The sequence below is a fragment of the Panthera tigris genome, chromosome E3 (assembly GCF_018350195.1).
Source record: "Panthera tigris isolate Pti1 chromosome E3, P.tigris_Pti1_mat1.1, whole genome shotgun sequence".
Classification (NCBI taxonomy): Eukaryota; Metazoa; Chordata; class Mammalia; order Carnivora; family Felidae; genus Panthera; species Panthera tigris.
This window is the reverse complement of record NC_056675.1, coordinates 34586721-34658809: the sequence shown is the minus strand read 5'-3', so window position 1 is coordinate 34658809 and position 72089 is coordinate 34586721. Positions and strand designations below refer to the sequence as shown.

Sequence of the window (72089 nt, the reverse complement as noted above, 5' to 3'; positions counted from 1 at the left end):
CTGTGGGGTCTGATGTTGCCTGTGGCTAGACAGTGTCAGAATTGAGTTGAATCCTAGGACATTCAGCTGGTATCTGAGAATTGCTTGGTGTGAGGAAAGGAAGCTGGTGCAGAATTTATACCAGAATCTATGTATAATGGAACTTTTCCAACTATTTGAAAAGCACACATCTTATTTTTTAATCTATTATTGGCTACTATTAGGTTTCTGAAGAACATCGTTTAAATTATAGGATGTATGATTCCTGTCCACAACTACATGTGTTTTAAGGTCTCTGTAGTCTCCCTTGCCTCAGAGGGTATGAGTCTCACTAGGTCAGGTACTTTGACCTGTCCCCTCTGTAGCTCCAGCACCAAGGAGAGAGCATGGCACACAGCACACTCTCAGTAACGTTTGTAAGTAAAAGAAGAGATTTCTTCATCAACTCTTCCTTTCTTCTCAGGCTTTGTAAACACGATCGGAGAGTCAAACCCAGATGGCTTTTATGTTATTATTTGCATATGATATAGCTTTTCTTTTAAGAGGTATTTTTGGCCTTTATGTGTAATTTCATGACCATACGTACACCTTACAAACGCCATCCAACATTTGACTACCTCTAATTCTACTTTTAGACACGGACATGTGTTCCCTCTTTGGAGGAAAAAAGCTTAGTCTTAGAAAGGAGAGCCATCCCAGGCTCCAAAAGGTCTATGAGAAGAGAGGTGTGAGGTGAAATTTTATTGAGATGATTCTGTGCTGAAGGAGTGATACCCACCTAGACCCCGAGTAGTTCAATGCAACGGGTATGAATTTTACACCTACTCCATGATGGATTTCATACCAAGAGCAGGTTTAATGTAGATGAATGAAACATGCACTCAACAAAGGTGACTTAGGTCCTTACTATGTGATAGGCACTGCGCTAAGCACTGGGGACATGACCATAGATTCACTTCATGACGTAAGATGCTCAAAGAACCCAACAGCACCTCCCATCCAGCTGCCACATGCAATTGAAATCACAGCTTCCTTTCCTTTTTTTTTTTAAGCTGGTTTGCAGTCAATGAAACAAAAAAATCATGGTCGGAAACAAGCCCCAGAAAATCCACAAAGTACCAAATGCCTTTCACTAAAAACTGCAGAAAGGATATTCTGAACCATGTCTTCAGGTGCATCATCTTGAAAGACAAATTACCAGTAATCCAGTTAAATTTTAAACAGCATTATCTAAATGAAAAATATCAAAGTGTGAGATACCCCAGCAAGAATAGCTCCAATTTCCTGCCTGGATGCTAAGTAAGGAATAGACTGTTTAATATCATCTTGATAACATTTTTATAGGTTCATGTTGGCCCATCAGATTGCAATTTGTCACCTGCTATCTAACAATTTTCTAATTCCTCATCATTTTACAGTGTAAAATAATAGACACAGAATTGCAAGGCTTTTTTTTTTTTAATAATAGAAAGGCAGAGTGAGAGTGAGGGGCTTTATTTCTACCAAATGATGTTTTTTCCTGGTTAGAATAAGAATGGTTGTCAATAATTCAAACACAATATGGTATTGAGCTCATTTCACTTGTTTCCTCTGAATTAATTTGCGGAAGATAACATAAAATGAATAAGAAAATCCCTAAAGCTCTCCTTCCCTCACCTCCTGCCCTGCCCTAAAGTTGGGGAAAGGGATATATAAGTGGATGTGTAGTACAAGAAGTTTGGGCATCGAAGTTAGAGGTTTTGGATTTGAATCCAAGCGCAGGCACTTGAAGCAATGTGACCTTGGGCAGCTACCCGATCTAAACGAGCTTCTTCCATCAGTGAAATCGGGGCCACGCTCCCCGTTCCCAAGGTTCCTGGGGGTAACTGGGGGTAGGTGGTGGAGTCTCCTACAGAATGAGAAACACTGGAGGCCCACACTCAACTGTAGACTTGAGCATTGCCGTGTTGGCATAGTTCACTCCCTCCTCCCTGACACTCTTCCTGATCTGCCTTCTAGGACATCTTGCACCTGTCTTCCTGCCACCTTGCTCTACGTTCCCCCTCAGTTTCCTCTACTGCCTCCTCTCTCCACCCCTCCCTCCCCTCTTTCTGTTTGAGTGACTTAGCAGTCAGCCCCTGATTCTCCTCTCTTCTCCATCCATACTCACCTCTTAAAGATCTCATCTGGTCTCATGTAACACCATGTATATGCCAATAACTCAAATTTAGATCTCCAGCCTAGACCTGTCTTTCAAATGCCAGATTCACATCTGAAAGTCTATATCTCTCCCTGAAAGTCTAATTGAGAGCTCAAACTCAACATATCCAACACTAAAACTCTGGAGCCTTCCTACAAATCCTTCTCCATCCACTGCCTTCCCCATCCATCTCCGCTGAGGGCAGCCTAGTTCCTTTTTTTTTTTAATGTTTATTTATTTTTGAGAGACACGGAGAGACAGAGCATGAGCAGGGGAGGGGGAGAGGCAGAGAGGGAGACACAGAATCGGAAGCGGTCTCCAGGCTCTGAGCTGTCAGCACAAAGCCCAACGTGGGGCTCGAACCCATGAACTGTGAGATCATGACCTGAGCCGAAGTCCAGTGCTTAACCGACTGAGCCACCCAGGCGCCCTCAGCCTGGTCCTTTGAACCGCTCAGAACCAAAACCTTGAAGGCATCCTTACTGGCTCTCTTATTCAGGTACCCACATCCAGTCTAGCAGGAAATCCCATGGGCTCCTCCATCTCGTCAACTGAGAACTTGATGGACTAAGGCTCAGGGAGCTCTACAAAGAAGCCAGAAATTCAAAAGACACTTTACACAACGTATTTGCTTGATTAACTCTGGTTCCTCAATCACATAACTTGTCTTTTGCTCACTGCTTTCGACTGTGATGAACACTGCCTTAGCCAGCTGGAGTGTTTAACCATCATGTGCCTATTTTGATCAAGGACAGGAATTGTGCATCTGTTTCCTCCCAGTCATCAGCAAGTGGACGAAAAAGTTAGCTACTGGTGGACTGCACAGATGTTGACATCCGTTTCCCGGCCATTGTGGCCTTAGTGGTGTCACGACTGGTTTGGGAACGAGAGAGGTACCAGTCAAGGCACAGGGGCCGTATCTCTATTCCTTTTCATCTTCTGAAATGTCATCTTCTAATTGCTATTGGCTAAGAACCAAGGATACTCTCCTGGTAACAGATGATCACTTACTAGGAGAAAGAGCAGAAGAGATGTATCCTTTTATTCCAAGAGCTAAATATTTGCATGTGTGTGTGCGCGTGAGTCTATGTGTGAAGCTCTTGAAAACAACCTTCCAATTATGATATCTACTGACTTATACAAAATAATTTATGAAACTCTTTCACCTACGTGATTTCATTTGCTTCTTAGAGCTATCTGGAGATAAAGGCAGAACGGTTATTACTATCTCCATCTCATGTCTGATTCCCTTTACTCTGCTTTGCATTCTCTTTTCTACAGCATACATCACTTCTAACATAACACATAATGTGCTTGTTTTTCACATGGTTTGCATTTTTCTTTCTTCCACTAGAATAAGAGTAGAAATCTTTATTTACCTCACTCAGTACTATCAAATATCTGCAACGGTCCCCAAGCACATAGTAGGTCCTCAACAAATATCTGCTGAATGGATAGGAGTATGTCTGTCCAGCACACATCAATATCCATGTCCTCATCACCAGACTGTAACTTCCTCTGTGTCTCTGTCCTCTCTTCCTGCCGCATGGCATTCTTTTCCAAACATGCTTGCTGCCATCCTTTTTTTTTTTTTTTAATGTGTATTTATTTTGAGAGAGAAGGGGAAGGAGAGAGAATCCCAAGCAGGCTCTGTGCTGTCAGTGCAGAGCCTGGCATGGGGCTCGATCCCACGAACCGTGACATCATGACATGAGCCGAAATCTAGAGTCAGATGCTTAACCAACTGAGCCACCCAGGCAGTCCTGCCATTTTAATATCCAGATGTCAGTTAAAAGGCTTAGTGTTTCTGAATACATGATAAGTCAAGTACTACTCAGACAATGAAGGTTTGCATTCATTGCAATCAGTGCATCATTTCCCTATTTTCTTTTGGTTCTCAGGAAGCTTGGAACTGGATGTATTACTTAGCTCATCAATGCCATTTCTCTTTTATTCTGTGTGCCTGTGTGCTTTCCTTATAAACTCATCTCTTTTTAAAAAGTAGGCATGAATATTAATGAGATAAGTTCAGATTAAAAACAGAGAAATTTCCTTAGACCAAACTGTGATGCCCAACACATAATCCTAAAAAAAAAAAAAAACTTAAAAATTTACAGAATTCATAATACGTATCAGACTTACCATCCCTCTCTGTTCATCATACCTGTCCCACTTCCCCCCAGTTTATGGGACTTACCGGACTCCTGAAGGTCCTGGGGTTTTAAGCAACAGGTCTAGATGTCAGGTAACATTTGAGACTTGATTGTGTGAAATAATCTTTTTAGACTTAAAGGGCCATGAGTGGGACAGGAGCTTACACTCTGGTAAATACAAGACCTTAAAAAGCCATCTAATCCACTGTTACCTCGTGCTGACCCACCCGGACACACATAGGTATACTCCCAACTAGAACATGTACACCTTCAGTATGTCCCTTTATCCTGGTTGCCCGAAAGAGGCACTTACCTTCAAATGATGCAGTGAATTGTAATGCATCCAGGTTGTACAACTCAGTGCTCGTTGAAAAGCCAAGATCTGGCAATGGCTGATGCGATGCCTACTGTCTCCCAGCCTTTGTTATGTAGATGAGTTTCCACTTTATTTTTGGTGTATCCGTTGAATCCTGAGTATTTTAATAGTTGTGAAGCTTCACTGAACTCAAGAAGAGCTTAAGATCCGAGATGTTAAATCGGCTTGGCAGTAATATCTAGCAGAAAATGAGGACCTCATTCCCAGTTCTTTTCCTCCCTAATAATGAGGAGCTGATTTTTACTATTAATGTGACTCTTACATGAGGAACTCTGCAGTGGTCCAGGGTAATTCATCCTTAATTAATGTGCCATCTTTTCAACCTGTCCCCATTTAATTATAAGAGCTGGTGAATATCGGACCCAAGGAGTGGCTGGTGGTTGGAATAATAGAAGGAAAATATTAACTCTTGGCATTTATCAGGGTGGGAATTTTTTTCTCTTAGAAAATCTTAAGGATGCAAAAAGTTGTTTGCAAGTATTCAGAGTCCCGTGGGATACCTTCTACCTATACTCTGCTACTCTGATCACTGGCTTCTTAGAGACTTTTTATTAAGCATCCTCAGCCTTCATATTTTTATTTCTTTTATATGGGGGACCGTATGTGCATCACTTTTGAACCTTATACGGTAATCTTTTCTCATTTTATTTTTTCTTATTTTTAAATGTTTATTTATTTTTTGAGAGATAGAAAGAAACCGAGCACAGCAGGAGAGAAGCAGAGAGAGAGAGGGAAACAGAATCCGAAGCAGGCTCCAGGCCCTGAACTGTCAGCACAGAGCCCAGTGCGGGGCTTGAACTCGCAAACTCTAAGATCATGACCTGAGCCGAAATCAGACGCTTAACCAACTGAGCCACCCAAGCGCCCCTATCTTTTCTCATTTTAAAGGATTTTTTTAAAGTTGTAGTAAAATATGCATAACAGAATTTGCCACGTTAGCCATTTAAAAGTGTACCTTTCAGTGACAGTAAGCCTATTCATATTGTGTGTATGAATGACTGTCACCATCACCTGCCTCCAGAATGTTTTCATCCTCCCAAACTGAAGCTGTATCTGTTAAACAATAGCTCCTCGTTCCTATTTGCCTTTGCCCCTGGTAACCACTCTTGTGTTTTCTATCGCTATGAATTTGATGAGTCTAGGTATCTCGTAAAAGTAGAATCATTTAATATTTATCCTTTTACGGCTGGCTTATCTCACGTAGCATGAGGTCTTCAAGCTGTACCCATGTTGTAGGACGAGTGAGAATTTTACTCTGTTTCCACTGTGTGTGTGCATGTGTGTGTGTGTGTGTCGCATTTTGCTTACCCATCTTCTATCAATACATGTTTGGGTTATTCCCACCTTTCTGGTGATCATAAATAAGGCTGCTGTGGATTTAGTGTACAGATGTCTGTTCGAGTCCTGGCTTTCAGTTCTTCTGTGTGTGTACCTACAAGTGGAACTGATGGATCGTATGATCACGTCGTGTTTAATTTTTTGAGGCACTGTTTTCCACAGAAGCTGCACCATTTTGGACCCCCCACCAGAAGTGCCCCAGCCATTTCTCCACATCCTCCATGCTTAGTTTTTGTGTTATTTGTTAATAGCCATCCCAATGGGTGTGGAGTGTTATCTCTCTGTGGTTTCGATTTGCATTTATGTAAATAATGGATGATATTAAACACCTCTTCATGCATTTATCAGCCAGTTGTGTAACTTTTTTGGAGGAATGTCTATTCAAATCCTTGGCCAGTTCTTTAAGCGGGTTCTTGTTGGGCTTGAGTTGTAGGAAGTTTACATTTTCTGACTGTGGATACTTTGTCAGGTGGATGGTTTGCAAATCCCTCTTCCCATTCCTGGGGTTGCCTTTCCACAGTCAAGAGTGTCCTTTGAAGCACAGAGCTTTCTAGTTTTGATAAAGTCCTGTTCTTTCCTTACCTCTGCTTTTAGTATCACACCTGAAAAACCACTGCCAAATCCAGGGTCATGAAGCTTTTCTTCTGTCTTTTCTTCCGGGAGTTTTGTAGCTTTCCCCCCTCTTATATTTATCCCTTTCACCCATTTTGAGTTCATTTTTGCGTATGACATAAGGTCACACTCCAGCTGCATTCCTTTGCATGTGGATATCCAGTTTTCGCAGCATCATTTGTTGAAAAAACTGCCCTTCCGTCCCCTTTGAATGGTCTTGGTGTCCTTGTCAAAAATCATTTGACCATATAGGCAAGGGTCATTTTAGAGTTTTAACATAACTTTTGGGAACATCCTGCCTCAGGAAGATCCATGGGCTTTGTGTTCAGAGAAACCTGGGTTTAAAGCCCTACTTTGCTACTTAGTTGCTAGACAAGCTTGGGTGAGGGATTCATCCTCCCAGAGATTAATTTTTCTCATCTGTAAAATGGGTACGGAAATGCCCGTGTCTTAGGGTTACTGTAAAGATTACATGAATTGAAGCATTTGGCATATGGTAAGTGCTTACTGAGTGATTGCTACAGTTACAGCCTTGCTAAGCTCTTATTTCCTGTTTGTATACCCAGTTGAACCAGTGTAGACTTGGGCAGGATACCCTGCTTCAGTGTTACCATTCACACAGAAGAATACATCAACAGTCCGCACTGTTTACAAGATACCAGGACCCAGTTTTCCAGGAGGCATAGTTTATTAAAAGTTGCCAATCTTTTCCGTCTATAAACTGCTAAGTATGACTGGTGACTCCGACAGTTACAATTTGTCAACAACTGTTTCCAGTGTCTTTCCTTCATTTTAAGTGTTGCACGTTTCATTATGAATGGTGAGCTAAACATATCTATAACTTTGATAACTCAATTCACTTTGTTAGTAATGGCTTCCCCAGCAGTTATAACATAACAATAACCATGCTGAGGATAAATATTTCATAAAGAATCCATTGTTATTTATTTATCATTTATAACATGTGTTCCAAAAGCATTACAGAATATTTATTAAACATTTATGGATAATTTTATGCCACTACTAGCATGTGATATAAATACATTATTAATTCTCTTGAATTGTTGATGGATCGGGCTCAAAATAAAGCCAACTGGGGTTCTTGCCAATAAAGTGAAAGAAAAAGGGAGCAGTCTACTGTGTTTGAAACTTTCAGAGGCACGATCTTGTTCCCTCAGAAGGTTTATTTGTTAATTGTGATTGGAGGTTCCAGAAACCTCTTAGCCATCCAGAACAAATGCATGCCGATGAGAAGGAGATTAAAGAAATCTCAGTTCTTGAGGCGGCCACTTCTTGGTCGCTGCTGCTTTGAAAACTGCCTACAATTGCACATTAAGCCCATCAGCTCAAATTCACTTCAGGCATTCTCGCTGTTTGGGGAACAGATTCCCTCAAAGCAGGAGTTAGGTATCAGGGCTGTTCTGCGTTTCTTCTCTCTGACCTTGATCTCATCTCTGCAGCAGCTTCTGGAAACCCTCCCTTGTCTCTCTTACTAAGTAGCGATGCCAGAGTTGAAGCCTCCTTCCACCATTTCCCTGAAGTGAGGCTGTCCTCGCTTTATTTCTCAAGCTTTATTGAGATAGAACGGACATGCAACTAAGTTTAAGGTATAGGGTGTGATGATTTGATATACGTATAGACTGCAAAATGAGCACCACACAACAGTTCATTAACACATCCATCACTTCCCATAGCTGCCATTTTTTAAGATTTTAAAATTTATTTATTTTGAGAGAGAAAGAGAGGCAGCATGTGTGAGCAGCGTAGGGGCAGAGAGAGAGAGAGAGGCGGGGTGGGGGGAGATAGAGAATCCCAAGCAGGCTTCATGCTGTCAGCACAGAGCCCCACGCGGGGCTCAAGCCCGTGAACCATGAGACTATGACCTGTACTGAAGCCAAGAGTCAGCTGCTTGACAGACTGAGCCATCCGAGTGCCCTCACCTAGCTGCCTTTTGTGTGTGTGTGTGTGGTGAGAACTTTGAATATCTACTCTCTCATTAGCAAACTGCAAGTGTACAAGGCAATGTTAACTACAGTGGCCATGCGACGGTCGCATTGCATCCCCAGAGTGTATTCATTGTGTAACTGGAAGTTTGTACCCTTTGACCACCTCCACCCATCCCCCTCCCTACGTCTCACCCACGGCAAGCACTAATCTACCCTCTGTTTCTGTGACCTCAGTTTTGTTTTTGTTTTTGTTTTTTTAGATTCCACATATAAGTGAGCTCATACAGTCTTGGTCTCACTCTCGCTGACTTATTTCACTCAGTGCAATGCCCTCAAATTCCATCCATGCTGTTGCAAATGGCAGGATTTCCTTCTGTTCTGTGGCTGAATAACTTTCACTGGGTATATATACCAAGTTTTCGTTATCCATTCACCAGTTGGCAAGCACTGAGGCTGCTTCTGTCTTGGCTGTTGTAAAGAACGCTGTGATGGGGGCGCCTGGGTGGCTCAGTCGGTTAAGCGGCCGACTTCGGCTCAGGTCATGATCTCGCGGTCCGTGGGTTCGAGCCCCGCGTCAGGCTCTGTGCTGACAGCTCAGAGCCTGGAGCCTGTTTTGGATTCTGTGTCTCCCTCTCTCTGACCCTCCCCCATTCATGCTCTGTCTCTCTCTGTCTCAAAAATAAATAAACGTTAAAAAAAATTAAAAAAAAAAAGAACGCTGTGATGAACACGGGGTGCAGATACCTCTTTGAGATAGTTATTTCATTTCCTTCAAACATAGACCCAGAAGTGGGATGTTCTGAGGAACCTCCATATTGCTTTTCGTAGTGGCTGAACCCATTCACATTCCCACCAACAGTGCACAGGGTTCCATTTTCTCTACAGTTTCACTGGTATCTATCTCTTGTCTTCTTGATGACAGCCATTCTAACAGGTGTAGGTGATAACTCATGGTGATTTGTCAAAACCACATTTCCTGATGATGAGTGATGTCGGGCCCCTTTTTATGTACTCGTTGGCCATTTGTGTGTCTTCATTGTTGATGTTCTTTTAAATTGATCTTGCATTTCTGCTACCTTCCATTGGATTGGAGGGCTTGGGTGTGAGTTTGGTGCTATATAGACTGGGAATAAAACCATTATTCATTTTTTCTGATGCCTCTTTATCTGCTGCTGTGTTGGCGATCCCTCCTCCTCCTCCTCCTCCTTTTTCCTTCTTTTTCTTTCCCTCCTCCTCCTTCTTTTTCTTTCCCTTCTCCCCTTTCTTGCAACTATGCTCTCCCTCCTCTTGTTAAATGGGGAGATTTAGCTCTATAAAAAAGAGAAATGAGCCTTGGTAAGGTTTCCAAGGTCTTAGGCTAGCATAAAATAACCATGTTCATAACAAACACAGGTGAACACATAGGAAGGAAGTATTGTTCTTCACTAGCTGAATGGGTAATGCAAAGAGCTTTGCTCTGTGACCTGTAAGAGAGCTGGTTAGACCTGTTGTATGGACTTGTTTAGGCTAATTTCTGACACCAGCTAATACTGACATCAGCCGGGCAGTTTTGACAAATAAAAACCAAAATGCCCAGCAGAGGCTGAAACGGACAGACACCCTCTGATCATGTTCACAGCCAAAGAGCTGGCAGTGGTCATATGCGTACCAGATGGGAAACCTCCTATTTGTACTCAAGATTACTTTGCCATCTTAAAGACTTTAAATGCTGGGGTCGAAAGAATAATGTCAATGTGATTTTTCAGAGCAATGTTTGAAGATGAAATCAAATGTAGGGAGAGTTTCTCACGAGTCACAGAAAAGCATCTTCTGGGTACAGGAATCTGCACACCAACAGGTGCAATCTTCACATATGCCAGTTGGATCCCACACCACATAATTTTTTTTTTAATATTTATTTATTGTTGAGAGACAGCACAAGCAGGGGAGGGGGACACAGAGGGAGACACAGAATCTGAAGTAGGCTCCAGGCTCTGAGCTGTCAGCACAGAGCCCAATGCGGGGCTTGAACTCACAAACCGTGAGATCATGACCTGAGCCAAAGTCGGGTGTTTGACTGGGCCACCCAGACACCCCATCCAGGCACCATATAATAAGCATCCTGCCATCAAGACTCAGCAGGCAGTGTGGAACATGGGTGCTAATGTCAAGAGTGCAGAAAGTTGATTAACTGTGTTCAGTTTTACGAGAAGATGGTGAATCCCCACTATGTGCTACATGTTGAAAACACAAAGACAAATGAGAAGGTCCTGTCTCCTCCGCAAGGAACTGGTTATCTAATCGATTTTTTTCAGTCTCCGGTATTTTATGGTAGATCCCAGGAACTCACAACTAAGATTTCAAACTTGAACAGCAATGTGAGTTGCTGGGAAGCCCAGACAAAGAACAGAAATCTGTCACTAAGCAGCCATCATTGGTCTCTCCAAAGGTAATCCTTAGATTAGTGTCCCCTTCATGGCTTAGCGGTTTTTTATATGTATTGCTTATATGGCATTTTATTTCAGGGCCTTGGTCACAGAACCTCGAATTAATTAAGATTTGGTTGGGGAGCCACTTAATTGCTTGTACTTAGGATGTGGAAATTCAAGGGACGGATGGAAATGACGAGGCAAGTTATACATAATGCATTCCCCATACCCCTCGCTGAGTGACCATTATACTGATGGGTGTTATTTAGTTTTTTTTTTTTTTAAATCAGCACACAGTGCCAAGAACCTGGCATTTTCAAATACTCATTAGTGCTATCCTCTGGGGCTTAAGATAGCAGTTATTAAGGAATGAAGTCTCGAGAGACAGAGTGAAACCACAGCGCCTAACAATGACAGAAGTTCAGGTGTATCAGCCCCTCATCACTTACGGAGGCATCGCATGGCTAAATTAGCTTTCAAAGTCTTACACCGAACATGCAAGGCCCACAAATGTCATGTGGTATATTCTCCGGAGGTTAAATTTAGGTTTTCCCTGGCTCCTGCTGACAATTTGAAAGAAAGGAAAATGTCAGTGGGTGTGGAGTTGAAGTCGAGGGTAGGAGGCTGCCAACGTGGAGCCCACTGAGGCTGACATGGAACGGTCTCTGGAAACCCAAGCCACGGAGCGCTTCGGCTCTCCCCCAGACTTACCCGGATCGCTCATTAGGTCTCCAGTTTGCTTCAGTTGGCTTTCCTGGCTGGGGGTTCCAACTGCCCACTTGCCCTGCTGATAATGGGGTGTGTTTACATGCAGGCGAAAGTCTGCTGGCTGGCTTCAAAAGGGTAAGGTAAGAAAGAAATCCCTCTCGCCAGACCACAGGCATGGCAGCAGAGGATGTGTGTGCACTGACGCCATGACCTAAGGACTTTGGAACGGAAGACCACACACTGAGAAGACCTTCCAACCCTGCTGTCCTGACAACCTAAGCAACTCAGGTTGCTTACCTTCCAACCCTGCTGTCCTATGAAATGATCTCTAATTCAAACTGACTTCATGTTGAGATTTGAATTTAAGTGACTGTGGGAAGGAACCCACCCCCTCCCGGAGCTAGGAGCTGGGGGAGTCTTGGCTGTGCACCCTGCAGAAAGAGATGTTAAGCTGTTTTCTTGTATCAGTTATTGGCTTCATCCACAGAAAAGCCAGGAATATGGGTGCTTAAATGTGGCAGATTTTTCCCCCTCTTTTATGTGAAAAGTAAAGTTTGGCTCTACAAATTAAAACCACAATGAGATACGACCTCACACCTGTCAGAATGGCTACCATTAACAACTCAGGCAACAACAGATGTTGGCGAGGATCTCTTTTGCGCTGCTGGTGGGAATGCAAGCTGGTACAGCCACTCTGGAAAACAGTATGGAGGTTCCTCAAAAAATTAAAAACAGAACTACCCTACGACCCAGCCATTGCATTACTAGGGATATAGGGATGCTATTTCGAAGGGGCACATGCACCCCCATGTTTATAGCAGCACTATTGACAATAGCCAAAGTATGGAAAGAGCTCAAAGGTCCATCGATGGATGAATGGATAAAGAAGATGTGGTGTATACACACACACACACACACACACACACACACACACACACACACACACAATGGAGTATTACTCGGCAATCAAAAAGAACAAAATCTTGCCATTTGCAACTACGTCAATGGAACCAGAGGGTATTATGCTAAGTGAAATTAGTCAGAGAAAGACAAATATCATATGACTTCACTCATATGAGGACTTTAAGAGACAAAACAGATGAACATAAGGGAAGGGAAACAAAAATAATATCAAAACAGGGAGGGGGACAAAACATTAGAGACTCATAAATATGGAGAACAAACAGAGGGTTACTGGAGGGGCTGTGGGAGGGGGGATGGGCTAAATGCGTAAGGGGAATTAAGGAGGACACTTGTTGGGATGAGCACTGGGTTTTATATGTATGGGATGAATCACTGGATTCTGCTCCTGAAATCATTATTGCAGTATATGCTAACTAACTTGGATGTGAATTTAAAACATGAAATAAAATAAAACAAAAAATAAAATAATAAAGTTTGGCTCATAGAAGCAGAGAGTAGAATCGTGGTTACCAGGGGTCAGGGGAGGGGGAAATGGGAAGATGTTGGTTATTCAGTTATGCAAAATTAGTTAAGTTCTGGAGATCTAATGTGCAGCAATGTAACTATAGTTGACAATACTACATTATGTATTTGAAATTGGCTAAAAGGGTAGATCTTGTGTTTTCTCATTTATTTTTAAAAGAAAAAGAAGAGAGGGAGGTGGGGGTGGAAGAGGAAGGAAAGGAAAGGAAAAGAAAGGAAAGGAAAGGAAAGGAAAGGAAAGGAAAGGAAAGGAAAGGAAAGGAAAGGAAAGGGAAGGGAAGGGAAGGGAAGGGAAGGGAAGGAAAGGAAGAAGGGAGGAAGGAAAAGAAGAAGGAAGAAAAGGAAGAAGGAAGGAAGGAAAGGAAAGGAAGAATGAAAGAAGGAAGGGAAGGAAAGGAAAGGAAGGAGGAAGGGAAGGAAGGAAGGAAGGAAGGAAGGAAGGAAGGAAGGAAGGAAACAAGGAGCGAGGGAGGGAGGAAGGGGAAAGAAAGGAAGGAGGAAGGAAGGAGAGGGGGAGAAAGGAAGGAAGAAAGAAAAAGAGAAAGAATGAAAAAGGAAATGGTAATTTTGTGAGGTGACAGATTTGTTAATTACTTGATTATGGTGATTATTTCACAATGGGTATGTGTATCTAAACATCATGTTATACACCTTAAATATATACAGTTTATATTTGTCCACTATACCTCAGTCAAACTGAAAACAAAGTTTAGAGGTAGGCAGTTCAGGGCTGATAGAGTGGCTTAGGAATTCAGGCTTTCATCCTCAGCGTCACTTCATGGTCCAAGATCGCTGCCATCATGTCCCCATTCCAGTCCCCATTCCAGACAGCAGAAAAAGGGAAAGGCAAAAAGGATCCACTTCCCAATGAAGTCAGTTCCTTCTAAAAAGCTTTCTCATAGTCTTACTCATTTACACTGTTATATAGTTGAAGAGAACTAGACACATAACCCCACCTTGCCACAGGAAGGCAAGGCTGTGTGCCATGGTGGCTGATCACTCGGCCACAAGAGATGTAATCAGAGTTTTGCTACTAAGTAACCAGGTGAAAATAGACATTAGGTAGGCAATAGCAGTCTCTATAATTTCCATAAACATAGTCACTATAATCTAGAATGTAAAGACCCAGATCTTTAAGAGATTTTTTAAGAGAATATGCAGTGTGGAGGAAAGCATCTTGGATTAGGAGCCCAGCCATCTTGGATTCTTGCTTGATAGGTGGCCTTGGGAAATACATGGAGGTGATCTACCTCTCTATTTCTTCCTCTATAAAATGATTATCTCAGGGGCATCTGGATGGTTCAGTCGGTTGAGCCTCCAACTCTTGATGTTGGCTCAGGTCATGGGATCGAGCCCTGTGTCCATGATGACAGCTTATAGCCTGCTTGGGTCTGTCTGTCTGTCTGTCTGCCTCTCCCTCCCCCCCACCCCCACACTCGTGCTCTCTCTTTTTCTCTCAAAAAAATAAATAAATATTTTGAAAAAATGATTATCTCAACCTTGTCTACACAAGGAAGGATCTGCTCAGATCATAAACCTGGAATCAATGTATCAAACAGTAAAGTGTGAAATAGATGCCAGGTATTAATTAACATTATTATAATTGATCCAAGCATTTATAGTCTTTAAGGCTGGTTCAAAAGCCCTTCATTCTTCATGGAATTATTATTTATTTTATGATAGGTGATCATGGTAGTACCTTCTGCATATACAACACTTCACGATACATACATCACTTTTAGGCATGGATTTCATTTCATCCCCACAAACTCCCCCCATGAGCAACACAGGAAAGGAATCACCACTTAATGCAAATTGCCTGGTAATGCAGTCCAAGCCCAGAGAACCAAGTGGCATGGCCAAGCTCACACAGAGATATCTGGGAGTGAGAGTGGCTTCGAGTATGAGAACTTCTTAGAAGTGATACATGCTTTTGCAGATCTGGCACAAGCACCTGGAGCCCAACAGACATCTGATTCTCAACCTGCCCAAACTGAAAACCTTGTATTTCCTCCTCTGCCCACACTCCTCCTGGGCTCTCTCCCTCAAAGGAAGGTATCACCTTCACCTCTCAGCCAAACCAAGGACCTGGAAGCCCATGTTGGACAGCTCACTGCCCTTCACACCCTCGCCACCCACCCCTGCTGCTCACCACACTGTAGGTTTCTTTCTACTTGCTGGTTCTCTATCTTCACAGCCTGGAGAGCAAGCTAGCCTCCCAACTAATCTTTTTCTGTTTTAGTTTTTGGTGTTTTTTTTTTTTTTCCTGTCCACAGGATATTCTCCACCCCTTGGCCATCAAGGACTTTAAAAATATAAGTGTAATTCTATCATTCCTCACTTAAAACCCTCGATGGCTCCTATTGTCCCCAAGATAAACCCAATTATTTAAAAAGCCAAAAACTGTGTAAGGCTGTTTGTGGTTTCACCCCTGCTTGCCACCCCAGCCCATATTTCCCTCCTGTCTCATTTCCTGATGTCTCTTCCCAGAAGGCACCATGCTTTTTGTATTGTACGGGAGCCTTGGATGTGCTGCTCTATCTGGAATTTCTAAACTCTTCCTTATCTACCTGGAACCTCCTTGTCTTTTCAGCTCATTCAAGGTATCATTTCCTTCAGGAAGACTTTCCTGCTGCTCCAGGCTGGATAAGATAGATAGCCTGTCCAACTGCTCCAAAAATACCTGGTGTTTCCCTCCATCACAACACTGGATGTGCTGTGTTGTCATTTTCTATTTGTGTGTCAAACCTCTGTCTAGATCACAACTCCTCCAGGCCAGGGACAGCAACTCATTGAGCTCCGGCTGCATGCAGGGACTGTCTTGGGGCACTTCACATGCATGACCTCACACAGTCCGTGCAGGAATCTCTATGGCTTAGAGACTACTCTTGTATGCTTCACACAGATTAGGACACTGATGCACTTAGAAGTTAGGTCTCATGTACAAGGACTCTCAGCCAGTGTCAGACCTGAGCTCTGAGCATTGAGACAGTTGGCTTCAGAGAGGTGTGGGTCCTCCTACACTAAATTGTCTCTTTTATTTTAGAGATGCAATTTACATACCATAAAATTCACCCTTTTAAAGTGCATAATTCAGGGCACCTGGGTGGCTCAGTTGGTTAAGCATCCGACTCTTGATTTCAGCTCAGATCATGATCCCAGGGTTGTGGGATCAAGCCCCACATCAGGTTCTATGCTGAGCTTGGAACCTGCATAAGATTGTCTCTCTCTCTCTCCCTCTACCCTTCCTCCTCACTCCTGCTCGCTCTCTCTCTCTCTAAAATAAAAATAATAATAATGAAGTGCATAATTCACTGGTTTTTAGTATAGTCGCAGGTTGTACAACCATCCCCACTTTCTAATTCCACAATATCTTCAATACCCCAAAAAACTCCATACCAATTAGCAGTCACTTCCCATTCTTCACTACTCCCGGCCTTTGGCAATAATCCACGTACTTTCTGCCCCTATGGGTGTGACTTCCTGGGCATGACAGGCAGAATCACAGGTGCGATTGTGTGTCTGACTTCTTTTACTTCGCATGTTTTCACAGTTCATCCATGTCGTGGCACGCATCAATATTCCATCCCTTTCTATCACTGAATGATATTCCATTCCATAGACGTGTATTTTGTTTATCCACTTGTCAGCTGATAGACAAATGGATTGTTTCCACTAGGAAACCTGAGTCTGCCAACTTTGTTCTTCTTTTTCAAGATGGCTTTGGTCCTTAAATTAATATTAATTTCCATATTAATTTCAGGATCAGCTTGCCAATTTCTGCAAAAAGAGCACCTGGAATTTGGATAGGAATGACATTAACTGTGTAGATGCGTTTAGGAAGTACTGCCATCGAAGTGGTATTAAGTCTTCCAATCCATGAACATGGGATGTCCTTCTGTTTTATCATCTTTAATTTCTTTCAGCAATGCTTTGCAGCCTTCTGTGTACAAGTCTTGCATTTCTTTTGTTCATTTATTCCTAAGTGTTTCTTTTCCATGCTCTTAGAAACAAAATTGTTTCCTTAATTTCATTTTCAGATTGTGCATTGCTAATGTATGGAAATTGATTACATATATATATATATATGACTATATATATATATATTATGTATACGCTGTGTATATACATATATACTATAATTATAATATATATCATAATTATATGTATATAATGTGTAATTATTATAATATATATTACAGTATATATGTTATATATAATATGTACATACATATATATATACATGCATACATACATATATATACATACTGCAAACTTACTGAACTCATTTATTCCCTCTAATAATTGTGTGTGTGTGTGTGTGTGGTGTTGGTGGATTCCTTACAATTTTCTCTAGACAAGATCATGTCATCTGAAAACAGATAGTTTTATATCTTTCTTTTTAATCTGGGTGCCTTTTATTTCTTTCTCTTGACTAATTGCCTACACTATGTTTTCTTAATAATAACTGCCAGCATTTTTAGTGCTTGCTATGTGCCAATCAGTGTTTAAATCCATGTATGTCCTTAGTGAAAGTCTGAAGCATTTTATTTGTATTAAATATTCACAGAAGTTCTAAAAAGATGAGACTGCTTTCACAGATGAAAAACACCAAAGGTAAAAATATATCAAGAGTAATTCTACTTGGGGAGGCCCCGTTAAAGGGACAGAATGTGGACTTTGCACACTAAGAGCCTACACCATTCCCAGGGGCCTGTAGTGACGGTTAGGAAAAGGACAGAAAATGCTGAAGACCAGTGTTTAAGTGAATCCCCAATGCAGGTTATTTTTGTCATTTTCCCTTGTCCTTAAAAAGCCATGGCAGAAATTTATGATTTTCCTGACATTACAGTTTAATCTTTGTGTGCTTTAACAAAAGATATTACAATTCTCTGGGCCTGTGCGTTTGCATCTGTACAATGGGATGCCTGGGGCTGGCTGTGGGCATTGTGTTGGATGATGCTTGGGAAGTACCCCTCACCACCACCATCACATGTTTAGAGCACAGTGTAATTGATTCAAGGTCTTACAACCTACTGGCACACAGCCTAAAGTACTGTGACACCAAAGCCCTTGACTTTGAACATGATTTACCTTTCTGCCTATTCCTCTTACCCAGTACCTCTCCTATCCTCCCCCCCTCCCGCTCCCGTTTGGAAATACAAGCAAGTATAACTCACGGAATAAGATACATGGTTTATTTAGTCATTCAATCAACCACCAAGGAATAATGAGATCCTCTTATGTAACAGGATCTAGAGAAGAGTGTCTGAGAATAAAGTTCTGAAGAAGACACATTCCCTGCTCTACATAATCTTAAAATTCAGGAAGCAGAGAGAAAGGCCCAGTGCAAAAATAACAACACACCATGATGCATCCTTTAGGAGTTTGGACTTTGTCCCACAGAACACTGTGTGTCTCTCCTTGGTGGGGCTGATCTCCATCGTGGAGGGACACTCGCCTGGGCTATTGGCTAAGCTGGGTCTCCCCCACCCGTCCTCTCTGGACTACAACCCCCATAAAGGCAGTGAGAGTGCGATTTTGGCCACTACCATGATCTTAAAGTATACTAAGTGCTTTGCACATAGTAGCTGCTGCATAGTTTCTGAATGGGCCATTTGAAAGGGAGAAGGAATGGAGGTTTTCATTCGAAGGAAGCATGGGAGATTTGCACTCTGGAAAGCTTCTCATTCTGACCAGAGGTAGGGATCCCTGTGGGGAGGCCATTAGGAAGATGATGCATCCTTGCCCTGTTCCACTCGGGCTGGGTCATGTGACTTGCTCTGGCCAATGACATGTGGAAGGCCATATGGACAACAGGCAGAAGTTTTCACAGCCGCACAAGTGGGTCACCAGGCGGTCTATTCCCTTGTCCACAATGGTCAGCAATGCTGTAGACAGACTGAAGATGTCATGGCACAGGAGACATTTGAGCCACAGGGAGCACGTACCATGATTGAGAGAGAGGCCTCTGTTATTGGCAGCCATGGACTCCAGGGTCCCTTGGTAGAGCAGCAATATTTCATCTATGCTGATTGATCAATAACATTATGGGTCTGCTATGCAGAGTCCATGAAATGAAACAGTATATATAAAACTATCCAGCACACAAGTTTCTATGAATATTACTTGCCCCCTTTACCTCAACATCCGGAGTATTTCTGTTATCATATGAAAAAAATTGCGTACGTTGTCTTTGTCCATTCTGGCAGCTTTGGAAGAACACTGTAGCCTGGGGTGGCTTATATACAATGGGAATTTATTCCCACAGTTCTGAAGGCTGGGAAGTCCAAGATAAGGTACCAGCAGATTCGGTATCTGGTGGGGGCCCGCTTCCTGGTTTGGAGCCCACCATCTTCTCCCCGTGTCCTCATGTGGTAGACGGGGCATTGACTTCACTCATGGGGGCTCCACCCTAATGATCTATTCACCTCCCAATGGCCCACCTCCAATTGCCATCACATTGGAGATTTGGTTTCAAAATGTGAATCTGGGGGAGACTGCATACACACACAGACACACACACACACACACACACACAAACACACACATCCTAGCATATTCTCTGGCACATAGTAGGTGCACATCACACATCAGGTGCTTTCTTTCCTGCATTCTCCTGCCTCGCTGAAGTCTTCTTGTACAAGGAATGTCTTCCAGGAAAGTTTATCCATCTCTTTATTCCAATGGCTTCCCAGTTACTTATTTCTGTTTTTCGCCGTGAATCATAGCGTGTTTCGAGGCGTGCTTTATCTCCTGTTTCCTGCATAAATAATCGTCCCGGATCCAAGGGGCAGTGTGTATGCAATGGTCCCAGGGCGGGCACCGGCACTTAGCTCAGCTCTTAATATGCAGTGTGGTGAAAAGGGGTGTCAGGTCGGGAGAGAAACCTCATCTAACATAGTTCGGGCCACTTACATTCATCTGAGAAGAGAGAAGGGATGCATTTGGACTGCAATTCTGCACCTTATAAATAGACATATATAGCTTGGCATACATTATTAATACGGGCTTTATTGCTAGGTTTATTGAATCCACGATGGTGCTTCTCTCGGGAAGCCATGGAACACAGGAAGATTGCACCGATGCTTGCATTAACCAGGACCACAGTCTACCAAGCAAATAAGGCTGTGCAAACAGCAGTATTCATGCTAGCCGCATCCTACAATTCAAATAACATAATAACAAATAATGTGCTCAAGCAAGCCCCACAGCCGCTACTGGAAGTATTTTATGCATGCCTCATCTATGCTGCTCATGCTAGCACAGAAGTAGGTAGGGCAAATGTATTTTAAAGAGGCTCCTTAGCCTGACCTACAAAGCCACTGCCTTCCTCCACAACCTCACCTTGTCCCTCAACTCTCTCCTTCCCTCCCTCTCACCTGGACATGCCTTGAACAGGCAGAACCAGTTCCTACCCTTTGCCCCTTACCCTTGCAGTGCCCTCTGCTGAGGATGCATGCGTATGCATGCGTGAGCACGCGCGCGCGCGCGCACACACACACACACACACACACACACACACACACCCCTTCGTGTAACTGGTTTTTCTCTCTCCATGTCTTACCCTGTTTATGAGCTGCACTAATTTCTAGAGGTCCTTTTCTCATTTATACCTTTCCATCCTTATCGTCTGTCTCCCCATCTAGCACATAAACTCCATGGAAGCAGGGACTCTTTCTGTGTTGTTCATTGCTGGACCTCCAACACAGATAGTAGTGGCTGGCAGGGAGCAGGTTTGCAGTGAATATTTGATGAATTAATGAATGATTGAATGAATGGATGAGAAGAACACACACCTTAGTGGCTGGTAATTCCTCACCTTCTCTGTCCACCGTGAATCTCCCCTTGACACAAGCTCCGTGAAGGGCAGTGATCAGTCTCACTGGCAACTCTAACCTCATGGTCTCAGGCTGGGAGTGGCACCTAATCAGTTGTCAATAACTGGTGATTGAACTGAAAAGAACTAAAATCTGTTCTAGAAGTGCTGGCCGCAGCATTGTTTTGTCCCATTATCTCCCAGTATACTCTGTCTGGCATGGTGCCGGAGTACAGCTTTCCTTCCCTCCCTTGACTAAGGGCATCACCCCCTGGTGAAAGTGACACAGGGAAGCCCCCACCTTTGATTGATGACAACAACTCTTTGAATACAAATTGCCCCCAACATAGAAAAGTTTAAGGTTGGTAAGACATGTGGGGGTTATTTGTCCATAAACCACCACTCTTATAAGCCAACCACAATATAGAGATTCCCCTTTTTACAGGAATTGGGTTAGTAGAGGGCATGTAACCTCGTTCTGGCCTAGAAGATAAATAGAGAACTTACCGGGAAGTGGCTTCTGGGCACTAACTCCCCCACTCCCTGCAATGTTAGAACAAATGCACCTGTAGAAGGCCTTTGGTGGCCTCTTGCACCTCTCTTTGGAAGTCACTGTGTGAAGATGTAATGCCCAGAGCTGAGACATCTACCTTGTGGCCAGGAGGGAGATTTCCCCAATATAGAAGGTGGCCCACCAGAGGGACTGAAGAGGTCTGCATCTCAGATACTGAGAGGCCAAACCAACCCCAGGACCATCTTGCTCTGGACTCCCCAGTATAGAAGGTAGCACAATGGAGGGACTGAAGAGGGCTGTATCTTAGATGCTCAGAGCCTGAACCAACCCTGGGGCCATCTTGCTCTGGACTCCCATTGAAGCAAACATGAGATGCTTCCTCTCAGTCACCTTTGCTCAGTTGTTACTTGCAGCCAAATGCACTCTAAGTTTACACATACCCTATGATGGATGTATTGCTAATTTGGGGGAATGAGACATGGATGAGTAAGATAATATCTGCCCTCAAAGACTTCCCCAGTCTAGCAGGAGCATTGGGAAATCAGTCCACAGTTGCAAGAAGGTGTAATCTGCCAGAACAGGAGCAGACACCAAAAGCTCTCAGAGCTTGGAGCAGAGATATACAACCGAGAGAGTCACAGAAGACTCCCTCCCTCCAAAAAAACCACAAATCCTGCGTTGAGATTTTAAGACTGAATAGGAGTTAGCCAGTTCAAGAGTTGTATTTCATAGAAAAGGGAGCAATGTGTTGAGATTCATGAGTCTCAGGGTAGCTGAATGAGGCTCTGTGTGTCTAGCATGAACATGTAGGAAAGGCTGTCAGACTCCAGAATGAGTTTGGAGGTTATTATGGTGCTTTTCATCCAGGAGCACAGTGACAGCCAAATCCTGCCACGGGACGCTTCTCAGGTCCGAGTCTCCCAAGACAGCAAGCCCTACACACACTAGCCACTAAAACAAACACTTTCAGTGGCTTAGCCAGCATGCTTAAATCTGCTTTTGCGTAGCTCTGGTGAGACCAGAGGTGAAGAGCTAAGCAAACGCCTTCCCTTCCGAATCTGCAATAGTAGGACTGGCAGGAAAGGAGAGAACCTGTCTTGATTTGCCTGGCCAGGGAAGACGAGGGAAAATGGAACAGAAAGAAGATGAAGTAGGTATGAACCACCGGAGGGCAGTGATCTCGAGAGGTGATCCACACAGGGCTCTGCTCCCTCAAGGCACAGGAACCCCACCTGCCGATCCACATCAGCCTGGGCTCTGACTGGTCACGTCAGGAAGTCATCTGTTAGGCAAGAGAGACACATTGTAGTGGATGCTCAGACACACGGAAATGTGGCAGAGGGATAGAAGGCCTGTCCAAAGACAATATGTCAAGCACCGAGGCTAGGGAGATGTGAGTGGAGATGTTCATCAGAACCCCCTGAGGCCGTGTTGAAGAATCTGGATGTGACCATGAAGTAATGGGGGTCAGGGAAGGAATTTCAGCACGTGGGAGGAGTCAGGTGGGAGGGTTCCAAAAAAATCACTGGAACAGCAGTGTGAAAGCCAGGCCATTTGGGTTCGGAAGTAGAGTAGGTATGGACCCAGCTCTTCTATCAGATGCTTCCCTCTTCTGGACCACAGACTGCCCTCGGCTCTCAGCTGCTTCTGCATTCCATGAGATTTCGGGGGTCAGGCTCCCACAAAGACAGAACCTCAGATGTTGAAAAAAATAAGGACGGGGGTGAACACTGAGAGCTGTAGATGGGCTTAGCCAACTTTCCCTGCAAGGGGTCAGAAAGTAAATATTTTATGCTTTATGGACCCTATAGTCTGTTGGAACAACTAAACTCTGCCACAATTGCCTGAAAGCTGCCATAGATAGTACATACATGAATGGGCATGGCTGGGTTGCAATAAAACTTTATTTACAAAACCCGGTGGTGGGCCACATTTGGTCCCCTGGAGGTAGTCTGCAGTTTGCAGACCTCTGCTTACGAGCCACAATTCAATGTTGCTTCCACCTGTGTGCCCTTGGAAGAATGGCTGACCACCCTACGCTTACCTATCCTCTTCTGCAAATGGGATATAGTACCCACCACATAACTGTTGTAAAAAAGAGATGAGAGGGGCTTGTAAAACGCTTAGCACAATGCTTCACATACAGTGCCCAGCATTATGGCCATTGTGTCCCTGTTGGTTGGATCATTCTTGCCGTCCCTATATGTGTGGTGGAAAATGAAGCCCAGTGTAAGAGCCGGGAGCACTGGAGAAGAACAAAATGTTTCACCAGCTTGAGTCAGGAATAGAGATGTTCTACTTGCAGCCGTGTTTTTCTTGAGCCGTGATGGCGGCTGCCTCTAATTCCTTAAGGACTTGCTGGGGCCATTTAAGTGGATTTGATTGGCGTGAATTATTAAAAACAATTATTTATTAATAAATAAGAACTCTAAGAATGCCTTGCGCTTGTTCAGTGCTTTATAGTTTTCTTTTATTTTTGCTTTATTCTTTTCAAAGGGCCTTTTTAAACTGGGACATATGATATACCTAGAGGCATATGAAAATACAGGGGGTGGGGAAAGACATCCTCCTAAGGTATCAGATGTACTCAATTTGGCGGGGGTGGGGAACAACAATATTTTTTATTAAAACAAACTTAAATGTATTATGGAGAATATAGAATTGTGTGATTCTTTTTCTCAAGATAAAGTATAAGACTTCAAAGATATTTGAAGGTTGAGCTCCACCACTTTGGGCTGTACCCCAGACAGCCACCATATAAAGAACACGGTTGTGTCTCTTCTGCACAACACCCCGCAGAGTGTGTGGGGAGGGAATTTTTACAAATTCTGCAGATGAAAAAACCCTGTCTCGCTCAGGTCCACTCAGAACTCAGCTGCAGACCAAGTCCTCAAATGGAGGATTTCTAGCTCCCTTGGCGTGTCCGTGAATGGCACCCACGGCTAGTCAGGGCAGGCAGGTAGGATGGTGATTATGCGTGCCAGGTGCTGTGCTTAGTGCTGGGGGGATGCAGTGGTGATTAAGACGGGGTCCCCAAAGATATAAAACCCTCAACTTCAGCATCAACATCTGGTGAGCCTGAAAAACACCTGGCACCGAGCCAACTTGGGTCACACCTTTCATTAACACTCTCGTCTCCAGTCGCATAATGATCCAGACCGTTCACCTTAGTTTCTGCCTCGGTTTCCCCACGTGGCAACAAGAATCTCCCACTAGAGTTCAAGCTCTACCATTTGCTTGCCTTGCTTGGACACGACTCCACACCCAGAAGAATACATTGTACAGCCGTTGCCTGCTGTGCAGCCAGCCCCCTTCCGCTGCACCCCCGAAACTCACCTGCTACCTGGACCTCCAGTTACAGCACAAGCACGGCTGTTTGTAGCTGTATTGCTTCCCGCCCCATCAGGAGGGCCCTGACTCTTGCTGGAATCCCAGCTTCGCCTTGTCATCCCCTTCAAGGTTGTGGCTTATTTATTTTTCCTTCACAAGGGCCACATTTGTAGCCCTTAAGCCTCCCTGTCCTGGTAAGTCAGCTGCCGTAAGTATGGGGAGTCTGGAGTCCAAACCCTGTCTGCAACTTGTGGGAACTTTGGAACACTCCTCGGCCTCTCCACCTCATCGGTTGTACCACCACCACCTATAAAACAAGGACAGGACGCCTTCTCACGGTCTCAGCGGGAGGATGGAAATAGGTCATGCCAACTGCCAAGTGCAGGGGGTGGGCACGTAATGGGTGCTCAGGTTGCTTTGGTTCCCCCACCCTCCGTGAGCTGAGGTCCCAGCCCACAGATCATGTAGGACAGACCTGAATCCTTGAAAGAGCTGGCGTGGGGTGCAGGAGGGGCGGCTGTGGGGCTGGAGGGCTGTGGAGCTCCCGTCCAGCTGTGTGCCGTCATGGCTCCCCACATGACTGTCTTTAACTTTTGCCTCCAAATAAAACGCTGTCGTGGGACCCCTGACCCGCTTTCTGGGGCAGATCCCTCCATTTCCAGCTCTGAGTGGGGCTATTCTGCCCCAGCCTTCAGAACGAGTCTATTTATAGCAACCATCATTAACTCTCCGTTACCAGTCCCCCAGAGTCTCACCTGTTCCCCGCTCCTCCCGGAGTTGACTTCAGAGGGTTTTCTGAGAGTTCTTTGTAATATTAGTTAACATGTACAGGAAAGCCCCAAGGTCATGTTCCACTCCTGGCACCCTTCACTTTAGATTTGAGAAATCCCCTAAAACTCTCATTAGCGCAGGCTGCCTCACACCTATGAAACTTTAAAAATACCTGGCTAATCAGGCACTTTGCACACCTCCACGCGGGCAGAGAGTCTGCTTACCTGCTCATCCTTTCTCCCGGCATCGCATCCGTGCAGACAAGTGCTGTCAAAATCTGACTTCCTATGGTATTTAAAATAAAATGAAGGGAACTTCTCTGAAACCAGCATTACCACTTAAAGAGAAACTGGGCACGAGGAGCAGAAAGCATAGCCGGGAAATGGCATCCTAGAAGACCCTCCTTGTTCCGATTCATTTTTGACTGCGAGCTGATCATTGGGATTTAAAGGGGTATTAGCCACACCATGAAAATAAAATCACCAGTTACAGAGTGCCTCCCACACACTAGGCACCATGGAAACTACTCAATCACAGTGTCTCTGTGTCCATCAAAAACCCCGAAAAGCAAACCCCAGTACGCATATCAGGGGAGTGATGCCAAAAGGGATCAATTACGTAGTATTGTCCAACTAACATAGCCAGCACGTGGTCCAACCATGATTCTCACCAGCGTCCATCTGGGTCTAAAATCCAGGCCCATGAGGTGCCTAGGTGGCCCAGTCGGTTAAGCATCTGGCTCTTGAGCTCAGCTCAGGTCATGATCTCAACAGTTCGTGGGATGGAGCCCCGCGTCGGGTTCTGTGCTGACAACGCGGCCCCTGCTTGGGATTCTCTCTCTCCTTCTCTTTCTGCCCCTCGCCTGCTCGAGCTCTCTATCTCTCCACATAAATACATTTTTAAAAACTGTTTCAAAAACCAATAAAATAAAATACAATCCTTGCCCATGCCAGAATGTCCTGCCATCTCCCACGTGAAAGGTCAGTTTCCAAGATGGGCCATTCTCTACTCTACCTAGATAGAGCTACTCCATTTGTGAACTTGTGAGCTGTACAATCCTGTCAACATTATCTGGGTGTGTTCCTCAAACATAACATATTCCTGAACCCCACCTGAGAAGTATTGAATTTAAGCGTCTGAGGAGGACAATGGGAATCTGGTCCCACTGAGCACGTCTGGGTGATTCTTGTTCACACTCGTGTTTGAGAACCACTGTTCTGTGTCTAAGCCAGTTTGCAGGGATGCCCTAGAGTTGGGCTGTTTATAAATTTTTTAAATGTTTGTTAATTTTTGAGAGAGAGCGCAAGCAGGGGAGGGGCAGAGAGAGGACGACACACAGAATCTGAAGCAGGCTCCAGGCTCCGAGCTGTTAACACAGAGCTCGATGCAGGGCTCCAACCCATGAACTGTGAGATCATGACCTGAGCCAGAGTCGGATGCTTAACCGACTGAGCCACCCAGGTGCCCCAAGAATCGATCTCTTAAAGTTAAAATGGCAGTAGATACCATTGGCAGTGTGGATGCTGGGAGCCCCAGATACTGAACCGGTGGAATGGGGTAAGGGGAGGCCCTGGGATTAGGAGAGAGCTTGCTTAGGGCATAGGAAGGGACTTGAGAAAATAATTCGGGTGTGGAAGTGACCCAGGAGAAAGACTAGTCAACCCAGGAGATAAGAACCAGCAGGAGGCTTACAGACGGTGAGGGGGTATGACACAGAAAGAGAGAAGCGGGCATGACTGACACCCTGGTACAGAAAAGACCAAGGGTCAGGGCTCCGTCGGAAGCCTTCATCTGTGAATTCCATAATCACCGTAGAGACACGGCTATATTGTGCTATAAGACACAATCTCTCCATCTCTGGCCTTACAGATTTCCCAGCCTGGTTGAGGGACAGACTTAGAAACATAGAAGCATGACATGATATAATAATCACCATGCTACAAATAGATGCAAGAGGAAGGCAGAGGAAGGACATCCAACCCAGAGAAGGTCAGTCAAGAAAGGCTTCCTGGAGAAGGTGATGTCTGAGCTATTTCTGTGTTGATTGGAGTTGGCTGAAAGGAAAAAAAGGGGGGGGGGCAGATCCAAAGCCCTCATAAGATGGTAGAAATGAGACTTACATAAATGTCTCGCTTCAATCAAAATTGGCTTGGGTAGTGGGGGGGAGACTAACATAATTTTAGGAGGGGAGGGAAAGCCTCAGTGGGCCCACATGAAAAGAAATGGAGAAAGCAGAGTAATTCAAATACTGCAGTTGTTAACAGTTACCTAAGGACATGGACGGCATGCTCAGCAGGACTCAGAGGAGATTAACGGCAGGCAAAACATCAGCAAAGGTGCATCGGGCAGAACTCCGGTGAGGGACTAGTTTTTATATTGGTCAGGCTGCATCCAGAAGGCAACTTGCTCTGTGAAATGGTCAGTGTATCTGATCCCACTGTCTTGGATGCTGAGCCGCCTGGGAGGAGTTGGCTTCAAGGGGAGTTCGTATTATTAGGCACATAAAACCAGCACGTCCCAAATAGTCTTTCCTTGAGCAATGATTTCCTACAGGGTCAAGGTTTCTTTGAGCACAGAAGACACTATATAGGTTGGCTGCACACTAACTCCTTGATCAAAATATTTAATCAAAATAATCTTCCTGCTCCAAGTTAACGCTTCCAATGTTACCTAAAGGTAACCTTTAGAGGAGGTAACTTCCATGCGTAGTATTTACTCTGAGTGACAAAGTGTGATTAATGAAATCCAGTCTACTATATGGAGTGAGAATACAAGATGAGTATTCAGATGGTTATCAGCAATTTTAATAAACTTTTGATGTGGTTTGAACCATACGTAGAAAAGGGAGCAGTTTCTTAATCCATAGACATTTAGAAGGTCCATGAGTCCGCCCTAAAAATGCTCACAGTATTCCGAATACATGTACATATAAACATTTCCCCTCTTAGGAAGTGAATCAGCTTCTATAAACACAGTCTCAAAGGTGTAAGTCGTGCACACCCATTCACACACATGCACACGCACACACAGCTAAAAGGTACGGATTTAAGGGAATGGGATTAAGTAATGCATTTGATGTTGACAGTCTGACAATGCCCCTACTTTGGTTTGTGTGCCAAAAGAATTATTTTTCTCCGAATCTTGTCTTGGAGGCGTCTCCTCTAAACCAGGGTTATTCTTCCAGTCCCTTTCGGCTAAGCAGGCTGGGATGGGATGGGATGGAGGTGAGTAGGGTCAGCACCGTGCCACATCCAAGTGCTCCAGAGACAGTCAAGTTTGATGACTGCCCCATAGGGAGAAGTCCATAGGGACACCAGAGTTTGGCAGGGGGACCTAGTGGAGCTGCTTCTGGGTAAGAAATAGAATTAAGTAGACATCAATTGAAATGCAAAATGTTTGATTTGCATCGGATGGAATACAAAGAGTCCTTTATGCACATTTGGTACCCTTGCACAAGTTGATGCTGATGGCAAACACATTTGGCATTTGCACACTCGGTGTTTGCAAAAAACGGAGGCATTCCCATTCTGCAAACAGCCCACAGATACATTAAATAACCCATTTCGTGATGGACATCTGGACTCCTCAAACCTGCCAAAAGTGGATGATGGGCTCACTGCTGCCTTCCAGCTTTATGGCGGGGAACGGCTCCCTCCAAACCTGAAAGGCGTCACTCCACAGCATGGCAGGTGGGGGTCTCATCTGTCCAAACACAGTGCACACATGCGTTTTGATTTTAGCCTTGTCCAAGCCGCTGGCCGCATATATGGTAGCTCACACACCTGGGCAGGAATGAGCCTTGTTAATTAAAGCAGCAGGCTGTAAGGTGGCCTGACGCCTGTTTCTCTCTCACTGCGGTCGCTTGAATGGTGGCTATAAACGCCTGATGTCAGATACATGGGTAAACAGGAAGATCTGGAGGGATTCTTTAATTTAGTATTTCACGGGGAAAAAGAGAGAGAAACAGGGAAGGAAAAAGCAGGCTTGGCTGAACATACCATATCCTACCCAGTAGAATGGAAAGCAGAAATCATTTACTATGGAGTTAGCTCAAGCATCATTTCCAGCCCCCCACCCCCATCCACCCCCAACAAAGGAAGTGATAAAGTCCCTGGTCAGGTACGCTCAGGATAATTCACTCCAACTTGCTCTGGTCTATATGTCACTTCTCTTCATCATCTTTTGTGTGCTAAACTGATCCCAGCCGCTGCGTTTGAACAGCAGAGAGAGCTTGCGTTCGCCACCTAGTGGCCATCAGCGTGGCTACCCGCCTCCTGTGTCGTCCCAAACCTGGGGCTGGAAAAGGCCTTGCTCTCTGTGAGTCGTTACAGTCCCAGAGCTCAGATATCAAGGTTTCCTTCCCAAGTTTCAGTTCAAATAGAAAGGTTTAAAAAGGAAGAAGAAAACCTAGGATAACTATAAGTGATGGCCACTTGACCTCATCCTATCTAATGCACGGTATACAAATGAAACACAAAACCCGATGCAGAGGAGAAGAGTAAGGGTTATTCTTAGAGGCCCACAGTACGAAAAAAGTAGGCAGATGTGTGTGTGTGTGCGTGTGTGTGTGCAAGCATGCATCTAAAGTCACAGAGGCAAAGACTCTGTGACTACAATTAAGTTTCCTACTTCCCTCCTATGTAAACCTAATTTTTTAATTTTTGTGCACGTATGGGTGGCCTCCCAATGCATGCACTATGATAATCATGAAATTAGGGTAAGAAAGGTTGAGTACCTACCATGTGCTAGGTAATTTGCATTCATTATTCATCGCAGTACATATGACCCAGGCTTACTATAGACTTTAGGGTCTATACAGCCCAATCTCTACTTGCTATGGATTCCTCAATCAGAAAACCCCCTCAGTGATGCTTTTCAAACTCCCTATGGAGCAGGACTTCCTCTGTAATTATTTTATGCATCCGTAGACCAATGCTTGTATTTGAAAATAAAAGTTACCAGGAAAAATAAAATGTGCAATATATACAAGCCCACATAATATTATTATTAGATTTGACAGATGTAAAAATTACTATGTCAAATTCCTCTAAATTCTCTAAAAGCTTACTCACAATTTCTCTGTTTGCTACCCCTGCAGACTAGTAATAATGTGTAGGCAGGAACTGGTCCTCAGGCTGCCTGCCGACTAGAGCTGATCCACACAGTCCCTGCCAAACACCCTCACTTTCTGAACATTTTTCATGACAGGGATGACCCACCTCACAAGACAACTCATGCCATTGCTGGACTGGTCTGACGACTAGAAACCAAGTCTGCTCCTCCATGTTCGTTGGCCAGGGTTCTACCTCTGACCCACACTCAACCAGACGTGTCTCTGTTCAATCATGGCTTTTTAGGAATCTGATGATAACCACTTTATGACCAAGTTCTGACTTCTCTTCTTGGTCTTGAGTATACACTGCCCACTTAGAGTCTAGACTTCAGGATCTTTCCACCAGAGGACAATGGTGGGAGTTTCCACCCCATCGACTTGCTTCTCTGCCCCCTAATCTCTGATTCCTCCAGAAGAGCAGGGAAGAGTGACCTGCTGGCTCAGGACACAGACATTGCTTGGCCACGTCTACGATGGACAAGCCCATTGTAGAGTTCAGAGGCAAGCATGCTGGAGTCACTATCATATGCTTTGCTCCCCTCTTGCTAATAGGAAATAGAAGGGTCAGGGACTGTCTGGTTTCACAAGGGCAGTCAGAATGGTACTGTTTTCTTCCATAAACGTGGAAGTCACTGCTCTGACCTCTTGTACCATGTAGATGGCCAGATATGGGAGGATCCGTTGATTCATATTCATGTCGAGAACTTGCCTAGAATCCAAGTTGAAGCCAGATACTCCAAGACAGCTCTCCTGCAATCCTTCATGGAGGTTCCTTGGCCTGGACCTAGCCAGTGGCAAACTTGTAGTCGAGTTTTCACTTGTTCTGCCTCTTGCCCTATGATATTGTGCCAATTATTCAACATCTCTGTGCCTTCATTTCCTCCTCTGGGGTGAAAAAAAAAGATGGCACTAGAAGAACTTACTCACAGGGAGCTATGGCAATTAAATGAGATTTAATAGGATAATACATACCATGCACTTTGAACTTCTCTTAGTCTCATGAATAAGTGCTTATGATGATTTTGATTTTAACATATTTCTATTGGCTTATGGTTTCCCAAGGAACTCTCAGAAAAGGGGTTTGAATGGAAAGGGTATGGATATTCTTGGAACTTCTCATCGAAATCAAGAAATACCATCATGATGACACTTACACCCCTAAAATTTAGACTGTGTTACAACCAGCAAGAAGTAGAAAAGGAAATTCACCTTTCTGGTTCTGAAGATGACCTTTTCTGTACAGTTAGCCCAAACGCATATTAGTTGACCATGGCGGTGGTGGTTGCAGAGGTGACTGATAGTTGCTTGAGCTTATTCTCTTATGAAAACATGAGAGTTTTAATTCATACTGAGATTTCCACAAGCTAAACCACCCAAAGCTTTTGTGTTTTCCTAAGCGTATATCCTCATTCTGTAGCTGGATGCTGTTCTTGGAGGGATTCAGTGTGGAATCTTACGTGTATTCCTAATGAATTTTATCTCAGATTTGGCCCACTGCTTCCAAACATCATAATTACTATTGAAAAGACATGTCATCTAGTCTGGTTTTACACACCTTATTGGTTTAGCCACAACACTCGTTTTTTTAGCCATAAAACTCTTTTGTAAGTGAACTCCAAGAAGCTATAGAGATCATCATGGAGCATTCTGGAAGGGGAGGGGAGCAAGGTCTTGCCCGCTGGACTTCCCCATCAGCCACTGGAAGTACTTCATGAATCCCCCACAATCTGAGAAGAATTGTAACTAAGCTTCAAAGAAGCCTGGCTGTTATTTTACCGATGGAGAAACTGAGGCCAAGAGAGCATGTAAGGTTGTCCAAAATAATGCAGGTAATTTAGAGCATGCCTACATCTATTTTGTCTCTATCAAGAAAATGGAAAATGGAGTATCACCTTACCTTGGGCCAAACTCTTAAATGTCAGGATCTGTCAGCTCTGGAGATTTATCTACGAACATGGGGTCAGAGCCAAACTCTGAAAGGTTAAGCCTTTAATCAAATCACAGAGTTGATCCCTTGCAGGTCAAGTGGATTCCTATAAAATGTGCTCACGCGTCATTAACCACCTATCCAATTCTGTATATGTGCAATGCTGGTCATTTAAATGGGATTTGGTAACGAAAATACCGCAGAGAGGAATGGCTTGAGTTGGGACCTCAATGCAGTGGCAGTGTTTTCTTAGGTGTTTATGACTTATTCATAAAGGTCTTGTAACTCTAGCTTTGCTCTTACCCAGTATGTCTACTGCTTCCCAGCATGCTTGCTGGCTTATAAATAAGACAGTTAGCAAAGTGAGCAGGTGAGAGGCTAACACAAAGCCTTAACATATGCCACGTAATCACCTTAGGAGTTTGATATGAATCAATTCATACAACCTTTTCAACCACCCTTTGAGACTTTGAGGTGGGTACTTGTGGTGGTGGTATCTTAACCGTTATATATAATAAATACATTCTTTCCCCCATAATAAATTTCAGAGTCTGCAAAAATGTTTCAATTTCATTGAAAAACAGAAGAAAAAAATGAACATCTAGGTTGAGGAAACTGTCTGCCTATATAATATTAGTATCTTTGTCTTTATACCGACAGTCACCAAATATGTTACTGAATAGTTTCGGTGGAGAAGGGGCCCACAAAAGTCACAGGTGACCTAGCACACACAGACAGGACTATGAGGTAGACGTGTGACCACGTTGTAGAACACAAAACCGGGGTCCAGGGAGCTGAGTTCCCATGTCCCAGTTCCCCACACTGCACTGACCAGCCTGCACTCACGTGGAAGGCTGCGAGCTCCAAGGTCAGTGGCCTTTGCTACTGATGTCTCCCTGGACATGGCAGGAAGGTTCTGTTTTGGAGGTCCCTTCCAGGAGACACACATAAATGTGCCAACCCCAGCTCAAGACCCAAGAGCTCCAAGTGCCACCCGTTCATGAGATATAGGGGCAGGGAAGCACGCAAGCATCCACGGCTACAGTTTCGCTTCTACCGTCTGGAAAAGCAGGAAGAAAGGAAAGAGCTAGAACAGTTGTCCTTAGCAAGAAGCTTGGAGCTGAGCAAGCATTCCCCATCTTCAGGGTCTTTGTTTCTCTCAAGGAAAAAAATATATATATATTCTCTGCCCACACTCCAGCCCAGCTGTCTACAATGATAAATGATGGGCCTTTCTTTAAATTTCCTTTCTGCTCAGCATGAGGACTGGCCAGTGTGGATATGCACTCGACACGGATAAATGGCTTTGGCAAGCCCACCAGATTGTCCACGTGGCAACAGATGGTCCAGCTCAAAGCTTTTGTTGTGCTAATGTTGGAACTTGCTGCTACCTGAAGCAGGTTATCATTTCATAAACAACGATGCTGCCACTGCTCTGTGGATAAACTGTTCTTTCTACTTTGCAGGGCCCACCATGGGTGCTGACAGCTTCATGATGGGAGAGGAGAGCCCCTAGTCACTCAGCTGCCGTGGCAGGAGAGGAAAACTTAATGGGCTGAAGAAAGCGAGGATGCAGTCTGGCTTTGGCTTCTCAGCACGGCCACACGGACATCTGAGTGTCCACCCCGAACTGTGGTCAGTGAGAAGGTACCAAGTTTCCATTTTGTCTAAAGGTCAAAAGTGACCCTTGGGGCACCTGGGTGGGGCAGTCAGTTAAGCGTCTGAGTTCAGCTTGGGTCATGATCCCATGTCGGGCTCTGTGCTGACAGCTCAGAGCCTGGAGCCTGCTTCAGATTCTGTGTCTCTCTCTCTCTCTGGCCTCCCCCGCTCATGCTCCGTCTGTCTGTCTCTCTCTCTCTCTCAAAAATAAATAAACGTTAAAAAAAAAAGTGACCCTTAAAGACAAACTGCACCCTTGGAATTTACTTTTGCATAGATTCACTTTATAGGCCCTTTCCCAGAAAACGTAATCATGAACGGCTAGGAAAGAGATTAAGATGTTCAAGTACCTGCTATGTCCAAAGCACTATAATAACATTATTATTACTTAATTCTTGTTGGTGGTAGCAGTAGTAAATAACTTTAATAAGGAGCTTGTTAAATTCCAGGCACTGTGCTGAGCTCTTTACATAAATTATCTCGTAATTATTTCGAGGAACCCTTGAGGAACTGTGCAGCGGTGTGCTGGTAAACCCGTTCTCACAAGGGGGCAGTGGAGGGCGGAGGCCCACTTTGTAATGTTTGCTGATTTCTGTGATGTCGCTATTCCCACCATAGCCAAGTTGAAGCTACCAACTATTTAACCACCTGCTCACAAAACTCCCAAGTATTCAACCATCAGCTCTCGTGAGCCAGTGCAGGTCGGTTCCAGAACATTGCTGGGACAGAGGTGCAGAGAGGTGGCTTGCCCAAGGTCACCCAGCTGCTAAGGGACAGAGCTGAGGGGTCCACCCAAGAACACGGACTCCCACCCATCTCTTGCGTGTTCCACTCTACAGACACATGCCGTTATTGCACTTCACTTTGCTGCTCTTAACAGATACTGTGGAGTTTTCTGGTTTTGGGTGTGTGTGCGCGTGTGTGTGTCTGTTTTACAAATTGAACTTTTGTGATCATTCTGTGCCGAACAAGTCTATCGGCACCATTGTTCCGACAGCATTTGCTCACTTCCTGTCTCTCTGTGTCACATTTTGGCAATTCTCACCATATTTCAAAACTTCTTTATTATTATATTTGCTACATTGATCTGTGATCGGTGGGTACAACTTGCTGAAAGCTCAGGGGATGGTTAGAATTTTTTAGCAATAAGGCATTTTTAAATGAAGGTATATACATTTTTTTATACCTAATTCCCCCTTGACAGACTACAGCATAGCATAAACGTAGCTTTTATACGTACTGGGAAGCCACACAATTCATCAACTCATTTCACAGTGATACTGACTTTATTGCAATAGTCTGGAGCCAACCCCACCATGCATCCTAGGTAGGTCAGTACTACCCTAAGGCCGTGAGTCCATGAGCGATTTTAACCCACATGACAACTTTATGAAGCAGGCATCACTGGAGACCACCGACCTTCAGAAGTTAAGGAACCTACCTGGTGTCACGCCCCTACTCAGGGACCATACTAGAACTCAGACCTGTCTTGTCTGAGCCCACAGCAGAGGCTCTGGGCCAACTGACTGCTTCTGGTGCCAGCTGACAACACATTTAAAAAGCTGGAGTGAATATTTTTCACATCTTAGTTTGCCCTTGGGTGGAGAACCTCAGAAACAAAGACAATAAATATCCCAAAGAAATCCCCATCTATCGCTGGAATTTTAGGCGTTGGTCATCACGGGTGATATTTTAAGGGCCAGCAAACTCACTCGCTGCCTCAAATCTGACCATAAGTGTCCCTCAAGAAAACGGATCAGAAATTGAACCACCATATTTGCTCGTATACAAGAGACAGAGGTATAGAAAAAAATCCTAATTTTGTAAGGACTTTCTGGGCAGAAGAAAAAAGGGAGGACAGAATACATTTCATTTCCATGAGTCCCGAGTGATTTTCAGTGGAATCAATAATAAAAACATCACTTTGCTCATGCTAATGCAATCGTTCCTAATGAAACCCTACAAACTTCCTCCCACCACTGAAAGCCAAACCCCTATTTTATATATGGTTGATTCTCCGTACTCCATTCAAACCGTGGCACCTTGGAGGAGGAGTAATTTTTAGGTACTTGTTTAAAAGCCTCAAAAACACCTGCAAGTACAGTGCCCAATATTTAAGAGATACTCTTAAGAGTGCCCAAACTCTCCCATTATTTGAACCTTTTTTTTTTTCCCCTCAGAGGAGAGCACAGTTTCCCCAAACACAAGGTCCACACCTGGGCTTGTTTTTGTCTGCTTTGCTTTGTCTCCCCACCCCAACCGCAACCATGAAATCATCAGATCTGCCCCTGAAACACTTATCCCCCCCACCAGTTCCCCACATGCCACACCTTCCAATGATGGGCCTGAAGCGAAGGAGGCAGGGTTGTTAGGGATGAGGCTCCACCCCCTGGGACTGTTCCCCAGGATGCAGGCCCCACGTTACAGGTACTATCAGAAAGTAGCAGGATGCAATGGAGGGCTTGTGAGTTATGGCCGTGGTCACCAGATCTTTTTCTGTAGCATCCTGCATGTGTAGGTGATAAATCTTAGGGACCCGGGGGAACACAGCCGGGTTTCTCTCCTCTGGCCCATTATTTTTCTCCTACATCATTTAGAAAAGTGCAGGTCTGGACCTTCTTTGTTTGTTTGTTTGTTTGTTCATGAATGTTTTCTTCAGCTTCATGCCAATTTTTGGGCATTTTCAGTTTTTGCAATGGAGCATGCTTTTAGAACCTGACTGACATAACAGAAGACGAAGGGAATGAGTCAAATACATCCCTTTGTTCTCTGGGAAAATGACAGTGAGGAAGTCCAACCATATACAGTTCATGCTTGCAAAGGAAGCAGGAGGAAAAGAAAGGAAACTACCATGAGCCAGGATCTACGCTTTGCTCTGCAAAGGCTGAAGCACATCATGGGGGTCTAATGCCTCTACACAGCTGGTCAGGTGTCTGGGCTCCGATCCCAGCTCCTTTGCCATTGGGGGCCTTGGGCTCCTGATTTGATTTCTTCAGCTGTCAAATGGGTGTAATACTAATCCCTACTTCACAGGAGTATTTTTAGTGAGACGGAGTTCACACAACATGCAATTACCCATTAAAAAAAACCAAAACAGCGGCATTAAGTACGTTGAGAATGTCGTGCAAACATTCATCACCTCTGTTTAGCTCCAAAACATCTTCATTACCCTCAAAAGGAAAACCCAGACCCATTAAATAGTCACTCCCCGTTTCCTCCTCGCTCAGCCTCTGCCAACCACTAATCGACTTTCTGTCTCGATGGATGTACCTACTCTGGACATTTCATATAAATAGAATCATACAGTATGTGACCTTTCGTGTCTGGCTTCCTTCACTTAACTATAAAATGTTTTCCAGGTTCACGCACGTTGTGATGGACAAAGTATCGGCACTTTGTTCCTTTTTACGGCCAACTAATATTCTGTTATATGAATATACCACATTTTGTTCGCCTACTCATCCATTATGGGTATTTGAGGGCTTCCATATTTCTGCTACTGTAAACATTTGTGTACAAGTATTTAGATACATCTTTTCGATTCTTTCGGGTTTATACAATCAATTCACATTACGTGCTTTAGTTGTGATCTATGAAGTCACAGCAAACACTGAATTAGCAAATACTGAGTCCTTTTCCTAGGCGAAATATATAGATACCTATCACACTGATTACAGTTTGTCCTGGTAGATCCTATTTTCTTTATTTTACACAGGAGAAGATGGGTCTCAGAGGTGCTAAGTGACTTCCCCGAGGCCACCCCACTGTCCCCAGTCGACTGGCCCCAGAACCGGAGCTTCCAGCTTTCCGAGGCACCGCCCTTACCACCTGTCTTCGTAGATGACCAGAAGACACAGCAGTGTCACCTTGTTTGACCTCAGCTGGAAATATACCAGGTGCACAATTTAAATTTTTGTCACTACACGAATGTCAGCATTTCTGACCCCCCAAATTACCAGGAGCGTTGATTTGGGGCTTACAGATTAACTTTAGTGAATAGGCAAATTTGCAAACACAGAATTTGCACATAAAAAGGATCAACCATACCCAAGAGCGGAACCACTGGGTCACATGGTAATTTGTGTAGCTTTCTGAAGAACCACCAAACTGGGTTCCACGGTGGTGGCACCATTTTGCAAGCCTGGAGGATTTTTAAACTCAGATTTCTGTTTATTATAAATAACAGAACGATGAAAAGCTTTGTGCGTGAAGATTTATGTAAATCAATGATTACTTCCAAAAAACTCGATTGAAACGGAATTGCTGAATCAAAGGAGTTTTTAATACTTTGAGGACAGGTCAATACGTTAATATTTGTAAGGCACCGAGAACAGGGACCTGGTGAATAGTGTTATTATTTAGTGCTAATTAAAGAAATTAAATATTAAATAAATCACGCCAGGTTCAACTCTTTCCCACTCCCGGGAGAGGAGCACACACATAGCACAGGTCATTCGGGGAGACAGGCACACCGGGCAGGGGGAAGGGGGTGTTGGGGGGTCTGATACGGAAGAGAAGACGGTCAGCCGTGTTCCAAGGCCAAAACTGCCCTCAGCCAGAGAGAACACTTCATCTTTCCCATTTGTACACAGACACCCGGTGTGTGTCCACCCACTCAACATTTACTCCAGAACTGAATCTCTCCTCTGTTTAAAAATTCATCATTTTGTTTTATAATGAACTAATAATACGGGTTCGTTGCAGAAATCTTGGGGAAACACAGTAAGTGCAGTAAAGATAATATGACTCACCTGTGATCCCACACCGTTTTCTTCTGTTCCACTCCTTTTCTCTGTTTAATGCAATTAAATTCATAATATGTGCGAGTTTCTGGTTCAGCCAGTCTCCACTTGACCGTGTATTAGCACATAATCTGTGTCACGTAAAGTCTTCAAAATCCTGATTGGTAAGTAAGGCCTGGAGTTTCCCCGTGCGTTTATACCACACCTCGAGTGTTCTCCCACTGCTGAATATTGTTTCCAAATGTCTGTTATTATAAACAACGCAATGATGAATCTCCCCATGTAAAAGGGTTGATGTAAATCAATGATTATTTCCAAAAATGTTACTGAAATGGAGTCACTAGACCTAAGGTATATGTTTTAAAATTTTTTAGCGTTTATTCATTTTTGAGAGGCAGAGACAGAGCAAGAGGGGGCAGGGCAGAGAGAGAGGGAGACACAGAATCTGAAGCAGGCTCCAGGCTCTGAGCTGTCAGCACAGAGGCTGATGTGGGGCTTGAAACCACAAACTGTGAGATCATGACCTGAGCTGAAGTCAGACGCTTAACCGCTTAACCGACTGAGCCACCCAGGCGCCCCCCAAGGTGTATGTTTTAATATGCGTATATGGTGCTCAGGGAATAGTTTTCTTTTTAATGTTTCTAAATGCTTTTATTTTCTCTAGCCTAGACCAGGCTTCTTTGTATACTCACATTTGATACGTGCCTCTTTTTTGAACAACTCTTACTTTGTCATTCTATAGTCACTAGTGAAATATTCCAATTAATACCTCTCTCCCCAAGTGGAGTATAGACTCCACAAGGGTAGGAACTGGATCCATTCACTCCCATGGATTTCAGCATCCAGTAAAGTCTGGCACATCATAGTGCCCAGGAAATAGTAGAGGCATGAATGGATACATCACCCACTGACTTTTTATCACTTTTCACTCCCACTATTGGTGACGAAGATAAATGTTTATCAGTCCCAACATCTTCACTTTCAATATAGCCGGGCTTATGAGTAGAAAAATAAGGTTCTTTTAATCACTGAACATTGACATCCTATTATTTTATTGTGCATTTCTTTAAATACTAGAAATGTGACAAAATTCCCTATTCTTGTTTGTTATTATTTTTTCTTTGGTAAATACTAGTTTGTGTTCTTTGCCCTATTTGTTTTGGTTCTTTGCCCAATCACCTTAACACAAATTCAGTCCATATCTACAGAGTATCTTTATATTGAGTCCCACACTCTTCCTGATGCCTTTATAAAATCCATTCATCAGGCTCCCGTGGGTAAGGTGCAAACGTTGTGCTATTAGCATAGGAATCCCATATCAATCCTCTCTTTGTTTCTCAAATACGCATTTCACAAGGCTGGGAGGTGGGGGGTCTCAGGGAGCAGTCAGCTGGTGCTCTCTGAGCCTTGAGTGTCAATCTCTTGGGATGAACATGGAAAAAGAAAAGTTGGGAGAAGCAGGCAACCAACTGTGTTCCACTTTTGTGTCTCACACTCCAATGTGACCTGGGCTCAAATCCTAACTACCACATCGCAAGCGGTAGGACCCCAACAAGGAAGTTAGTGCTTTTCCCTCACATTTGTAAAATGCGGAATAATAGGCACTCATAGATTGTTATGAGGATTCAATGAGAAAAGATGAGGGAAGGAGGAAGAGAAGAGGGAGGAAGGAAGAAGGGAGGGAGGAAGAAAAGGGAGGAAGAAGGAAGGAAAGAAGGAAGGGAGAGAGGGAAGAAGGAAAGGAGGGAGGGAGAGAAGGAAGGAAGGAAGGAAGGAAGGAAGGAAGGAAGGAAGGAAGGAAGGAAGGAAGGAAGGAAAAGGAAAGAGAGCATATTCTCCTCCTCATCAGTGGCTAGTGTTTGAACGCTTTTCATGTGCTCAGTGAGTTGCCTCACTTCTAGGGCAGTCTATAATCCATCACTGTTGTCTTCCTTTGGAAGCTGTTATGAGGAGTTTTAACAGTCTCGGTTCTCTGTTTGCTGGAAGCTGATGGAAGAACTCTCCTTATCTCCAATATTAGAACTTGTAGAAAATCGATATGAGGGTATAACATCCTTCACCATCATACTTGGTAATAAAGCCTAACTAGAAAATGTGCAGAAACTTCATGCGTCTGGTGCGTTTTGCCGGTTTGTGAAAATCAACCCGGTGTAGCCAGGAATGATTCCCCTCATTGATTGATCAAAGCATAAAGAGGAAGGGGCTGTACATCAGCCCTCATTAAAAATGGAAACCTGGTCTCCAACTTCCAACTTGAAAACCTGACCATACAGAAGTAGAAAGTAGAGGAACAGGCCTGAATTTTGTTTTTGTTTTTGTTTTCTTTCCTCTCGCGTCTTTAAGAAACATGCTCTAAAGACAGACCTCTTAATGCCAGCGGAAAGCCTTGCAGTTCTGAGCCTTTTATAAATGACATTTGTCCAATAGTCTGATTTACTAAGCATGATTGAAAACAACACTCGGACCGCAAGTGATACCCGGGAAAACACACACACACACACACACACACACACACACACACACACACACACACAACAAAAGCATTAAGAAACAAGACAGCTTTCCAAGGCTATGAAAACTTATCCAAAAGGAAATATATCACTCAGATATTTACAAAATTGCCAGTGCAATTCAGCCTTCTCAGTAGCAACGATTTTTATGTCCTAAAGAGAGTTTGTATCTAGAGGTAATTGTGCTCTGCCGCAGTTCGTAAGCCTGGGCATTTACGCTGGCAATTCCAGATTTATAGGAACAGAAAAAATTTCCGTGCATGATATACTGTACAAATTGTATGTAATAACCACAATAAAAAATTTCATTAGGCTTGCTATCACCAACCACCAATTCCCTGGGGAGAATTTATGTGCAAACTTCAGTTCCGTTTACCATCTGGGATATTCTTTGGAGGATGCATAGCCCCAGGTTCCTCAGAAAAGATAAGGGGGCATATATATATCCTCTCCTCTCCTTGCCTTTGGGACAAGCGTTTTAGAAAAAGAAGGCCTTTGTGTCTGGGGGAGCAGAAGTCTGCAGATACCCTTCTGTGGATTTGCTCACATCCCCCACCTACCCTGAGATCCCTTTAGCAGCTGTCCCTAAATTCCGCAGTTCTCAGATCTGAGCACTAAGTCCTGATGCATATTTTATGTAGTCCATCACTGAGATGTGGATGCAGATTTCCATAGTTATAGGAGAGGAGGCAGGAATGGGAAAGACAAATTGGGTCATCTTCTAGTTTGCAGCTGTGAAATCCATTTCAAAATTGCAGGCTTGCAAACCTGAGAGGCTTCCCTGGACTCGATGGAGATATAATCATGGTGTCGCCAAGGAATAGCATTCGGGCCTGGCAGTGTTTCTGGGCATGAAGCATATGTCCTCATAAAACGTCCTCTTTATGGCCAAAGCTTCTGTGCATATGCTGCAAACAGCAACAACCTGGGTCCTGCCTTGGGGAAGGGACTAGGAGATTGAACATCTCACGACTGCGTTGCGGTTGATAACAAGGGCCTCCTCCCCACTGCGTCCGCCCCAGCCCCTCTCCGCCCGTGTCCTGCCGACAGGCACACGCCAGGGTCTGGCATCGCCCTTGCCACTGGGTCCGTAGGATGGGGCAGGCATGGGTCCGAGTACATCCTAGTGATCTCCTTGGTGGCTCCAAAAGGGAGGGGTACATACAAGGGAGGTGGTATCGAATGAGGGCTTTTAAAAAGCACGTGGGGAATCTTCTCTAACGGGTTCACTGTGGATAGTCACCTCAATCCGGTTTGTGTAAAGTTGCATACAAGGTTCCCATCCCCACACTCCCGACTTTGTGCAGGGGACCTCATTTCACTCCGGTGGTAGGTAGGATTGCCCCGCTTTAAAAATCAGGAAAACAGGGGCGCCTGGGTGGCTCAGTCGGTTAAGTGTCCAACTTCGGCTCAGGTCATGATCTCACAGCTTGTGAGTTCGAGCCCCGTGTCGGGCTCTGTGCTGACATCTCGGAGCCTGGAGCCTGCTTGGGATGCTGTGTCTCCCTCTCTCTCTCTGCCCTTCACCAATCATGAACTCTCTCTCTCTGTCTCTCTCAAATATAAGTAGTTCTAAAAAATTAAAAATCGGGAAAATAAAGTTTGGGGCCTGCAGACTTTCCCAAAGATAGCAGAGTACCTGTCTCACACCAGGTCTGGTGCTAGGCAGTGAGGAAGTAGACGCAGACAGGATGGAGTCTCCGGGGCCTACGGGGATGATGATCTGGGCATGTGCATCACCAAAAGTAGAGATCTATGCATTACTATTTACGGCTTCTGTCTGCACAGCACTCCTTTGTGCCGAGTACTTTATTGGGAATGTTTTGGCCATTTTCACTCTTAATCCTCACAACTCGATGCTTCTGTGTGTTGAAAAAGACGAAGTCAAGGCTAGCGTGCTGGGGTGGCTTGTCAAAGGTCACAGAGCTACAAAGGGGCAAAGCCATGATTTGAGGGCCGAGCCCTCCCCCCTCCCAGGCTGGGCTCTTCTTCCTGTGTCACAATGCACTGCCTTCATGTCCAGGGAGCACCGAGTCTCAGCATCAGCCAGGATGGATCAAAAAGGCTCCAAAAACAGTATCTCATTTTAGGAAGAGCTAAGGTAAGTGGTAAGTAATCTCTCAATGTGGAATTAAAGAATGCACACACACACCCCAAGATAGCCAAGTTCCTGGCATCAAATGGTCTAGATTCCAATCTGAGCCCTGCTGTGTCGCATCATGCAAATTACTTAACCTCTCTGGATTATACTTCCTGTTTGTATAATGGAGCTAATGATAGTATCCATCTAGGACTGCTGTGTGTATTAAATGGACATTTTCAACAAGGTAAAGCATATGTAAATTATTTTGTCTTCAAAAAGTTACTAATTTTAAATAATCAAGACTTCCAGGAAGGAGCCTAGTGTTTAAAGATCTAGCCTAAACAAACACTTAGGTTGCCACTGGAGCCCTGAAATAGGATGTCTGAGGGAAGAGAAACAGAGGCAAAGGCAGCTTTCTCAAAAGGTTCACCAAATATGGGGTTTGTATACAGTGGTCTGAGCACGGTCACTGTGTAAGAGAAGACCCTTGAAATGCAGAATCTGGGTAAGGTCTGCCACGATTTACTCCACACCTACCGCTGTGCAAGAATCAGTATTTGACTATGAGGACAACAGAAGTGAAGTGAGATACTGGCCCCCTCTCCATTTAATGGAGCTGACATTCAAGGGGGGAGGACAGGCTCACGCATGAGTCACCACAGCCCAGGGCAGCGTGAACATGGCCATGGGAAAACCTACGTTACACCTGGAGAAAGGCCAGCGCGTCATACCAGGTAACACGGGGTGGGGGTGGCGAACAGAGGCAGGGAGGCAGGTAAAGGATGTGACCCAGCTGTCAAGTTGGAAATGTACAGTGGGTCTCAAACCAGAAAAGGAACTGAAAGCCGTGCTGACAGATTTCAGCTTTACTCTGTAGATAAATATGGTTGAAAAGCGGAGGTGCTTCCTCTAGCGTGATTAAGAAAAATAAATATTAGTTAACATTTTTCTATTGCAAATGACGAGAAACTTAGCCAAAAAAAAAAAAAATTTTTTTTTAAGAAAGTTACTTGTTAGGATCACCAGAAAACAAGAATGCTCTGAATCAGAATGCTTCAATAATATTATCACAAACTTGTCTCTCTCCGTATCTCAGCTCTTACTTCTCTATATAGCCTTTATCTTCAGAGGGGCTCATCCCAAGTGGCAGTAAAAATAGCCACAGTACCTCTAGGCTTATGTTCTACCTGCTTAATTAATCCCCTTGTGGAAAGAGAGAGCTTCGTTCTTAACTGGGGACTGAATCTCATTTGCCTGGCTTGGATCATTTGCCTATTTGTGAACCAATCATCAAGGACAGGACGATGGAATGTTTTGTTTGGCCAGGATGGGGTTAAGTAATCACCTCTGAAGTAGAAAGGGAGAGGCAGTTTATCACTCTTCCCCCAACCACAGCGAAAGGAGGTAGAGCAGGGTTGGTTCCATAAAAGGGGAATAAATGAAAGGACGTGTATTGGTCAGCTAGGATGTGTCATGGCTTAGTAACAAGTGACTCCAAACCTCAGCAGCTTAAAATAACACCTGTTTATTGCTCATCACACATGCCTGCTGTGGTTGGGGGTAAGGGACTCTGCATGATGTTATCTTCACTCAAGCTGAAGGAGACTGCATCTCCAAACTTACGCGATTGCTAAGCTACGAAAAAAAGGGGTAGTTTATGGTGAATTTCACACTGGCTGTGAAAAGCTTCACCTTGGAGGCCACATGTATTACTTACACTTCAATTTTCTTTCCAAAGAAAATTCCATGCCCACACCTAACTTCAAGGGGTAGGAATATGCACCCTGCCATGATCCTAGAATGGTGGGATTCTGGAAATACTTGTATGAAAAGCACCAAAAGCTAACACAGGCAGATAAAGACAACATTTAAGTCCACTGCAGGAAGACAACTGGTTACAGTAATGTATCAATGCAAGCATCATACTTCTAAAAAGAATTATGGTGTGTCTGTGTATATGATTGTGTGTGAGAGATAGAGACATAGTGATGAGCCCATGTATTCAAGCTCATGCTGATTTGAATCATTCCTCATTGAGCTAATACTGCCTTTGACAGTATGAGTTTATTGACAACATAGAAATCCATCGGGTTATTAGAACTTTTTGACAACCTCTATTTCAGAGACACAGGAATGTTGTGGCAATGATTCATTATGAAGGAATTAGCCAGGAAAAATTCTTTCTCTAAAATAATAGCATGTTTCTCTTTTTATAAAAATAAAAAACAATCATTTGACATTTTGCCTGTTTTAAATTTTTTTTATGTTTATTTATTTTTGAGAGAGAGAGAGAGAGAGAGAGGGAAATAGAGCATGAGCAATGGAAAGGTAGAGAGAGAGGGAAACACAGAATCCAAAGCAGGCTCCAGGCTCTGAGCTGTCAGCACAGAGCCCGACATGGGGCTCAAACCCACAAACTGTGAGATCATGACCTGAGCTGAAGCCGGACATTTAACCGACTGAGCCACTCAGGCGCCCCAACATTTGCCTGTTTTAAAAAATGTCTACTCTCTCCATACAAAACTATTTAAAGTCAAGTGGTGTCTACCCTTATTCAGCCAACCATTGTCAAAGGGGGAGCGGCCTATTCACTCAGAATTTATAAAATTCAACCACATCGCAAATTTTAATAGACTACTTTGCCCTTAACCTGTTTATGACTTGTAAGTATGTAATATTTAAATATTGGTATTAAATCTGGAAATAATATTAATTTCTGCTCAATCCACTGGTGACATGTAGTTAAGAAATGGTGGAGAGGGGCGTCTGGGTGGCTCAGTTGGTTAAGCATCCAACTCTTGATTTCGGCTCAGGTCATGATCTCATGGTTCATGGGATCAAAGCCTCGCATCAGGCTCCATGTGGACAGCATAAAGCCTGCTTGGGATTCTCTCTCTCCGCCCCTGCCCCGCTTGTGCGTGTGCTCCCTCTCTCTCAAACCAATAAACTTTTTTAAAAAAGAAAAGAAAGAAATGGTGTCAAAATGTATACAAGTCAAGTTTTCCTCATGTTGGCCCAAGCGTACTATGAGCATCCTCACTGCTGCCCATGAGGCCTAGTTTTACTCATGGTCGGGACCCTCACAGCTTCCTCTTAGGACCCATCTTGCTGTCCATCAAGGCAGACACTGCCTCCCGTCAGAGTGAAGCTGCCTCCTCCAGAATTCCACACCCAGTTTTAACAGGACCCATTGGGAAAATTACAAAATGGCACCCCATGCTTAGTACTCTTTACTGCCATCTCTTGGAAGTTGCTATAATGATGCAAATCTGTAACAGCCATGGTGGGGAATGGACCCTGGTGTTGAGCTATACTTAATCTGCCCAACCAGAAACACATAGTCCTGAGGCTACCCTGGACCTACTTCTGGTTGGCCCCATCAGAAGGAAGCCATATTCCTCATCACTCCACAGCACAGCCAGCCTGTGCTGTCACTTGTCTGATACCCCAATCCCTGACATCTGATTCACCTTCCAGTGACTCTGACTTCAAACCCAGTTGACCTGTGGTAGTGTTCCTGAGACCTTAGCCCCTCGACACAAAGTCCCTAAAAAGCACTTGCTCTTTCCTTATCAGTGAATGAATGAATGATAGAAGCAGGTACAAGCGAATGAGCACTCATCCGTGTGAAGGAGTAAGTAGATAGTGGCTTGGGCACACCAGATTCAAAACTCCACAAATATTTCAGCCTCATTTCTCCATGTATTTGCTCTACCCTGGTTCTGCTATTTCCATCTTCGTTTCCATTTCACCTGTGATTCCTCAACTAAGGCTCCAACCTCCTGGCCGGACCTCTGAGCCCTACTAAGGAGAGCCCTGCTCAGCAGAGGCCGGGCCCTCCATGCTAGTGGCTGTATGCTGCCCCTCTCTGGCACCAGACGGTACCACAAGCTTCCTCCAAAATGTGGGTCTGACATTAACCCTTTAGGTTATAACATCTCAGCCCTAGTGTTAAAAGAGCTCCCGAATGGGTCTGGCATTCGCAGCCAATAAACCCAAGATGAGGACTTAAAGAATGATGGAGAACCATGGTCGGGGGGAATAGGCCAGCCCCCATGGCCAGGGGCATGTACTGTACCAATGAATAAAATCACTAAAAGTTAACATTTATTGAGCACTTATTCTTTGGACGACCCTCTGATAAAACTTTCCCATATGTGATCTTGCATAGGCCTTCCAACAAGCCTATGGGTACAATGATTATTCCCATTTTATAGATGAGAACATGGTAGGTCCAAAGAGGTTAAGGGAATCACCTGAGTTCACGCCTTTGAAATCTGGCAACACCTAGACTCCAATCTCACACTCTCAGTCCCAAATCCCAGTCTCCCAACCTGTGGTTAAGACTAATTTAGGGTCACCTGGGTGGCTCAGTTGGTTAAGAATCTGACTTCAGCCCAAGTCATGATCTCATGGTTCGTGAGTTCGAGCCCCACGTCGGGTTCTGTGCTAACAGCTCAGAGGCTGGAGCCTGCTTTGGATTCTGTCTCTCCCTCTCTCTCTACCTTTCCTCTGCTCATGCTCTGTTTCCCTCTCTCTCTCTCTCTCTGTCTCAAAAATAAACATTAAAAAAAATTTTTTAAGACTAATTTTATTTAAAAAAAAATTTTTTTTAACGTGTATTTATTTTTGAGACAGGGAGAGACAGAGCATGAACAGGGGAGGGTCAGAGAGGAGACACAGAATCTAAAGCAGGCTCCAGGCTCTGAGCTGTCAGCACAGAGCCCAACGCGGGGCTCGAACACATGGACCGCGAGATCATGACCTGAGCCGAAGTCGGCTGCTTAACTGACTAAGCCACCCAGGCGCCCCTTAGAAGACTAATTTTAAACAGGATATGAAATCTTGTGGCAAAACCAGCATAACAATTTTCCACCTTTTGTTAGAAATAGGATTAAGCTGTAAAAGATCTATTGTTCTAACACAGAGCTAAAACATTGTATCTTTTCTGCAGAGATAAGTTGCACATTTGCACATAAAGAAGATATCATTCAAAAAAAAAAGTTAAGGGGGAAACCCGTAATTCCTCTAAGGACCTTGTGTTTTAGAAATCTCTCTTCCTTCTTTGTTAAAGCTACATAATATCCCACTGTATCTATAATCCACATTTGGTTTATCTATTTACCTGTTGATGGACATATAGGTTGTTTCCATATCTTAGCTACTGTGAATAATGTTACAATGAACTTGGGAGGAGAGAGGAGAGAGAGAGAGAGGACACAAGTGAGTGAGGGGCAGAGAAAGAGAGAGAGAGAAAGCAGCAGGGCTCACCTGAAACAGGACTCGAGCTCACCTGATGTGAGACTCAAACTCATGAATTGTGAGATCATGACCTGAGCCGAAATCAGATGCTTAATGACTGAGCCACCCAGGTGCCCTTCCTTGTGATTTTCTTAATCACATTTTCTTTTCTCTAGCTGACCTTATTGTACGAATATGGTATATAGTATGTAGAACATACAACATATGTGTTAAACGACGGTTCATGTTGTTGGTAAGGATTCCAGTCAAAAGTAGGCTATTGTTCGTTAGGCTCTGGGGGGAGTCCAGAGTTACACATGGATTTTCACCCGCTCAATTGGCACCCCAACCCTTGCGTTGTTCAAAGGTCAGCTGTACCTGCCCAAAGGTCCCGCCTCCAAATACCATCACATTGGGGGTTGGGACCGCAACAGATGAATTTTGGGAGGATGCAGTTAAATGCATACCAGTCCCTCAAGCACACTAGCTCTTTCTAATCCCAGAGCTTCTGTATCTCGTGTTCCTGGAATCCCCTTCTTTTCTCCCGTGGATTCACATGCTTCGAGTCCCACCTACAGTGTCACCTTCACAGAGAAGCCTTCTCTGGCCACGCAGTCTAGTGACACCCCATCCGTCCCCTACTTTGCTTGCAAAGCAAATCGGAAGATCTCTGCGCTCACTTTTGTCAAACCAGCCCCAGTCTTGTCTGTTTTACATAGTGATGTCCTGCCTTAGGTTTTATCTGGGAGAAAAGGGGGTTCCATGGCTGGGTTGAGGGGAGGTTGGGATGGAGAACACAGGTTTAGAGCAATGATTTTCGGGTTATCATCAAATTCACTCAGGGAGGCTTTTAAAAATGTCTAGGGGCACCTGGGTGGCTCAGTTCATTAAGCGTTGGACTCTTGGTTTTGGTTTAGGTCATGATCTCACAGTCGTGAGATCGAGCACCACAGTGGGCTCCATTCTGGATGTGGAACCTGCTTAAAATTCTCTCTCTCCGTCTCCCACTTGCTCTCTCTCACAAAATATATATATTTTTATATTAATATAAAAATAAATGCACTTACATATAATGGACAAATATATATAGATAATATATAAATATATGCTATATATATGTGTATAAATGTCTAGGCTTAATCCCAAACGGCTGAAATTACAACCTCTAGAGCACTGCTCAAAGAATGTTTATTTTTAAAAATCCTCCCAGGCGATACTGATGCCACCTGCCCAAGGGTTTGAGTTTGGGAAGTAAGTAATCTCTGAAGTCCCTTCTCAGCCAGAGATTCCAGGATTACAAAACTCCCAAGATAAAAGAACTTTGGCCACTTTGAATAGAACCTAACTATCCAAGGCAGACTGCCTCTATTCTGTTGATCTGGAAAATGGCTTTATCTTGCCAAGTCGGTCCTCTCTCTGGGGCCTCTGTGTCCTTGGGGGTCCTTAATACCTAGGGTGCTCTTAGGCGCACATATTGGAAACCCAGATGAAACTGACTTGAACAGTACAGAAATATGTTATCTCCCATAACAGGAAGGCCAGAGACAGAACCAGGCCATGGATCAGAGGCTCAGTGATGTCATCAGACACCCAGGGCCTTTGCACATCTCTGCTTTAGCATCTTCGCTGTTTCATCAGCACTGGCTGGTGGAAACATGGCTGAGAATCTTCTGGCATCACACCCTAATAGAATGGCATCCAGAGGAAGAAAGACTTTTTTTTCTTCCTGCGCTTATCTCTTAGGAGAGAGGGAAACTTACCCAAAGGACCCCAGCATACTTCCCAGCATCCAATCCCTTAGAATTAGACCACCCAGTTGTCCCTAAACTAACCATTGGCAAAGGGATAGGGCTGCACTTAGGGACTCAGGTCCATCCAAGACGGAGAGTGAGGTCAGCTGACCAAGAGGTGCATGCTGTGTGGGGGAAGGATAGATACCAGAAGAAACTGAGTTTCTGTTGAGCCAGAGGAAGAAGGAATGTTTTCTATCCACCACGGGCTCTGACCTGAGAGAGAGTGTGCACTTATAACTATTATTGCAATCGTCCAAAGGAAGAAGGGTGTGAGGAGATAGTTATACTTAAAACAAAATAAAAGCTTGCAATAATTCCTCAGGCTCCAGATGCTCTTTATTACATAATGGTGGTCATAAAAGGCCTTAATGGGTACGAGTCTCACAGAACCTCCACTCCCTCTCAGGAAGGGGGCTGGGGAGGTCCTTGCATGCTAATGAGCAGGTGATTAGAACCACAAAGTAAAAATATGGTACAGTGACTTCCTGGCTCAGCTCTTGCAGGAGGGAAAAACCCAAAGGAAGCTCTAAAGATGCCCAGGTCCCTGTGGACTAAACGCATACATCCACAATGAAGGAGAAGTCAAGCCTGCCAGGGCGTTAAGCCCCCCAGTGGTTTATCTTCTTTATTTCTCCAATCTTTCCATTTATTCATTCAGTCACTAATTCCCCGACCTTCGTGGAGCCCCATTTAGCTAGTGATTGTTCAAGGGATTGGCAATACCCAATAAGACATAAATAAGACAGTGTTGATCTCTCTCAGTCTCTCTCCCTCTCTCTCACCTTGACCCTCTTTTCACTCCAGAAACTGGGGGAAAAAATGCCAATCCCATTGGGTTACCAGGAGGAAGACATGAGATAATGCAAATGCAGGGTGCATCTGAGTATTCCCTGGCAAACAACAGGTGCTCAATACATGCTTGCTATTGTTATGATTATCAGTGTTATGGTTATGATGATTAAGTTGTATCCCTAGCCTTCCTGGAGTGACAGTCTAATAGTGCACGAACATATCCAGGACTAGACTGTTTGAAATGGCAAATCAATGGCACTCTTTTGGGGGGACAGTCTCTCCATTATTGAAAATTTAAGTGAAAGCTACCATTTATTGAGCAACTACTTTCTGCCCATCTGTATGAAAGGGGCTTTGCAATGGTATTTCACTGACTGCTTACAGCAACCCAGTGGGGTGGGGTCTTCTTATCCTCCTTTTCAGACTGGAAAACAGACTCAGCACAGCTAAGCACTGTCCCCTCCCTCCAACTTTACACGGTTTTTATCTTGTAGATTTGAGACGTAAAGTTATTTCTTCCCTTCTGTTGCAAATATATCTCTGCGGTCTATAGCTATGCTCACACGCCCACTTTCTCTATTGTTCTTTTTTCCTGTGAACCAAAAAATATGGTGAAAACACCATCATGTTGGATGGTAAATTCTAGAAATTCCTTGCTAATTGTATGCTCGCATTGCGAAGGTCAAAAGCTGTGAGCATTTCCTTGAAGGAGATACTTCTATCTTGAAAATAATAGCAATCTCCTACCACAAAGTGCAGAGGATTGATATTCCAGAAAATACTTTTAGGGGCGCCTGGGTGGCGCAGTCGGTTAAGCGTCCGACTTCAGCCAGGTCATGATCTCGCGGTCCGTGAGTTCGAGCCCCGCGTCAGGCTCTGGGCTGATGGCTCAGAGCCTGGAGCCTGTTTCTGATTCTGTGTCTCCCTCTCTCTCTGCCCCTCCCCCGTTCATGCTCTGTCTCTCTCTGTCCCAAAAATAAATAAAAAACGCTGAAAAAAAAATTTTAAAAAAAGAAAATACTTTTAGACTGTTACCTCCTGAAGAAGATAAATTGTATCTCTAAGGACTAAACTGTCCAAGTTCCTGTTAAAATTATGTTATTGCCAATCTTCAAACCCTATAGGTTCCTGGCTACATTCTGACAGAATATTTACCAGGAGTCGAGTGGATGAACACAACGTTGTCAAGACCCCTACCTTTTCCACTCCTCTTGGAGCCTATAGAGTATATGGCATGAGTATATGGAAGGGACAAGCCCCACCGGTTCACTATCTTAAGTGGAATCACATCTTAATAGCTTAGCCTGGGTTTGCAACAGAGATGGGCCATCTGAGATGACCACTAGAGAGTTCAAAAAGGGCAGATGTCTCCCTTTACTCCAGACTTGTACAGTCAACCACCTATTGGCTGTTGACAAAATGGACATTCTACAGCTAATTCCAATTCAGCAAACCCAAGTCTGAGTTCCACATGTCCCACCATGCATGTCTCTTTGACCTCCTGTGTTCCCTGCCCCGTGAAGCACAATCCATCACCCACCCTGTCCCCCCAAAGCAGAGACCTGGGGGGCATCCTGGTCTCCTCCCCCCTTTTACCTCCCAAAACCCAGGTCTGATCCATTTCATCCTCCTGATAACTAAAGTCCTGGAGAGTACAGGTGATGGGTCTGGGGGAAGTTTTTTGTTTTTTGTTTTTTGCCATAGGCATGGAAGTTTAGGGTTCAAATGAAAGAGGTGAATAAGAAATAAAGTACCCAAACATTCAGGAAGTGAGGACGTAGTCAGAGATTCATACATGCTGAGTATTAATTGCTAAAGACAGAGATGAATGATGGTGTTACGAATTTCACTGGGGCTTTAAGGCAGGGATCAGGTGAGGGGACAGGCAGGGTGACTGCTGTGCTGTCTGTCAGCCTTGTGTTGTCACTTGAACTAGGGCTCTCCTCCTGTGCTCCCATAACCCCAGGGCTAACCCTGATCGCAGTGGTTAACAGAGAAGATTTTAGGTGTCTGTGGGCTGCCTGGCCCCTGGCTGCCAACAAGAGTCTGAGCTCCTTGAAGGCCGGGTCTCAGTCTAATGTCTTCCTCCCTCAGGAACTCCTGGCACGGTTTCTAACACTTAGTCACTTAGCAGGTGCATTTGTTTCCTGGGACCTGCCATAACAAACAACCACTTGGTGGGTGGCTTAAAAACAACAGAAATATATTCTCTCACAGTTCTGGCGTTCAGTTGTCGAAAATCAAGGTACCAGGAAGGCCAGGTCCAAAGGCTTTAAGGAAGAGCACTTCCTTGTCTCTTCTAGATTTGTTGGCTCTAGCATCCTTGGCTTGTGGCCACACCGCTCCAATGTCTGCCCCTGTCTCCGTGTGGCCTTCTTCCCTCTTGTTCTTATAAGGACATGAGTCTCTGCAATCATTGGATTTAGGACCCACCCTAAATTCAGTACAATATCATCTTAAGATCTTTAACTAGTGCCATCTTCAATAAAAAAAAAAAATAAAAACAAAACAAAACAAAACAAAACTCTACTCCAGACAAGGTCACATCCTGAGCTGAGCTTTCTGGATGGGCATGGATTTGAGGGGACACTGTTCAACCCACTACAATAAGAGGATGATAGTTAGGAACTGTTATAATTATTCCATAATCCGCTTGCCTGGTCAGATTCCTTCACTATATGCTCTCGCTGAACCGTGATCCTTTCTCTCAGAGCATTTAGTTCCATTTGTGATTACTGATCCCTACTGGTGTCACTCATTAGACTAGATGCTTCCTGGGAGTAGAGGCAAATTGTGCACGTTGTTCATCATTTTATCCCCAACTGAACACAGTGCCCTTCACTTAGTGGACACTCCATAAATACCTGTTGAATGGATGGATGGATGGATGGATGGATGGATGGACAGATGGTCAATGACAAACGTGCCACAGGGGGTTCCTTCCCAGGGACTAGACCCTCTCAACCAGGGCCATGAGGCTCCTGCTGCAGAGCCAGTCTCCACACACAGTTCAGCTGGCTGTCTCTGGAACTGTTTGAGTTTGTTTAATCATATTATACAGTGTGCGTGTTTTACATGATCAATATATGTCACCCTAAGTGAACATGTCACCTAGCCTAATGGCTTCTGCAGGAACAGATTATTGGGGTTGGCAATCTCCTTTTTTGATGCCTGCTCCAGTGAGGGCAGTGACAATGGGCCCAGGACCCTTGGTGCCACTTGCCTTCCTGCGCCATGGTGTGCTAAATGAAATATGACAAGAGAGTGGCTTCCAGTAATTGCAATAATTGACTGTGGGGAGTCCATGATTATGCCATTAGCTCCTCTCCGGGTAACGCATCATGAGTGTGGCCATGTCTCACTGCTTTGGAGACCATCAGATTGCATGAAGGGACAGCAGAATGGTCCATTCCTACCCACCGATCTCCACTATCTCTCAAGTTTTCTAATGCTTAGTGTCTGAAAAGTAAGGGCCAGAGTAAGTACTCGGGTTTTCTGATCTCCAACTCTAAGGCTGGGGGTGTTGGGGAGTTGGAGATAATCCCTCCTCTACTGTGATGGTTAATTTTATGTGTCAGCTCCTCTGGACCACAGGATGCCCAGATCAAACAAACATAATTTCTGGGTATGCCTGTGAAGGTGTTTCCAGACAAGATTAGCCCTTGAATCAGTGCGCTCCGTGAAGCAGATGGCCCTCCCGGTGTGGGTGGGCACCATCCAATCTGTTGAAGAACTAAATAGAACAAAAGGCAGAGGCAGGAGGAATTCACTCTTTTGGGACATCTCACCTCATCTTCTCCTGCCTGCAGACTGGGACTCAGACCATCAGCTCCCCTGGTCCTCCGGCCTTCGGGCTCAGACTGCAACGCACTGCTGGCTTTGCTGGGTGTCCAGCTTGCAGATGGCAGGTCATGGGATCTCTCAGCTCCCATAATAGTAAGAGCCAGTTGCTCACGTAAACAAATGTATAAAATATCTTATTGGTCCTATTCCTCTGGAGCGCCCTCCTAACCTCCCTACCACGCATGGTGCTTGTGGTTGAGAGGGTCTAGGATTATTCATACGACACACTTCCCAGCATGCACATTACTTACAATTCTTGCATTCTGTCCATTCAGAGAAAGGGGGAAATGGCCCGATATTCCTAATGAGCCTATCTGAGTATTAGCCAGCTCCTAGTTTCTTGAGCAATTTTTAAGAAACCGAGATGAGGCAACATGGCCAGCAGACGATACACTGGGCTTTCGTATGCCTTTTATTTTAGAGACAGAACCCGCGCTCGCAACCTTTCCTCCAACTCAGTAAATTCTTCCTCCTGAAAATGCAGCCAGTCCATGAATGTTGGCGCAGGGAGGGTGACAGAGATCAACTACCCAGAAATGGCAAATATACACTACTCACTCATTCGTCCACATCCTCTTCCTGGGACTTTCCCAGGTACTGCAATAAATTTCGGTCCTCTTTCCCACAGAGCTTTGCAATTAACAGTGCAATGAATGGCAAGTATTAAACGGCTTGCTCTTGGGGTGCAGGGTGGGGGGAGAGAGACCCAGTGTGTAACACGTGCCTATATCCATGGTGTAAATACTCCCAGCACGGTTGACTTCAGCATGACATCACTTGATGCACTGCCCATGAGAGATGGACACAGCCAGCCGTCCTGAGCCTGGGGGAACTCCGTCCCACACACCTGTGAAAATTTTCTCAAAACGAAGCCTTGGAGGTCCACGCCCAGAATTGGCAGAGATAACGAATCACAGCTTTTTGCTCTCGCTTTATCCCCTAGTTCTACAGATAAATGAAGTCCCAGAGAAAAGGAAAAAAACCCAAAAAACAAACAAACAAAAAAACCATGTACAAGACAATACAGCAAAGTAGAGTTGGAACATCAGTGTCCAGAATCCTAGCTCTTGCCTCTGCTCAACACCCCTCCAGAGGCCGCATGGGAAGGGCTGGATTCCAGGGGATTCCGCAGCCACTTGGCCAGCACTGGTTTGGAGCCACAACCAGGACTATTGTCCTGGTACTTAACATCTCTTTACTTATTTAACCCTAACAATGACTATGTGAAGTAGGTACTATTATTATACCCATATGACACATGAGAAAAAGGAAGGTGCTTAGCTTTCCGGAGGTTATGGAGCCTGTAAGTGGTGGAGACGGGAAAACCCTACTTCAAGGCACAGGCTCATGACATCTTGCGTGGGCAACTCCTGACACGGCCCCAGTGTCCACACCACCTGTATTTATGGTCTTGTGTAATCCCCCGCCCTCGAGTACAGACTGGATCTAGTGATTTGCTTCTAAAAACCAAAATACAGCAAAGATGATGACATATCATTTCCATGATAAGGTTACAAAAGACCAAGACCTCCACCTTGTTGGTATTCTCTGCCCTGCACTCACTCTGGCTCACTCTGACAAAGCCGCCATGTTTCAAGATACTCTGTGGGGCTGCCCACATGGCCAGGGACTGAGAAGATCTCCGGCCAACAGTTCCTGAGGAACTGAGAGTTTAGCCCAACCGCCTGTAAGGAACTGAACGGCCAAGAAGCACATCAGTGAACTTACAAGTGGGTCCTCTGGTCAAACCTTCAGGTGAGACAGAAGGATCAGTCTAACCCTGGCTAACCTACGGATTCCTGATCCAGTGAAACTGTGAACTAATAAATGCTGCTGTCTTAGTGGCTGCAGTATAAGGTAATTTGTTAGTGCTGGATAACTAATATACTACCACTCTCTCTAGCGTGAGCCATCAGGTAGGATAACTTAGATGATCATGTTACTTAACTACCCTAAAACCCAATCTTCTCTTCTTGGGGGGAAAATGGGAGGTCACAAGAGAATCTGCCATACAGGGTTGTTGGGAAATAAGATGAAGTGATACAGAGAGAAAAAAAATGTGCTTAGCTGAGGAAACAAAAGCACCAGAAATATGAGTGGAGACCAATTCTGTCTGGCTCCAAACCCTTGAATTTTCTAGTGTGCCGTAGTGTATAAACAGAATGGGGAATAAGAAGTAAGGCAGACATGAGGTGAGAGGAACCAAGAGGGATTTGTTCTTTTTGTGAACAGGACAGTGATGAGTGAATAGCGTTTGGCAGGACTTAAGGCAGAGGGCCAGAGCCAACCCTGCACTGTGTGAAGATATCGGGAGGGTGTGGGGATATACAGTATTTATAACGCAGTCAAGGACAGATCTGCTCATTCTTAAAAATCTCAGCAGGCTGTGCACTTTTGCTTCAAAAAATAAAACTAACTGGTAAATAGATATAATTATACCTGCCATGTAACCCCAGGATATAAATATTGACCTGTACATCCACATATCACAAGAGGAAATGGAAATTATTTGGGCACAAACTTCTCAGCCCACCAAGCTTGAAAGTGAACTCGGTTTGTTTCTTCTGATGCCACTGGCTGACAGTCTGACTTGCGTATGCCCTAGAAATGTTGCGATCCCTTGGTCAGCATAGCTCAGCTGAAATAAAGGGTGTGATCACAAATTTTTCAAAATCAGAATTTATGGGTTTTCTGGTTAGCTAAGGAGCGGAAGACTACCTTTTGGTTCCCAGACTGTAACAGCCTGCTGGCTACAAGGACATACTCCAGAGTGGACTATGTGGTTTGAACCTGACTGGTTCCTTTTACTATTGGTATAACGCTGGACAAGCCACTCAGCGTCTCTGAGCCTCAGTTTCCTTCTCTGAAAAATTGATAATATTCTTTGCTTTGGAGACTAAAATGAGCTCAGGCATACAAAGAGTGCCTAGTACAATGAATGACACACAGGTGGGGCTCAATGAATAATCATCCTGCTTCCTTTTGTTTGGATTATTTTAACCGTGAGCACAAAATGGAGCACATTGGAGAAAAGTTTCTCAAGGTCCATGTTTCACAAACTGTGATTTGCAGGAATTTTTTTTTTAAGTTTTTTAATGTGTATTTATTTTTAAGAGAGAGAAAAAGAGCGTGAATGGGGGAGGGGCAGAGAGAGAGGGAGACACAGAATCGGAAGCAGGCTCCAGGCTCTGAGCTGTCAGCACAGAGCCCGACACAGGGCTCAAACCCACGAACCATGAGATTATAACCTAAGCTTAAGTTGGATGCTTAACCGACGGAGCCACCCAGGCACCCCAAATGATTTGCAGGAATGTTAAATGGCACTGAACAAAATTAGAAAGAAAGGAGGGAAGCGAGAGGAAGTTTCTTCCTTAGTGAAATAAGATAGGACAATTTAGATGAAAAACCGTGAAATGTTTTTTCTTTACATGACTTTTCAGAGCCTTTAATACGCAAATATGCATGTGACTCTCCATAAAGTCATATTCCATAAAGTATGTGATGTTTTCATAATTTATTTCTACACAGACTTTTTTTTTCCCCTCCCCAGAATTCTTGTTACTATGTTCTAGGAAACTGCTTTTGAGAATACACTTTAGAAAATCATGCTATAGGATTATCACAGCTCAATGAGACACATTCCACTAGAAATTTCTAGTCATCTGAGGCAGTGTTCCACACAACCAGAGCAATGAGTAGAATCCATTCTGTGATTTGTTTTATTCTCTTTCTCTACTTTTTTCGGTTTTCTGGAAGCATCTAAATATGGGGACCACCAGATAGTCTATTTTTGTTGGGTGTTTCCTGACTCTGCTACAGAAAAGTGAATTTTCCCTTTGACTCCTGCATTCTCTGTATTTGATCTGTCACCATAGCAGAGCTTTCGGCACTAAGCATCGGCCTTTCTGGTCTCTGCCCCTTTGTCGTGCAATAAAACTCAAAACACAGAGTCCCCATGTCTGTAGTCCTTCTGGATATTGGTCCGAGCCCCTGGGGCGGCAGATCCCAAGTATGTCAAGCTCTGGGTCCTAAAGCATAGTGACTGACCAGTGGCCCAGGCTGAAACTTTTATCTGCACAAAGATAAAAAATCATTCCTCCACCCAGCTGTCTCTCCTCCAGATTAAATCTGGAAACCTCAGCATGTCAACCGCTCTAACTCTAACCAGCAATGGGAAGCAGACATTGCCCCCCCGAAGAACAAGGAAATGGCCAAAGCCAAGGAATGTCCCTGCTACAGTCTCAGATTCCCCTTCTTTTCTCCTGAAGCATTTCTCTCTCTGTATTCTGATCCATCCTGAGTTGTTGTCCCACGTCTTCCCTCAGCTGACTGTCAGCTAATCCCTTAAAACAGCAATTTGTTCAGGGTGCCTGGGTGGCTCAGTCGGTTAAGGATCTGACTCTTGATTTCAACTCAGGTTATGATCTCACAGCTCATGGGCTCAAGCCCCACGATGGGCTCTGTGCTGGCAGTGTGGAACCTGCTTGAGATTCTCTCTCTCTCTGCCCTCCCCTGCTGTCTGTCTCTCAAAATAAATAAATAAATAAATAAATAAATAATCTTAAAAATATTCTTTTTAAATGCTAAGTTCCTCACTTGAGTGTAAAGTGATGAAAAGACGCTCGCTAACCAGACTAAACACGATCAGGGAATTGAGCATTTTAGGTAGGATTCTTCAAAAGAGCTAAGCCCCGAATCTCCGATAACTCCATGATTGTGGCAGGGGAGGAAGAGAGGAAAGAGTGGAAAGCTGAAATCCTAGCTCATGCTCTGTGCAGGGCACTGCGTAAAGTGCCCAGAATAGGGTGGAGAATAAAACATCAGCCTCCGATGCTGTATCAGAGACCTCATTAAGCTAAAAAAAACTATTACATGATTATAAATTGTAATAAAGGCTGCAATGGAAAAGAACAGGATTCTGTGACAGAAAATTTGCAGAATGACCTGATTCAGACCCAACAGTAAGGTCAGTTTTCTCTAAGGAGGGAAGAGTCAGGCTGAGCTCTGCAGGAAGAGAATGAAGGGCTCTGCAAGGCAGTGAGGAGGGGAGCCTCCCAGGCAAAGCAGCACATTCGCAAAGGGACTGGGGAGAGAAAGGACGTGGTTTGTCTGAGGGACTGAAGGACACCGTGTGGATGTAGTGCACTGAGGCACAGAGCACCACAGGATGAGGTTAGCGTGTCAGCCATCTTTGTCGCAAAGACACCGCATCACAAACAACTGCAGACTTCAGTGGGTCGCAGCAAGACGTCTACCGCTCGTGTATGAGGTCAGGGTCATGATCAAGGTCAGCAACGAAGCTTTGCTGCACTTGTCTCTCCTTTTCCAGCAGCCCAGCCCAGACGTGCTCTCACGACAATGGCAAAGGTGCATGTATGCCTGAAAGCATGTGATACCCTTTGAAGGGGGGGTGGGGCTCAGAACTGTCCCAACATTATTAGTCACAGCAAGACATGTGGCCAAGTTCAGAGCCGGAGCACGAGGGTGCTGAGAAAGGTATGGTAGAGGTGCTGGGTGGTTCAGTCGATTAAGCATCCGACTCTTGACTTCAGCTCAGGTCATGATCTCATGCTCTGTGGGATCAAGCCCCGCATCAGGCTCTGTGCTATTAGCACAGAGATTTGAGATTTTCTCTCCCTCTCTCTCTCTTTGCCCCTCCCTTGCTCCTCTCTCTCTCTAAATAAATAAATGAACATTAAAAAAAAGTATATGGTAAAGGGTTTGAATACCAAGAGGGGTGGAGAATGGGAGGCATTTTTCCAACCTTCCACAATTAGAGGGACAGATAGATAGAAATCAATTCAGATAGGTCCTTGAAAGCCGATATATGTATTTAGATTTTATTCTAAGTACCATAGAAAACTACTAAGCTGACCATTTCTTATTTTTAAACATGTACTTATTTTTGAGAGAGACAGTGTGAGCAGGGGAGGGGCAGAGAAAGAAAGGGAGACACAGAATCAGAAGCAGGCTCGAGGATCTGAGCTGTCAGCACAGAGCCTGACATGGGGCTCGAACTCATGAACCATGAGATCATGGCCTGAGCTGAAGCTGGACACTTAACCAACTGAGCCACCCAGGCGCCCCTAAGCTGTCGATTTCAATAAAGGTGACCTTGAGCAAATCAGGTGACCTCTTGAACGTTTCCTCATCTATAGAATGTGTATGTAGTGGGTGCCAGGGAAGGGTTGTTTCTTGAGTAAGCTACTCAAACTCTCTGAACCTTGTGTATTTATATATAAAAATGAGCTGACGAGACATCCCTGGTAGGACTGTTAGGGGAATGAAGCAGGATAGTGAATGTGAAAGTGGTTTGTAAACTGTGAAGTTCTCGACAGTCATCGTTTCATGTATGTTTACGGCAATGCTGAAAAGTCGGGGACAGGACTATCATTCCAGAGGTGAGAAAGCTGTGCCCCAGAAATGCTGAGTAACTTGGATTTGTTCCACAGCCAGGAAGGAGGGGGGGTATCACCAGGAGGTGAAGCCCTCATCTGTCTGATCCTAAAGCTCTAAGCCTTCAATTAACTATAAATTAAATAAGTTGCTTTCCCCCTGTGAGGAATTGCCTGTGGTAGTGCCTTCAACAGAGATCACTGGTGTTACAGGAAGTGATGGACATGATTTAGACCTTCCCCTAAATATGCTGCTGAGCCTAGCATAGGTCCTCATTCTAGGCCAGCCAGTGGCCAACAGCTAATTCACCAGGGGCCATCCCAGCTGATTAGTTCATCAATAACCCATTATCTCTGCCATTGTAAATATCTCAGAAGGAACGTGACTTTTGGGGAGGAATACCCAAGCACACCCAGCCTGCAGCCGGTGCAAAGCCTGGATCCATGGGAAAGAAAAAAAAAAATACCCCTCCAGCTTTCACTGGAAAATGTTAAAAATCCCCCTGCAGTCCTTGACAAAGAGGGAACTGGCTGCAACAGTCTGAAGACACGGTCCTTCCATAAGGAGTGTGCCACATTGGCCACTCACAGGACGCTGCTGGGACAAAGAACCATAGTGTAGGTAAAACGATGGCTTCCACACCCCAGACCACAGAGTAGTAAGTGGAGGGCTGGGTGCTTCAGAACCTACCAGGGATCTTCTCCAAACAGCTGAGTCTCACACGTGTCCCCTAGAGGTTCTGATTTCAATCCAGAATAAAGCCGGGGGGATGCAGGGTTTGGTTTTAATCTAGTGATTCTGCTGCACAGCCAGGTTTGGGACCACTGCTGTCATTTAACACCTGTGGCGTCAGCACCTACTGTGCGCCAGACCCTTCTGCTGAGTGCTGACGTTGACATCAATAAAATGCAGCCCCTGACCTTGAGAGCCTCAACAGCAATCGTGATATGCGAGAAGGAATCATCCAAGCTTACCCAGCCTTTTTACACCAACAAGACACCCTGGCTGCACAAAGTAGCCCCCCTGGTGCACTGTTTCCCCACAAACTCCCCAAAATACTCAGCTTCCAGTTTCATTACTTACTGTCTTCTTACAGCTTTGTCTCACCCTTCATGCCTGGCTCCATGGTTTTGACCATGGACTGTCTCCTTCATAACAATTCACAAGGCTGTTATATCTCATTCTGGCTCATCGGGATAGACTCTGCCTAGTCATGATCATACAGAGGAATGTTCTACTACCCTACTCCCTCTGCTATAGGTGGAGAAAGTCCTAAATATCCTTAGCCTCTCAAACATGTAGGAATAAATGTGATGCAAGCACACAAGAGGAGTTGGTTCTGCTTGATCTGGTTGTAAAGAAAGCCATCATCCCTTCTCAACCAAAAGAGGATTATGGACCTGGAAAGAATCATTCCCAGGAGGCAGAAAGAGGATGGTGATAATGATCCATCTTATTATGTTAAAGAGATTTTGTTGTCTCCAAACTGGAAGAGAATTCGGGAGATCGGGTGCAAAACTTTCTTTGGAAGTAAATGGATATCCATCCTGGGCAGTCAGAGTTCTCTGAAAGTAGGATCTTGACAACCTCTTAAATCTTGCCTATGCTAAGTTGCCGTGCAGGAGCAAGGCAGACAGGAATATGGTCTGGATGCCAAATCCCAAGCCAAGCTGGAGAAGCCATTGAAGTCATTCCCTTGACTCCTCTTGGGTTTCCACCTGATGCAAAGCATAATTGCAAGAATGCTTATTACATGGCTTTCCAGTACTAAAAATGTGGAAGGAATTAGTCTAAAGCAGATTAATTAAAATATGCTACATATAAAGCATGAGATAGTATGTAGTCATTTAAAAAGAATGGGATCTCTAAGATTTATTAAGTGGAAAGGAGATTCAAAACACTGAATCGGATGTTTCTGTCTCTTTATAAGAAGGCACACACTCTTTATAAAAAGACTCACTCACTCACTCACTCACTCACTCACTCCTGTTGACAGTAATTACTGAGAATGACTACAGGAAGGGGTTAAAGGAAGTCTTTACTTTTTATTCTAAATCTTCCATTTTCATTTCTTACTTTTATTTAAAAATAACGGACATGGGCCTTTAGTGGTGGGGTTATGGATTTTTGTTTTTAACTTTATATGTATATTCTCTATTGATATATATATATATTAATTATATGTGCATTATTACATAAATATATACAAAACAAAAATATCTGCCTATATATACTCATATATTACACACCAAACTATGTTAAAATTTTCAGCTTGTTTATCTTATTCATTGGTGAGTAGAGTACCTATCACAATTCTAGGATTTAGCAGATTACTTAATACATGACAGTAAATGTCCACTACTATTGAATTAAGGAAACAGTGGTTCCATTATTTTTTTACAGGCCAACTCTCAATATCATTTTTACCAAGCAAGATTCTGATTTCTTTATGTGCTTTATCTACCATTTCAAACAGGCAAGACCTTTATTCAATGATTCATTCACCCATCCAACAAACATTCAACATGCTATTCAAGAACAAAGAGAAAAGACGGATAAAGTCAGTCTCATTAAGCCTGCTGCCTTGTCCTAATCTAATCTTGGTCTTCTGGGACTGTGTCCTTTTTTGGGGAGAAAGGACTTTGTGGAAGGAGATTGTGTGTCATTATCAAAGTGACCCAAGAGCCAGAGAAAACCTCACACTGACCCAAGTCTGGCATCGCCATTGCCGATTCCTGCTTCACATGGGCACATCAAAGGGAGTTCTCTTAAGATGAAAGATAAATACTTAAAAGTTATTTGTGGGGAAATGGCCAATTGAGCATACACACCTATTCTTTCCACTCAAAACAAAAACAAAAACAAAAAACACACCACCATACCCAATGACAGAATAGGACAAGGTATTAGCCGGAAGGACAGAGAATATGGGATAGAACTCTCCTATTTCCAACAGGAGATGGGAAATAAACATGGAGGAAGTTACAAGCCGTGTTGCAGGGGGCATAAGAATGAGATGTGAGGAGCTATCTCCTCCTACAGAAGCTCTGAGTGCTCCCCACTGGGAGGAGTGAGGATCCAGGCTGAAAGGAAGCTGATTTCCTACAGCACACTTAGATCCTCTGGTTTCCTCCTTAGACCCTCGTGGCCCCCACAAGAGCTTGCAGGTTCATTTTCTGAAGAAATTGTCACCGTGAGCCTAAGACTCGGGACTTGAGGCCAAGTTGAGGTTCTCTATGCCCAGAATGCCAGCGACCAGGCACTTACATTCCCAGGAGGAGAAATGGAGGCTTTATCTCTGTTATTTCTGGAGAGCCCCAGGGAGGCAAATTCTAGGTCTCCATTATTAACACTTCGGGTTCTTTGATGTTAAGGATGCAACGTTGGATGATTATTTTCTTAAGTTTATTTATTTATTTATTTATTTGGAGAGAGGGAGAGAGAGATTGAGAGAGGAGACAACATGAGCTGGGAAGAAGCAGAGAGAGAGGGAGGGAGAGAATCCCAAACAGGCTCCATGCTATCAGTGCAGAGCCTGACACAGGGCTGAACCCATGAACTGTGAGGTCAAGACCTGAGCCAAAATCAAGAGTTGGACTCTTAATTGACTGAGCCACCCAGGCGTCCCTGGATGATTATTTTTTTAATTTTTAAATGTTTATTTACTTTTTGAGAGAGAGACAGACAGAGCACAAGCCAGGGGAGGGGCAGAGAGAGAGAGAGAGAGGAAGATACAGAATCCGAAACAGGCTCCAGGCTCCAAGCTGTCAGCACAGAGCCCATTGCGGGGCTTGAACCTACAAACCTTGAGATCATGACCTGAGCTGAAGTTGGATGCTTAACAGACTGAGCCACCCAGGCACCCCCTTTTTATAGGTTTTTAAAAAAAATTTTTTTAATGGATGATTATTTTAAAGTGAAACATACCAGATAACAGTCACTCTCTACCCACTATGCACATAGAAATGTTTAGTGTGTTCCTAAATATATAAACTGTCCATCAAGGACCACCAGTCATTAGAGAAAAGCCCTTAGAATGAAGAGTGAGACCCAGAAATAAGAAAGAGCAAATAACCCAGGGAAAAGAAGAGAATTACAAGAAAACCTAAAATGCATCACCTAAAAAAAAAAACACCAAAAAACAGGAAAACAAAACAAAAGCCACTGCATTTGTAAAGCAAGAGAAAAGGAGGTGATAGGGAGTCAATGTAAATAAGCTGAAAAAAAGCAAAAGTAATATAAAAACAGGGAGGAGGACAAAACATAAGAGACTCTTAAATATAGAGAACAAACAGAGGGTTGCTGGAGGGGCTGTGGTATAGGGGATGGGCTAAATGGGTAAGGGGAATTAAGGAGGACAGTTGCTGGGATGAGCACTGCGTGTTATACATAGGGGATGAACCACTGGAATCTACTCCTAAAATCATTGTTGCACTATATGCTAACTTGGATATAAATTTTAAATTTAATCAATTAAGAGATATTATAGCAAATTTCTTTGAAAATCAAGAGTATTTAGTGAATAAAGTAGAATGAATTTTTACAATGTAAAACAAAAAGACAATTTGACTTAGGTATATTTTTTAAAAATCTTATGAAAGTCTAATGTCCACATAGTAAATATTCCAGAAATAAGGAACAGAAAATAAAAACAGGAGGGAACTGTCCAAAAATAATAGTAAAGACACTTTGTAGAACTGAAGGATGTATGATTTCATATCAAGTGTGTCCTTCTTAAGCTGAGGAAGAAAGAAAAGGAGAGAGGGAGGGAAGGAAGAAGAGAGACAGAGAAACAGAGAAGGAATTCCCCACCAAGATGCATCAGAGTGAAATTTCAGAACATCTGAGACACAAGATGGTCCCTAGAAGACTTTAGGTTGGGATACAAGTGGGGAAAGGGGCTGTATGCCATATGCAAAGGAATAAAAATCAGAATAACACTGAAATCACAACAGAAACAGCAAATGCTAGAGGCTGTGGATCCACATCATCAAAATTTTTAATAAAAATGATTTTCAACAACGGGGCACCTGGGTGGCTCAGTCGGTTAAGCATTTGACTTCACCTCAGATCATGATCTTGCAACTCCTGAGTTCGAGCCCTATCTCAGGTTCTGTGTTGACAGCTCAGAGCCTGGGGTCTGCTTCGGATTCTGTGTCTCCCTCTCTCTCTGCCCCTCCCCCACTCGTTCTCTCTCTCTCTCTCCCTCCCTCCCTCCCTCCCTCAAGAATAAATAAACATTAAAAAAAAATGATTTTCAACTTACTATACCTAGCCAAACTATCAATCAAGTGTAAAGGTAAAATAAAATTTTCAGACATGCAAGCATGGGGGAAAAAAAAACCCAACCCTAATCATGTACCTTTATTCAGAGGAGATTTAATAAAATGAGAAAATAGCACCTGGGTAGCTTAGTCAGTTAAACGTCTGACTTCAGCTCAGGTCATGATCTTGCAGTGAGTTCAAGCCCCACGTTGCGCTCTGTGCTGACAGCTTAGAGCCTGGAGCCTGCTTTGGATTCTGTATCTCACTCTCTCTCTGCCCTCCCCCGCTCACCCTGTGTCTCTGTCTCTGTCTCTCTCTCAAAAATAAATAAACATTTAAAAAAAATTTTTTTTAAATAAAATGAGAAAGTATGTCAAGAAAGAGAAATGTATGGAACCCAGTAAACAAGAGACCAAATACAGAATGGAGGAAGAAGAAAACAGCTGTGCCCCAGACCTAGAGCCTGAAAAGAAGGGAAAGAGGGTTGATAAATTTTATGTGTGTGTTCAAGCATCGGGTAGAAATGTTTATGGTTGACATACTGGTTGGAAGCATGTATCAGGGATTATGTTAATCACTGAAATTATACTATTATATTGTTAAGTAATATAAAATTATATTATTATACAATTATGCTATTGTGCAATTATTATTTATATTATTATTATCCATTTATTGTTGCCTCGCCAGAGGAAAACATCTGAATGGCTACCCACCAAACTTTAAAGACACTGACTAAAAATGCAAGCTACTGGTCAACAGCAACGTTACTTTGAAGTCCAAGGTACAGGCATCAGATGAAACAGGTATACAACGACAGCTGCATGTGGCTGTCACTTAAGAGAGATACACCACGAAGGAAAAGGCAGACCAAACAAACTTGGGCTTCAAATATGTGTCCCAAGTCAAAGGTGCCAGGAAAGATGATCCAAACTAGGCAACTGATTTATGGCCAGGCAGCTTCACACAAGGGCGACTCTAGCTGTCCCCGTGTGAGTGGCATTAGTGTTGCATTAGTAACATTAATGGCAGGCATTAATGGGTAGACTAAGGGCTGACAGTCCTCCCCAGCAATGCCAGCATTCCTGGGCTGTGAGGAGCTTCCGGGGGGGGGGGGGGGGAGGGAGGGACAGACCCCTAAACAGAAATATGAGACAAATACAGAACTAGAAGCCTATTGACTTGTTGTACACAATGGAAGCCTCTTCACTCTCCCTGAACAACCCGAATCTTTCCATTGAAGGAATTTTGTGGGAAGAGAAGAAATTGGCCAGGTGGGAGGAGGTGAAATGGCATTTTTGGCAGATGGAAGTACACGTTCAAAGCCGTGTGCTCAGAGAACAACAAAGGCGGGAGGAGGAGACGTTAATCAAGCCCTAGAGAGATCGAAAAGGATCCCGCCCTTCCATGTTTTACGGCGGTAACTGCTAACATTTATTCCAGTCTTGTGATATGTCAGGGACTGTGCTAAGCACTCACGTTACTTGAATACTCACCTCTGAGTCAAGTACTTACAGCCACTTTACAGGTGGAGAGAATGTGCCGCAGAGGCGACACGTACGTACTCTCTCTGGGGCAAGGGGAGCAGGGCAATGCCTGAATGCAGGATGAGTTATTCTGGAGAGCAGGGCTTTGAAAACAGATTTCAGGAAGACCAAGCGCACCCTTGATGTCACTGTCAGAAGCAGAGTTGGGCGTGTGTAGTCCTGCGTGGCATTTCACCATCCTGTCACCATCCTGATATTTGTTAATTAGCCTGCAAGTTAATATCATCTTATCCCCCGACATAGAGGGAAACGGACACAGCGCTCATTTTCACAAACACAGCTTGGTGTTGGGCTTCCCAATGGACCGTGCGCTGCAAGGCGGAGAGGGGATAGATTGACTTCCTGGGCTGTGGAAGCCGGAGAAAGTTCAATAAGTCAGCTGTCAGCGTAGGGACCCTGGCAGGCTCAGGAATTTCAATTTCAAAGTACAAGAGATTGAAGTCTCGAAACACGAGATCATCAAACACTAATGATTCCTGAATTCTGCCACGGGCGTGGAAACAGGTCAGAAACAGTGGCTTTCGGAAGGGTGCGCACAGCAGCGGCCGCCTCTCCCACTGGATTAATTCTGTAGGCGCTGAGGAGAGGAGGGAGCCTGGCTGTGAGGGGTGGTACCTGAGATGAGAGGGGAGATATTTCAAAGACCTGAGAAGGGCCGCATCATCAAGCCTGCTCTCATCTCTTTTGCTACACGGCCAAATGAGTGAATCTCCAAAGAGAAGGCAGAATCCCTGAAAAGGCGGGTGACCCCCCAGCGGGAAAAGAGCCTAAGTGGTCTTTGTATTGAAAGAACAAAGCCTTGTTTCATGAGGTTGGGCTTCTCAGACACTCTACCTGAGCTGTACCAAGAGGCTTCCTTGCTCTAAAGATCAGGTGTCCATTCATCCTCATTCCGCAGAACAGACCTCTCATGCCCGCTGTCCCCACGGGTGTCACTAGTGGTTCTTTCATTCTGCAACGAACTGCGTTTGATTTCACTCAATATGCTTATCGTGAGTCGTTTGTCCTTTGTTATTCTTGAGTGGACAGAAAAGAGTACCTACGGCATGCTGCCATTCAGATGTAGTTCATAAGTCAGCAAAATTGGGTGGCAAAAGCAATCACAGCAGTCACCCTGGTGGAGGACACGGAAGGCGACCAGGTGACGGTGGAGCCTGCTGGGGTGAGGAGCATTTTTTCTGTATTCATCTGGGTGGTGGTTACACGGATGAAAATGTACAAAAAAATTTATCGAGATGCACAATCGAGATCTGTACATTTACTCCATAGAAATTCCACCTTCATGAAAAGTATCTAAGAGTGGTTTAGAGAAGCAAATTGTGTGGTCACCCTCTTCAATGGAAACGCTTTTCAACCAGAAAGCCATTCAACCCAGAATAGGGTTGAAACTCTTCTTCAACCCAGAGGGTGGAGTTTTTCCCCATTCTTTTTTTTTTATGTTTATTTTTGAGAGAGAGAGAGAGAGAGACAAAGGAAGGGACAGAGAGAGAGGGAGACAGAGAATCCTTAGCAGGCTCCAGATGTCAGCACATCATGACGTGAGGTGAAACCCAGAGCCCGACGCTCAGCTGACTGAGCCCCACCCAGGCACCCATCCCATCCCTTACTTCATGGGCTGTGCGGTGCCTCAAGGGTTCAGACACAGTGTCTTCAGTTCCAGCTGGAAGCTGGCGGCACATGGCCTGATTTCACTTTCAAGTTATTTAAACAAGCAGGTAAAAAGTACTGTGTATACAGCCTATTGCTTGACCAAAAACTTGCAGAAAGGATTTTTAGTTTTGTCCTTCAGGGCAAAGCCTCTGGTGCCATAAACCTGTCGCACTGCGGTGTCCCCCTAATCCTCTTTCCCTAAATGCCGAGAAAATGCTACATGGAACCAAAGATGCCTCAGGCCCAACCTCGGAGCATGGAGTGCTGTCAGGACCCCACATCTGGACTGAATGAGTGTCAAATGTCATCTTATGCGCATTCATAGGATGAGCTGACATCTCCCCAGATCAGAATCAGAGGCAGCTGCTGAAACAGGCAAAATAATAAATTTCAGTCAATAAATTTCCCTTGGGGGTAAAAAAAAAAAAAAAAAAGCCAGCCCTTCCATTTCCAGATCCCCGTGCCTACTCTCTTCCACGTGCTGAAGTCAGGTAGCATCCTCCCTGCAGGTTGAGGGAAAGCCAGGTATTGGGATGAACCAGAGACTCACATTGTCAGTAAGAGGAAAGGAGACACCCATTTCCTCTGCACCTAAGCGGGCACGAGAGGAAGATTGGAGACTTTTCAATTCAAGAAGGAGACAGAGGAACAGAAGAAAGTCAGGTTGAGCAAACCGTGTGGGCAGCTGAGGAGAGGGTAGAAGGTGGCTAGACCCTTCAAAGAGGCTGAAACAGGAAGAAGAGAGCAGATCGAAAGCAAACTAGAATGTCTGCCTCCATTTCGGGTCGGGAGTCTGCTAAGTTAGTTAAAGTCATCCTTAGGCACTGGGAAAATTCAATTTTCATCACAGGTCCTGATGACATTTCCTTTAAACGCCAGATTCAATAGCGAGATACACCTTCAGGGGGAAAATATTCTCTACAGTAAGAAGGTGAGATAGGGAAACGAGTTAAAAGCTCTTTTTCCTGCTATGCAAATATTCTCCAGGAACACTAACAAGATAAATATATTTCTGTGAGATACTAAGCTTTCTCAGTCACAGGTTTATTTCTGCAGGTTTCTCTTCACTCTTTGCCTCTAAATTGAACACTTTGTGGCTGAAATTTTAAAGCCGTGTTCCTCCCCCCAGAAAAGCCTATGTTCCATGTTCAAAAACTAAGGGAGCAAGGGACAGAGGTGGGGAAAGTTCCCCCCCCCCGACACACACACACCCCGTTTGTGGCCATAATGCTGGGTGAACTGGAAATATCATGCCGGAGTGTCACAAGAATGAAAGGAGGAATAAGTGTCACTTTATCCACACCCTTCTTCCGGGTGGGTAAGAAGACTGCAGCCAAGACAAGGAGGGACAGTCAAAAGGTCACCCAACCAAGGACAATACCCGATTATCCATCATCTGGTCCCACAGCCTTTCCCCATTCCCACACCACCAGTCAAGAGCAATGGAGATATCTGGTAATGTCCAATTGGACAATGTCTGGTTCTGGGCAAACCACTCAGGACTGAGACTGCCTCTTCCCTTTCAGAATCTCAAAATCCTCATCCATAAAATGGAAATACTAATTCCTTACTGGTCAGGCACTTGTGAAGATACATCAGATATCACACGTTATACAGTGTCCAGAACATAGCAAGGGCTGGTTACTTGTTACCCACTGTATTCGTTTCCTGTAGCTTCCGTGATGGGTCACCACACATCTAGTGGCTCACATCAGCACATATTTATCATCTGCAAGTCCCAGACGTCAGAGGTCTGCAGTGGGGTTCACTCAGCTATAATCAAGTTGCTGGAGTGGCTATTTTCCTTTCGGAGGCTCTAGGAGGGGAATCCGTGTCTCTGTCTTCTCCAGCCTCCAGAGGCTACTTGAATCCGTTGGCTCATGGCCCCGTCCATTTGCAAAGTCAGTAGCGAAGTATCTTCAAATCTCCGTTCATCTCTCTGTCCCCTC

At 44.3% G+C, this 72089-nt stretch overlaps 1 long non-coding RNA gene across 1 annotated transcript; it reads left to right on the top strand.

The window, feature by feature from the left end:
* Window positions 1-27256: 27256 nt before the first annotated feature.
* On the top strand, window positions 27257-38984 carry LOC122234708. The gene is made up of 3 exons (XR_006212620.1): window positions 27257-27568; window positions 34086-34266; window positions 37994-38984. It is a non-coding gene; the product is annotated as an uncharacterized LOC122234708 (long non-coding RNA).
* The last annotated feature ends 33105 nt before the right edge of the window (window positions 38985-72089 follow it).